The sequence below is a fragment of the Colias croceus genome, chromosome 9 (genome assembly GCF_905220415.1).
Source record: "Colias croceus chromosome 9, ilColCroc2.1".
Classification (NCBI taxonomy): Eukaryota; Metazoa; Arthropoda; class Insecta; order Lepidoptera; family Pieridae; genus Colias; species Colias croceus.
In genome coordinates, this window is record NC_059545.1 from 5,118,449 (window position 1) to 5,190,537 (window position 72,089).

Here is a 72,089-nt window from a genome sequence, read left to right on the forward strand (position 1 = left end):
ATCGAAATGCTACGAACACATATAGAAGATATAGAAAGAGACCGTATTGATATCCAATCATACTACAACATCCTGGAAAAAGGTATAACAGAAAGCTTAAAATGCAAGAATAGTAAACATCCTCAACAAGACAATATTTTCTCTAATGACACAATCCAACTTATTAAAAGGCGCACGGAACTACAACACTCAAAGAATAAAACTAAGGATATGAAAAACGAACTCAGCAAAATATACAAAGAAACCAATAGGTCAATCCGCAAAGATTATAACAAACACAGATATGAAATTATTTCAAGAAACATTAAATATTTTAGAAGTGCTAAAAAAGCATATAAAGAATTATCCACACAAAAGTCATGGATTCAAAAACTCAAAAATAAATCACTTGAAACTAACTCTAGAAGAGATGTAATAAGCCATGCAACAGATTTTTACGGAAAACTATACAGGAAACAAAACAACATCGAGATAAAAGAACAAACACCACGCATAAATACGACGGACTGCGTTAAACAAATTGATGAATCTGAAGTTTTAGAACATATTAAAAAACTGAAGACAGAGAAAAGTCCTGGACCAGATGGTTTATATAATGAAGCCCTTAAAATAGGAGCACCTATTTTAACGCGCCATTTCAAGCAATTATTTAACATGATACTAGAAGAAGAAAAAGTACCTAGACAATGGTGTACATCAGATATAATTCTACTCTTCAAGAAAGGAAGCCCATTGGATATAGGAAACTATAGACCTATAAGCCTGCTAGCTAGTACATACAAACTATTTTCATCTATAATTTTAAAGAGAATATCCGATGACATTGATAAACAGCAACCGAAAGAGCAAGCAGGATTCAGGCCAGGTTTTAGTACAGTGGACCACATACAGACATTAGAACAGGTTATAGAAAAATACAGAGAACACAATAGACCTCTGTATGTGGCCTTCATTGACTACAGCAAGGCTTTTGACAGCATCAGCCACTGCTCAATCTGGAACGCACTGGAACAATTCCATATCAACTGTAAATACATCAATATCTTGAAATATATATACACAAATTGCACGAGTAGAGTAAAATTAGAAACTAGGGGTGACGAAATAAAAATAGAACGTGGAGTGAGACAGGGAGATCCTATTTCTCCGAAACTGTTTATTGCAGTACTTGAAAGTATTTTTCAAAAACTAGACTGGAAAAACAAAGGTGTGTATATAAACGGACATTATTTAAACCATCTGAGATTCGCTGATGATATTGCCATACTTGCTGAAACTGCCAAAGACCTTGAAGAGATGATGAGATCACTGGACTACGAAAGCTCTAAAATCGGACTAGAAATGAATGTAAACAAAACCAAGATATTAACCAACAATCATGAACGACCAATAGCTATAAAAGGGAACAATATAGAATATGTCAGTGATTACATCTACTTGGGGAAGCAAATCTCATTTAAAACGACAAGTAATGAAGAAGAAGTAACAAGAAGAATCAACGCAACTTGGAAAAAATTCTGGGCACTGAGAGAAATCTTAAAAGGGAACTACAACTTGCACATGAAAAAGACTATATATGATACATGCCTATTACCCTGTTTGTTGTATGGCTGCCAAACCTGGATATTCACAAATAAAATAAAACATAAAATCAAATGCAGTCAAACAGCGATGGAGAGGAGCATATTAAAAATTAAAAAAATACATAAAGTTAAGAGCGAAAATATTCGTCAAAGAACTAGATTCACTGATGCTCTCAGACACGCACTCTCACTAAAGTGGAAATGGGCAGGGCACATCTCACGATATGAAGACCGAAGGTGGACCATGGAAGCTACAAGATGGAATGGACCAAAGGGGAAAAGGAATGTGGGTCGACCATTAAAACGGTGGGCTGATGATATAATACACGTCCCAGGAAAAGACTGGATAAAGACAGGCAAGGACAGAGAGTTATGGAAAAGGATGGAGGAGGCCTTTACCCAAATAGGGGTCGAAATCTCTTAGATAATATAACTAACACTAATTATAAGTAACCTTAGTTTTTTTAAGTAACTACTTACTAACAAAATTGTATATTAGGTATTAATAAGTGAGATTTCGAATAAATGGCTTATTTATTTATTTATTTATTTCATTATAAAAAAAAATATTGTGAAAGTATAGTTATACCAGTCTATAGTAGGTAAAAAATCTATTACTATATTATAATTAATTTTCTACTTTACCGAATACAAAAGCATAAAACATAACATCAAAATTCATTAATTACACAACTAAGTTTCCTGAAACCATTCGCAGCCTATGATATATAAAAAAGCTAGATACGTTACCCGCTCTCTATTTTGGCAAGAAAAAACTCAGCTAAGTGCCCGAGTTTCACTTAGTCACGCACCATTCAGCGTCGTGGCTGGACGTTCTTTTTATATTTTAATCGGCAGTTGTTATTACGAAGTACATGAGTGAGACATGTATTATGTCTCGTGCGTGAGAGTGAAAGAGAGAACAACTGTATTGGTGATAATGCGTTAGTAAGTAGGTATGTATTAATTACGCTGTTTTTAGTGCAATGATGTTGGCGTATGCCGTGTCTACTAGTATAATAGGTCATTGTTCGCAGCCTAATGAATAAATTAAAAAGAATTTTCATCTAATATCGAAAACGGATTAAAAGTAAAATAAAAACCTCAAATCAAGAAATTTAAAAGCTTTTTCAATCACTGTGCAGTTTCTGTTTGCTAATTAAAAAATAAATTTGTTATAAAATATCTCTGTGAAACATAAATCAGCGCTTATTAAAAACTGGAAGCGTTGTAATTGTCGCTGGCTTAAAATAATTATCAAAGAACCGATTTAAAACTGACTAAAAGAGCCTCATTTACACGATGTAATTCAATTTTCGAGAGCAAATAGATAGTATCAGCATTCGACACAATACCTACCGTTTGAAATAGGATTAGATGTCTTTGTGTTTCGTGGCAGTGTGAATTTCGGGGCCCTGAAAGTCGTTTGGTGTTTTAGTTGCATCAATGAATTCGATTATTGACTTTTACCAATCATCATTAGCGTTAAATGTGTTCCACCACATGTTCCACAGTTTATGTATAAGTAATACGAAATAATCCCTTCGATTTGTATAATACTTTCACATTGGAAACATTTTATCGTCAATCAATATCCATTTCCATCATCCAAAATGTCTTGAAATTACACGAATAATTTACTTAATTTTTATTTCATCAACTACCACATACACATAGATAAAAGCGAGCATATCTGCTTTCGCACACATGTGGCAGAAGTGAAACTGCTTTGTCAAGAATTTTACTCTCAACGCACCTACACAGTACGCACATATTAAATTTCTTCATAGCGCATACAACAGCATTATCAATTTATCAGCTCTTTAATAATTGGCCTAGGGCCCTATGGCCTCATAACTTGTACAGCTAAAATCTCAATACGTCACTGCACAGAATGTAGGAACGGTAAATATTTCGTTAACTATTCCATTGTCGTGTACCAACTTCGTGATGAGCATGTCAAAGACACAGCTTATGTTGACTGAAGACTGAAACAAAAATTGGTACAAGGATTATTTTGATGTTAGTAAAATTAGACGGTTTAAATATAGAACATTGTTTTGTAGTAATTTCTTAGAACTAACACTAATTACTTATTTTTAAAAAAATCATAACAGTTTCAGTAATTAGTAAATTAATCATTCAAAAACTATCAGAACTTATTGAGAAAATATACCTGGTTGCTAGGAACTTAATATTATAATATATCTCATATGATAGTTAAATATGAAAATTATACAAACGCCCAATTATATACCTTCATATGGGGTGTAAGACCTGATGAGAAACATTCGAAAATTATTAACTGATCGTCGATCTAAAAGTTAGTTATTTAAAAGTGTACCTATTTAAACTTGACATTTAATTTTCCTACATGAAAATTTATTTCTACATATCAAATAAAAAATAGTTTCTAAAATGGTTTAATAAGTCACATTTTTCACCATAACTACATAAATTCAAACAACAAAAATGTTCCCAACATGCAAAATTTACATAATGTGATAACAATCTTCATAACATTTACATCGCAAATTCGCATCATGTGTTGCCAGACATACTTACATACAACGTTACTATGAATTTAGGCTACTACTTACTACGATGTATAATTTTCGTTATATAGATAACTATCTTCGTTATACCTATGTGTAGCAATCAATGTGTTTTCAAAACACGTTACTTAGATCGATATAATTTGGCTAAGGAATCTTCCTAAGAATCCATTACTATTATGTAAAAGTTTTATCTAATCCAAGTGAATCCTACTAATATAATAAATGCGAAAGTTCCTATATTTGTTTCTTTGTTTTTTACTCCTCTACGCAAAAACTGCTAAACCGATTTTCATGAAATTTAGCACACATATAGAAAAAAACTTGGACTAACACACAGGATACGTTTTTATCCAGAAAATCACATAGGTTCTGAAACTACGGTTTTTCCTTTGACTACGCCGGCGAAGCTGCGGTCGAAAAGCTAGTCATTTTAAAAATAGTAATGAAAGTTTTCTTATCAGCAATATTATAACTGTTTAAAACGGGAAAAACTGCAAGAAAGAAGGCTTATTTAGAAAATTATTATAAATACTTTAAATGCCTTAATAAACTCTGCATATAACTTTCCAAATAACAACGTTAACCACGCTCCTAATTAAGTCAGAACAAAAAAAGCTCATACGAATTAATGTTTCTATTCGTACTTGCATGCGAAATTGTAAAATGTAAAAATTGCGATATTAGCATTGTTCTACTTAACAATGCACTTTTTCCTTGACCCACATGTATGTATTTTATAACGGCAAGCAGTATAATTATCGGAATACTATTGTCAAAGTAAAGGCTTTGTTGCGGAATAACAGCGTCACATCTTTTGACATCTCCACAAAGGTAAAAGGGAAAAACGTAATTATTGCTTCTGCTTTTATCACAACGCAAAATTAAACATATCTTTACAAAAATGTAGGCGACTCATACTCAATAACAATTATTTATACTTTACTATGTTCAATTTTTTTTTATTATCCTATTTTATACAATTATAATATTTGACAACATACAGTTCTATAAATAAATTATCTTTCGTGAAGGTATAAAGGATTATTTATACCACATATTATCAACGAATGTGCAAATTACTAGGAATTACAATGATGGATGAAATTGGCGGATGCCATGTGGCTGAATTGATTTTCTGTTTCCAGACAAATAATTATACAAGGTACTTATTAATGAAATTGTCACATTTTAGCTACAAAATTATGTATAGTTAAATTGATGCAGCACAATCATAATAATACGAGAAACAGTTGATTTTAAATATTATGTAAATCTTAAAGTGAACGAAAAAATTTTTAAATCATGAGAAATCTAAATTTGACACCAGTTTAAAATCTATTTCTGTGTTGGCATAATTTGCTTCATAAAAATTCTTACACATATTTACCTCATAAATAATTTTTTCCTCTTTAGAGAAACGAATTATGGTAAGCGAGAATTTATTTCGGTCAAAGCACAGCGTTAACTAAAATAATATAAAGTGGTAATTTGCGTAATTAATATTAACCCATCATCGCATAAATTGTTCACGTTTGTTGTTAATTTCTACAGCGAGAGAAAATTCCATTAATGAAGCTTTCATTACTTTCATTAGCAGTCTAAGAGTTTTAAAGAAAACAAGAGTTTTTGCCATTGCTCGGGAAACGTGCACTTAATTAGGAAAAGCTCAAGTAGTGCTAATTGATTGCCTCTTCTTACAGTATAATATTACAGACTTAAGCTGCCACCTTATTTGAAACATTTTTTACCTTTTATTATTTTATAATTGCCATTTTTCATGGAATACAGATGTAATACTTATGAGTTGTCATGTCATGTAAAAAATGTGTACATGCATTGTTCACCGAAACAACCGTTCTTTATATTCATATGATAAGTGTCAGTACAACTGTATTGTTTTTTATTTATTTTTTTTAATAAAGGAAAATGCGGGCTCATAAAGAATGATGTTTATAATAAATTAATAAGATATTGTATCCAGTCGATGACTTCGACTGTAATACACTTAAGCTTAATGTAAATAAAAAGCTATCTATATATGCAGTCTTTTGCTTTAGTAAATACTTTTCAGTCGGTCCAAATCCATTCACCAAGGCGATCCACCAAGTTCGGATATTGGTCGTGATTTTCCAAGTGTAACTCGTCCATACTAACAGGTCCCACAGGTGAACAGTTAGCATAGAACGGTAGGAGAAACTTATTCAATATTGAAATTAATCGAAGCCACGTACTATCGGGAGTAAATTAATTCTATTATGTGTTACGCTTGCGCGGCGGATTCCTTTAAACTTTCTGATTAGTCATTAGAATTGCTAATGCAAACGGATTTTGTTAAGATGATAATACATTTAATTTATTTGGACCAGAATTTGAATAGTTTATTAAGAGTTTTATACATATGACATGTTGTATATATAGGTATGTAGTTTATATATGTATATATAGATATGCAGCACAATTTCAGTTTAAATTAATATTATACGTACGTAGGATGAATTTCATCTGAAGAAAGTCTGGTGGGCGGTTCGTAATAAATAATGCGTTCTAGCCAACATTTCAAGGACTATTGAAAGAGAACAGATACAATACAAATAATATTATTATTTTTAGAGATACGAGCAAATATTCTGCATTTCTTTTGCGGTAAAGAAACGAAGTTTTAATTTTATGAATAACGTTGATATGTAAAATAATTTGAAAAAATAATGTCTGCTTTGAATCATGTTTCATGCTCATATTTCTAATACAGTATAATTTAAATTAATTTTGGTGCTTTTAATTATTTCTATCGTAGACATATCACTTCATCTCAATAAGTATCAACATCATACCCACATGCTCTGCTTTTTGTATATTGTAAGACTTAATGCAGCGTGCTTTTGAACCCGTATATCCTTTGTTTTCCCCAATACAAAATAAAATAAAACACTACTACGAACCTATACGAGTGTTGCATTAGTATCGAACCACTATGAAATTTTTCAATAAAACATCGTTAACAATACGTCAAATATTTCCAAATTACAGCCAATATTAATTTACAAATCATTTACTCGCTGAGCGTTTTTATTGTAATGTAATCTCTTGAAGCCCGATTCGTTCCCAATAAACAGAATCTGTTTACGAACAATTTCAACCACCTTCCATTGAATATCGTGTTACGCCCGCGAAATGTTGTTCTCTCCCCAATTTACTTAACAAAATTATTTCAATCAGTACTTTTCAGTGCTTTTATGTTGATCTGGCAAAATAAAGTGATAATTATAAATGGAAACTCCATTTACACTCGGCCAAAAGATGAAAAGTTGAAACCGCAATATTATCTGTTATTACGGCGCGTTCATTAATTAGTCTTGCAAAGAGATTCCCGTTTTGATATTATAGTTCAGAAGAGGACTTTTAAGTGCAATACTTGTGATGAGATATGATATCAGATTAGATAATGGTGATAGCCATAGAATCAATATCATAGATATGCTGGTGTTTTTATTTCCGCCGGCTTGTTGTAGCCATTCAGTGTTATAATATGTAAACGATAAACAATTTGCTGTTTTCGTATTAATATGTATTTATACTAGCCATTCGCCTGCGGCTTCGGCCGCTTTGTCTAAAACCTATTATCAAACTTCGTTGCGTAGTTTTAAAGATTAAAGCATACATAGGGAAGTAGAGACAGACTAAGTGACTTTTTTACTAACTAAGTGACTTTAGTACTATGTAGTGATTATTTCTATCAACTGTTTAAATTTAAATTAGAGAAGCAAGAATTGGGTAACAATAGTGCTATTTTTCGTTTAGTTAGCAGATAATATAATTTTTCATAAATAAATCGAAACTCAAACTCTCTTAATCGAACTGTACTATAAGAAAATCTGAAAACCAAACGGTAATTAAAGTGAAAAACGTCGATGCATGAAGACGTCTACAATTTTGTATATTCAAATACCTTGCAGCACTTAAATTTCCCTTCCAATTTGATCCATTTAAGAATGCCAGTATACTATGAATGGGGCGCATCCATCAACCGAGTGACATTATCCATTTATCAACATCGAAAGGATTGATTGAATATGGAACAGCCCTTTGAAGCCTCTTCAATGTTGAATTGGATATAGTAAATTAATGTTGTATAAGTGACAACTACAGTTTGTCAGTGGTAACATCGGGAACCCGGAACCCCTTTATCTATACATAATTGATAACTATAACAAAATTTACAAGCAAATTCTGTAATTTACGTATAAATTTTGATCGCTAACGCCCACTCTAACGAAACACTGTTATTACCTACTGTAATCTAAATATATATATCTATTATAATTCAAAGGTGATTAACTGACTGACATAGGTATCTTTCAACTCACAGCCCAAACCACTGAACAGATCGGGCTGAAATTTAACATGTAGGTAGATGTAGGAACGAAGGCATCCGCTAAAAATGGATGTTGATCAATTCTACCCGCAAGGGGATAAAATAGGGGATGAAAGTTTGTACCATGAAAAATTATTTCCACGCAGGCGAAGCTGCGGGCAACAGCTAGTTTACGTAAATATTTTGATCGCCAACGCCCACTATGAAGAAAAACTGTCATTCGTAATGTAATATCGAATAAAATTGTCCAATTATACGTCGATCGAGTGGGTCGCACCCGAAAACGGGTCTTTGTAATAACATCACATTATTATACAATTTATAAGGGGAAACTATCCTTTGAAATACGACTGTCCGTTAGATTAACAAAACAGCGAAAATCAAAGAGAAACGTTTATATTATTCGGTTAAGTAACATTCTTAAGGTATAATATGCTAATCTTCCTTATTTGTAGTGTAAAAAAAACAATCCAATTTCAAACTATTACAATACTAAAAATCTTATCATAGGTAGGTATCTGTAGATATAAATCTGTATATAAAACAAATTTCACTTTATTTCAACTCAGACGTTCGAGATCAAACATTTCTGTTTTAATGAAAAATGTTCCTTCATACTTTGAAAACGTTAAATTCATTAAAATATTCCTTTAGCTTCTCAAATGTCATCACGAGAAGTAAGTGTATTTAGATTCAATCAGTAGAGACCAAGTAAAGACATTACACACTGTAAACGTTTCTTTTTATAAAAGCTTGAATTAAACACAATTATGTACCTTGTTCTTTCTTTATTCATACATAAAATAAGTATTTTTTTTATAAACTTAACAATGGTCAATACAAAACTCTATCTAAAATTATTAAATGCAATACTTACAACATCACAAATCCACGTTTTTGCAACATAATGATAAAATTATTAAATGAAGCCAAGTTCTCTTCCCAAGTTCAAGTCTTAACTACTACTTAACAACAGATTTTACTATGAAAAGATACTGCTTTTATAAACAGAACAGATAAGTATAATGAATTATGTTCTTATTTAGCTAGCTTCATTGGATTCAGTTCAGCTCAAGCTTTATTGGATTTTATTAAATATTAGGTAAAGGTACGAAAAATACTCGTTATTTTAAAAAGGCGAAATCGCTTTATATTCATTAACTATGTGTTTATGAGCTCTATTACCGTTGGGCGTTGCTCTGACATAGATTTAATAAATTGTATATACTTAAGGCATAAAATACCCACAGCCAGTTCACAAATCACAACGCTAATGATTATAATATACTAGCTTATCGCCCGCGGCTTCGCCCGCTTTCTCTAAAACGATTTGACATTTAAACTATCCTATCTCTCAAGTTGGTTCGAACTGCATATGGTGTGCGAATTTTATTATAATCGGTTAAGTGGTTTAGGAGTCCATTGAGGACAAACATTGTGACACAAGATTTATATATATTAAGATGTTTACTATAAAGGCATTAAACCTAAAACATGAAAACCGTTATTCATTAGCCTATAAAAGGAATGCATTTAAATAAAAAAGTATGCAACACACAAACGCAGTCTGTAACAATGCAACCGGCATTGCTCCGTGATTATTTTTATTCTATGTCGTATTTTCAACATTAATTTGCGGCCACCGAGTGCTTCTATTGTTCCTCATTTGCAATGGATCTCTTCGGGCCTATTATTAAAACGGGATTGATCTGAAGTACAATTGTGAACAATATCTGCATAGGTTTAGACTATAAGTCGTATTATTACATTTTTAATTAAACTATGTTTATGATATGTATTTATATTTCAATTAAAATATGGAAAAAATAATCTCAAATATTACAACTGCTGAAAACTTCTTTCGATCTTTAAAATGATTTATTACTAAATTATTTTGATTCTCGTAATACACTATCTGGTTAAAAGTAATTTATATATGCGATAAACATAGTCAAAAATTCCTAGACCAATGAAGTAGCTGATGATGAAAGTACCTATGATATTAAAAGGTAAATTATAAGCTACATAATAATTTTTCAATACTCTATTTTTGTTATTTCACAATCCTAACCTTACAAATTTAATTATCTTAAAAAAAGAGTGTGTACTTATGTAGGTACACGCGTTAGAAGTTATACTTCTTTGGCGTATGGAAAAAAAATACTAGAATATACAACTTGAACATAGTTATCAATTTTCATACCACCTAGAACTAACTTCATGCTGTTAAATTTAGGTGTCGGTCGCATCGTAAAAATTCACTCTCATCATTTTTCTCCATCGCGCCAAAAGAAGTATAACTTCAATAAAATTCTAAATGTACAACGAAAAGCTCTACCAAGTAGACATTACCTTAAACTATAAAAGAACTAGGCTTTTTCATTTCAGTTTATAAAGAGCGCTAGAGTAATCCGCTCAGTAAATTAAATAAGAAGTATCGATTCTGAAGCGACTCAGATCAAGTAAAGTCGGTGAAATAAATGAAGATCCAGTATTATGAATTTCCACGCAATTCACCTGTTGTACATTACCAAGAATATTATCTTAAATAAATTATCTTCTTGAAAGCTTATATACCTACATATAGCTTTCCGCCCGCGGCTTCGCTCGCGTATTCAAAGAAAAACCCGCGCAGTTCTCGTTCCCGTGGGATTTCCGGGATAAAACCTATCCTGTGTATTAATCCATGTTACCCTCTATATTTGTGCTAAATTTTATTGTAATCGGTTCAGTAGTATTTGCGTGAAAGAGTAACAAACATACATACACATACATCCATCCCCACAAACTTTCGCCTTTATAATATTAGTAGGATATGACTATAAGTACATAAGCTACTACGAATTCATGAAGAACGTCTATTATTATTATCCTAAGAGTTCCTGTTATGGATATCTCTAATCCGTGATTAACCTAATCGCTATTTCGTCTCGTTCTCTCTCAAATTATTCGTATATGTAAGAACGTAACAAAACATATATCGGTTGTAGTCCTCACAAATTGAGATCAATATTAACGCTAGCATGATATAAAATGTTAGATAATTTTTTTATTCATATGAATGCTCGATCCTTACAACACAAAATGTATGCGAGAATTGAATGGAAAATGCAAAAGTACTGTATCATTTATTTTACACACAAAATTCGTTTACAACGCGAGAAACCTACATTCTAACAAAGTGTGACGAAGATTGTATCACAAAACAAAGCATTTAATATACGGCGATATAAAACACAAATGTGAGAAGAACCATAATCTTGTATCATTGTTCTATTTCACATTGCCCTAGTTGTTGTTCGACCTATATTTATAGATTTTATACAAACAGCTTACGCTGAATAAAATCGAATCGTATCGCCTTAGCAAATGTAGGCTTGGCAAAGAAAAGAAAAGATGGTATTATCGATTTCATCTTATACTTGCATCGATGAGATGTGAATGTATATTTTACTCTAGTTTTAATAAACGCCATGGCAGTTAGCATTTCTTCTTCATAATTGATATTTATTTATTGTTATAAATGTATATGGAGGGTTTATGTACCTATGAGATTGTTGTTTCATAAAAACTTTCAAAAGCCTAAAAAGTTGTTCGCAGATATCTCTTTTGTAGAAATTAAATAAATTAAAATTCTGAATCTGAATTATTTTGATTTTGATTAGGTTATCTTTTTACAAACATGATCAAAGATAATTTTTTTGTTTGTGGTTCTTAAACTTGTAATGTCTGTAATATAGTGTCGATTTTTTCATACAAACCTTTTACCTGAAACAAAAGTGATTATATGCGATATGGTTATTTGAAACTTGGACGTCAATAAGATAGGCTTTATATACTAAACACAATTGAATAAAAATAACATACTGCTTGTGAAAGGTAGCCTGCCGTAGCAAGTATGACCCAATTTGAACCGAAGCATTCTTGACATCCACTTGTAATATCTAACCTAAATATTCTTTATTCTTATGAGTCTACGTCTGTGCATTCTGTTTGGAAGTGCATTGTTTTTTAAAAATCTATTGAAGTCTACAAATAAATATTTGTATTTATTGGTTGACTTTACTAATTACACCAGAGCAATACGATTATCGAAGAAATAGATACCTAGCTAGACGTGACTTACCACTCGTCATCTCTATCTAAAAAAAACTTAGGCGGAATAATAAAACATTGCGCATACATTAAATAATTATTATGTACAGTTTATCCACTTTTGTACGTATAATGCAAAAACATACAATTTTAAACCTGCGAGCTTAAAAATGTATTCAAGCAGATTCTCCACGAACCCATTGACAACTTATAGACAAAAATAAAGCCCTCAGGAACAATATCGCTGTAATTATCAATTTCATGCGATGGACACAAAATTGCATTTCACTGTTATTCGCAAATCGGTACAAATACCAACTTGAGAAAGCTTTTAAAGATATTTATTATACAATTTCAAGTAAATAGGGTTGCGTCAAAATGGGGGCGAATTTTAATAGGTGTTGTGTTACCCCGTTAATTTAAATAAGGCGTTTAATTAAACTCTTCACCGTATTTTTATTAGGTGCTAGGAAATTGAATTTGTGTAGCGTCCATCCAAGGAAACAACAAAGCTACATTACGCAAAACTTAATTAGATTTGGGAGTAATGAACAAACTCTTTGATTATTTTATAGGCTCGTATAATTTCAGATTAAAATTTTTATTGAGATTTTTGATGACCTGATTTCGTAAACGCAATAATGATATTTGAAAAATCACAAAATATTAAATTTCAGTATATTTTTTCTAGGTTATTCCTTGGCCGTAAAACACGCGAAAGCACGAAATTCGATTCAAACGAGAAAAAAGTCGTCAAAATTAATATTTCCAGCCTTGAAAATGTATTTCATGTTGACGTCCGCAAAGTAATAATTCTAGTTAACGATCTTAATTCTTTTAGCATTTCTATAAAAGCTAAAAGCCTACAGTCTACAGCCAAAATATTTATTAATCAGATTTTATCGAACCTCGACGACACGCACTCGACGCAACGTTAATTTCAATTACTTTTAGCAAAATACAAAAATCAATTTATAAAACACATCAAAGGGGAATTTCCAATTAATGAATAACAACACACAAAGAATAAATATGGAACGTAATTACCTATGTTTAAATTAAAAATATATTCAACTTATAAAATACATAGTTATTGATATGTTATATAAAGTTGAGAACGCCATTTCATAGAGCTACTTCTAACATCAATCTTCACGTCATTTTCTAGCAGTGCACTAAGGAAAAATGGCTTCATCGACTTAACGCCCTTAGAGAAATTACAAAATCATTTATCTTCGATGAAAGACCAAGCGATTATTTATTCTGAAGCTGTTCACTTAAATAATTTACCAATAAGAATTTAGAACTATATAAGTACAAAAAGAAAAGTAAATAGGTTTGTATGTACATTATATACAATATTTTAGAGTGTTTCTGTTGAATTCTGGAAAGTTAATGAATAGAAAATAATTTGAAATAATAATGAACGATCAAATATTACGGTTTATACACATAGCATACGCTATAATAAAATACATAATATTATTTAAAAATCAATGAATTATTTATTATAAGCGAAAACATCAGAACTTAAGTTCAACCACTGTGAACCTTTGTTCTATTCTTATAGATTCAATTTGCCAATAGCCACATTGAATTCAAATGAAGAATAAAAATGTATAATTTATTTTTGCTTGTAATAATGCTAAGGAATACTCGACGAAGCTTTGCAAATTAATGGCTAGCCAGCAACTATTGATTGTACGGTAAAATGGACTGTCATGGGAAAAACACAATGAAACATAATGATGTCCCTTGCATAATAAACTAGTCAAAGGAGCTGTCAACATACAAAGAAGAAATTGACTTGTCTATGCCATATTAATTACAGGTTTATTACCTTCCCGTATTTAGCGGTAGGGTGATATTTTATAGCCTCAATCGCCTGACATCACGAAACTTATGTTTTTCTATACCAATAAAATATTTACCTGTAGGTACCTGTAAATGTATTAATTATTGGAATGAATCTGTACTGAACGCTATTAATCAATTAAGAAAATTGACAGGATAAATAATATCTATTATGTAATGTGTACAATATCACCATCCCGAGAGAAATGAAGCTTCAATTTCAAATGGAAACATAATGCTTTGAATATATAATGCATTCTATTAATTTGTCCATTACTTTTATTAGTAGAGATAAGAAAATATAAATAACGATAAATAAAGGGTCTTCATAGAAGTTACGAGTGTCGAGTATATTACTAAATTTTGATTATAAATCCAAAGTAGGTACACTATATAAAACGTATTACGTTCTAGAACTTCTATAGATATAATAAATCTGTAGAAGGGTCAATTCTGTACATTGAAAATATTGAAAAAATTAATAGCAGGGGGTGTTACTGGATCGATACCAAACCCAAATATGTGATTAAAAAAAATTTTGTCTGTCTGTCTGTATGTTCAGGCATCACGTGAAAACTAACGGTTCGATTTCGATGAAACTTGGTATAATTATACCTTATAATCCTGGGGATAAAATAGGATACTTTTTATCCCGGAAAAATACGTAGAAAAAAATAAATCTTAATTTTTCCGCGCGGACGGAGTCGCGGGCGGAAGCTAGTTCCAAATAAAATAGTTCCGAGAAAATCTTTAAAGAACAGTTTGGGCTATATTTAAGCAACTAGAGCTAAATTGTGAATTCAAACTTGAAAACAATATATCGTTGAACAATTCAATCCAAAATACAGAAAATGCTTTACCAGATATTCATTTATTTTATTTAAATTGATGTACGTGTTTTTGAATCACAATATTTTTCAATTCTTTGAATAGGTATATTGAGAGCTGTTATAGTTGACTTTTTATTGTTTTGAACCGTGTCGCTGCACTTAAACTAAAAATGGCAATAAAATTTGTCAAATGAAAAAATATATTCTTATTAGATATATTTTTATTCCTTTCAGACTCTCTCTATGTAGATAACATATGATGATCTTCTACTTTTCTGAAACAGTTGCACAAATTTTATTTGTGTTAAGAACGATTTATAAGAGCTAAGCTTTTTAAAGTACAGTCAAGTGCTTTTTTAGTTGTGTAATTTCAATATAACCTGGGACTTTTGCCCAGCCCTGTGTATGCATTCTCCATTATACATATAAAAAATTATAATTTTGCGTTCGAAATATTCTTTTTACAATTACTCATAAGAATACTATATTTTTTTTACATTTTAATGCATATTTGTATGAAAAATGACAGAAATTTTAAACTACTTTTTTCCATTCTGCATTAAGTAGCTAAAGCTTGACCCCTCACGTCTCGTAAGCGAAATCTGCATAGGTTGGACGATAGCCAAAGTATAGTTCAAATTAAATTTTGACGCGAAAAGCTTATAAAAACTTAATTATGAAATATTTCTCTTATACTGGCCCCAATTTCCGACGCAAAGCAGTGTTAAAATTGACAGCCTCTAGGGAAATTCAGAGAGAGTTCAGATTGGAGCTATTACTTGCAACACCCCTTAGATAGTTACACTGCACTAAATTATTAGCCGCAGGTAGGGTGTTTGGGAGACGAAAAATGGCTCGGTAAATTGGAAAATACAATGGCAACATGCTCCCTGCTTTGTTCACGGATCTTATTTATTAAAGTCACCCCTGTTTAGTGATTGATATTGTATACGATAATTAAAATACGTAAAAGTTTTATTGACGATATAGTGAATTGTATAATTATAGTAGATGTAACTACTGTAAATAGTATAAAAACTACTCATCCGATTTTCACTTGCTTTTTTTTCGCTAGTAATAATATGTATAAATTGACTCTCAATATAAGTAGAAAAGTGAGAATGAAGAAATGTTATTTTGTTATTTATATATAGGTATGGCTAAAATCAAACAATTTGTCGATGAATTCAATTAAAACACAAGTTGTTCATTCCCAAACTTATAACAATGGTGAAAGTATAAATCTTTCGTGTTGTTCTAACGGAATAGCATTGTTCTTAAGATTTAGGGATTAATATTGATTATTTTTCCGACCCAAATATCGACCAATAGAATTGCACCAATCGACGTCACGTGGTACAATCTACATGGTATTATACTGATAATTTTTTGAAAATTTTCTCTGGTCGTTGACGTCAAACTGACAGGTTTAATTCAATTGTGAAATTATTGGCCGACATTTGGGACGGAAAAATAATCTCCCGAATACCACACGAGCTTCAAAATTATCTGGCATTTCCCTCAAGGTTCCCTGCAAACAAATAAAGTCGTCAAGTTTTTCAGGAAAAATCACTCGCGCTTCGCGCTCGTGATTTTTTAGCCTTGACTAAAAACTTGACTCCTTCATTTGTTTGCAACGAACCTATCGGAAAATACCCGATAATTTTGAAGCTCTTGTGGTATAATATAAGTGACAAGTTTTGCAATTGAAACCGAATTGAAGCAATGACTTGATGAACCTTTTAAAATAATTAATTAAAAAAGCAACAAATATATCTAACAATTCTTACAAAAACACGTATGTTAGCGCTTATTACGTAGCTCCACCTCTATTTAATTCAATGCATGTTACGTAATTGTTATCTCCGTATAATTAAAAAAAATTGCTTCCACAAGAACGTGACTTATCATAAATAAATATTGCATGTTAAGCTTTTGTAGCGACACCTCGCTCTGAATCGCGCAAGCGAAATTTTTTCGTTACAGAGCTATATATACAACTTCCGATTGGGGCCTTAACGGCCGGCCAGTCGAGTAGACTAGTCGTGAATTCTCTCTAATCTCTCTTTTTCGATGAAGGAATTCCACCTCCCTTCAAGCCACACCTCCGCCCGTCGGAGTGGGGAGCGTGAGGTTTTTCGTTACGGAATTTCTCGATTCGGTCCCCGCGCTCAAGGCCCGCGATAGAAGCTATGCAATAGCTTAAAAAAAAGTAGAGTTAGTTTCATTAAACGCATACATAGCACATACTTACTATATTACACGCTACCTTACTCCATAGATTTTGTGCCACATACTGTACTAAGAGAAAGGATTACTCCCTATCTAGAAATATAGCATTTCGTAAAGCAAATTGTTGTTCTTGACCTGAAAGTTTAAAATACATTTTTTATTAAGAAATCCATTTTCTGAACATCTATAATATAAAAATGAATCCCAAAATGTGTTGGTAAGCGCATAACTTGAGAACGGCTGAACCGATTTCGTTAATTCTTTTTTTATAATATTCCTTGAAGTATGAGGATGGTTCTTATGTAGAGAAAACGTAAATATGTACCACGGGCGAAGCCGGGGCGGACCGCTAGTTAAATATATTTTTAATATACATATTCACATGATTTCCTTATACTCTACGTCTATAAAAATATTGATCAACCGTAAAAATATACCTCTATTTTATGGGCATTAATTAATCTGTATAGCTGTCGTGTATCATTAAAATACATGGAAAAATAAATAAAACGGTAAGAAAGATATTTCCAAATTGCTGTGGGTGTTGGTGACCAATATTTGTGTCAATTGCTAGCACGTGTATATTTTCTGCTGTAAAACAAATATGGATATTTTTGACATCGGCTCTCTACACAATGGACAGCGTTGGGCCAACAAATAATCGTCGATGTTTGCCGCCATTACGGTGAATATGAAAAAAACATTTACAATTACGGCCCTCTACAGTCTACGCTATTGCGATTGCCTCTAGTAGCCTAACACTGCCAATTTGTGAAAAGGGGCCCTTAAACAAATATGTATATTTTTGTCACACTAACTACAGTGTCATAAACATACCAACAACATTGCTCCAAGCTTTCTAGACTAGTTTATTATATGCTAAAATTTAGTATGCAACTGGAGAAATTAATTTTCACATGAAACACATAACATACAGTATAATTGCATGTAGCGCTATGGATTCAAAGCTCAAGCAAGCAATTGCAAATACCTACTTCATTTGTTAAATATTTCCCTTTGATTTGAATTTCTGAGTTCCATCGTATAATTCCGTAGTTGCTATATTATATAAGTTGTTTCAATGAGATAGAATCTGAATCCATACTTAATATTATAAATGCGAAAGTAACTCTGTCTGTCTGTTACTCAATCACGCCTAAACTACTGAACCAATTTGCATGAAATTTGGTTTGGAGATATTTTGATACCCGAGAAAGGACATAGGCTACTTTTTATTGCGAAATATGTACCACGGGCGAAGCCGGGGCGGACCGCTAGTTTCACATAATTTGAATTTTTGAAATAACTTCTGCATACATACATAGATGTCTGTGTTTTCAAATGCAATAAACAACTAAGAATCCAACCAATCAAAAGCACCATCACAATTTTTCAAACTGCCAATTTTAACACACAGAAACAGAGCTGGCGTTTAATTTATTACATAATATTATCTTTATTTACCTACATTTATATTATTTACCTGTTAAGTACCTAAAACACACCTTCAAATTGACAAGAAGTTATCAAACACAACAAAAACCCACTCCAACCAGGTAAATCAAAACCCTTAATCGTAGCGTCAATCAAAAAAACGCTGCAAACGTCCAGAAGTATTCTGCAGAGCGTTCGAAGGCAGCAAATGAAAGTGGTAATGTATAATTAGAACGTGACAAGGGTCTGACAGTTGTATTTGGGACAGGAAGGCGGGATCTGGCAATTTGAGGCGCACCTGCAAACATACAATGACTACATACCATTTACACTAAATAACAAGCAACGGTCCAACTAAACGACGTATGATCATTGGAGTTGGAATAAATAATGCTACTTTGGGGTTTAATGAACGTTAATTGTTAATATGATTTATGTAAGGTTTGTTTGGAGACGGTAGAAACATTCTTATAATTTAAAGTTCAAATAAATATTATGATGTAGAAGTGTAGAAGCCGTAGGATAGCTAGCTTAAATAGATACTGAAAGTTGCCTACGATAAATTTTATAGAATGCACTTCTTAATGATAAAATTCGTACGTGGTTAACTTTCTATACTGTTATCTTCGTGTTTTATAAAAAAAAATTGTCTATGTAGTTAGTATTCTGAAAATTTTCATTAATTTTCTAATTATATTAAATACCATTGAATAAAAAGCGAACAAACTAATAAAGAATCTACATAAAGTAATCTTCAAACTTTAAGGCAACAAAATTTCAGTCACAGACATTCAACTCACCTGAAAACAGCCTACATTTAGTAAAATCATAATAAGTATTCCTTACAGTTAACTCCACTTAAGAGGCTTTCAAGTTACGTGCCATAAATTATAATAAAAGCATAATTAGACCCCGCACACTTCCTGACACCAGCGCCCAGTCACGCCGGGACATTTCTCGGCTCCCGCCCTCGCTTTTTAAAAGAGGTTCATTTACTTTGTATTAACGAACCATCCATCATTCAAACGCCAAGGCACTTCAAACGTCAATCGCATTAGCTGGAATATTAATTAAATTATCGAACATAAAATTTTATAGTGGAACCCACTCGGAGCAGCTGTATAATTGTGTTACTATCTATGAGTCTTTGTATAGTAGACCCGACTGTAGTGCTTTGGTATTTATGGAATAAAAGCGTAGTTTTCTGTTTTACACAGTCGCAACCGACTAAAGATGTCCCATGAGGCTTTCTATTTTATAACAATCCGTAACATGACACCCACACACATTTAATTTTATTGATATTGTGCTATCGCAACAGATTTAGGATTTAGGAATCATTATCTATTAAATTCTAGAATCTTTTTCTCAGTATTTCTTTTAAAATTTAACGCCTGCAAGTTTTATTAACTGCTGAAATTTGTCATGAAGTGTTTCAATTATTTATACAAACATATTTCGCACGCCAAGCCGACTATGCAGTAGTCATTGAAAAATTCTTTCATATTATATTGGAGACGTATTAAAAAATACTTTTAGGCGACATGGCGACAGCTCAGTAATATAACATACTGCGACGCAATATACTGAACGTGATGGAAGTACAAATGAGCTTATTGCCTTGGATACGATTAGATCACGTTCTCGAAACACTGTTAAATAACGAATACAACATTTTACGATTGATAATTAAAAGGTTGTCAAGCACTGCCTTTTTGAAGAACCTTTTTCATGTCCTCAAGTTATTTATTCCCATTTATTTATACAATTTATTAAATGCTAAATCAAATTTGCTTGAAACTAAATCATTTATAGGTAATACAAGTTAGATAGATACATTGTGAAATTTATGTTTCTTAAATATTTTTTGGTTGTTAACGAAAATAAATGATCAAAAGGAAAGTTATTGAATTGTATAAAATTTAAGTATTACATAGGGAATATAAAAAGGCTTGTAAAAGGTTTATTTAAGTTGAATGTTTGATTATTTGAAAAGTTTGCACAATTTCTTTATTCCCCTTAATTGTATGAAATTGTTATTTTTTAAAGAATCAGCTTCAAAACTTACGATTAATTATTGTTAGTTTTGAAGAAAATAAAACAAGTCATTGTGCACACTTTTCAAATAATCAAACATTGAACTTAAATAAACCTTTCATAAGCCATTTTATATTCCCAGTGTTTGTCGCGCGTGTTTTGGTTGCAAGAGCTTGACGCTAATAGTTAGCATAAGCTGACGCGATGAGCATTTGGTTTTCAGTAGGATAGACAGCTGAATTCGGTTGTATTTGAAATTTTAGCGTTCCGACTGTTCGACTGTGTAAAATAAACGAACGTATTTATATTGTATAAACCCATTTTAAAACTTCTTATTTTTTCGTCTTTACAACAATAAAAGAGCCTATTCTAGTTGTATTTAAAACACTTTCAGTTGGTGGTTTTCTAAATATAATTTCTGATGTATATTACAACAATAATCCAGCTTAAGGATGTTCAAATAAATATAAAAAACATTTCGTCTGGAAGTTAGCTATTAGCTTATTTAAATATTTTCATCCCACAGATGTAGCTGCAAACCAATGAAGACGTTGCATATCTTTAAACTTGACTCATTAACTGTTGTCTGTGTTGTGGAAAATTGTTCCTAATTCGCCTTTTGATACCTTTAAAGCGAAAAATTAAGAGCAATCAATATGAATCCGTCAACAGAGACCTCAATCATATATTCTGTATGCTCATGTCTCGTCACCTAATTGACTCGTTATGTATGTGCCAGGAATTTGTTAGCTGTCTAGACGAGGGGTACCTTAACGACATTATGATTAACAATGGTAATAAAAAGTTTACATTGTGATAAATTTGCATATACAGGATAAGGTAAATTAAAAAATTATAGTAAATAATTAATAAATGGTATAGTAAATAATTAAGAAATACGACGGTGAAAATACATAGTTGCTTTGAATAGTACCTATTGGAATATTTCTATAGAGAGTAAACTGATTGTGGTTCTTGATAATTTGCATTGTAGCAATAGTGATTGGAAACTCTTCAGACTAAATTTGTAGTCATTGATGATGATGATACGCTCATTACGAGTAAATTGAAATAACATCAGTTAGTGTAGACAATGATAATGAAACTGTAATATTATGTTATAATTTATAAAGTCTGCTTTTACGGTAGGTGTATTTCATGTGAATAATTCGAATGATACAGATATTTAATCAAATAATGTATTAATTTAACTGTTGTTATAAAATAAATTTATTTTAATTTTCAATAGGACATTCATTATGTAATAAATAGGTTTACAATTATGTATTTCATTAAACTTAGTTTTACCGAAAATATTGAAGAAATTATGTATTATTCAAAGAGATGAAATGTGATACTTGACATTATTAGTTTCTAAATAGAGGAAGAGGTGATTACGACATAAAGACAAAAGGATAGTTACCTATAGTTTAAGGTACACTATCCGCTATTTACTTCTTAAAGATATGTGAATAAAAATTCCTGGAAATAAAAAGTCTCACACAACTTCCCAAAATATAATTATATAACTAAAAGGTTAAAGGAAAGATTATGACTACCAATTAGATGTCAAGAACATATCTTCCTTCTAACTATGAAGTAACTTTTCTCATGCAAAAGATTTTATCCTCAAAATGCTCAAATATTGTCCTTATCGCTTCAGTTTCAGGCTGACCTCTGTCACCCCCCATTCGTCGACGACAGCCAATAAATATCTAGTTGGCTTATCACTGCAGAAACAGACAAATATCTCAACATAAGATAAATGTCGCTTAAATCTCTTTGTCCTTACATGCATTTGATTTTACTGAAATTTGAATGAGAAAAATGTTTTACTTTACGCTTGAGAAACATGATATGTTTATTATGAGACCAATTTTATGGCTTATCTTTTGATATAATACAATTAGAACTGATAACAATCACTAATATCCGATGTAATTATGTAAAATGTGTTTTACTCTATTGTACAATGTAATTTTTTACTTTTTAGAATTATAGTGTATGCAATAAAAGACTTATTCATTTTTGAGGCAATATAAAGAACTTATAACATTTTAAGTTTTTGTCAATCCATTATAAGCTCATGTACTTATATTTGTTACACTTAGTTATAAATTTGGTGTACTTCTATCTCTCATAAACTTTATTATGTAATAATTAAGGTAACAAGTTTTAATTAGTAGAGTGTAAGAATAAAATTTTACCATTCACAACCTACAATTATTACACACGTCACTATAATTTAGAAGGTACTGAAGGTCCTACACCTTAATATATTTTTTGATAATGAATTTAAATAAAAGCACCGAATAAATTTCTGATGATTTATTCAAGTATTGTCTGTAGTCAACAAATAGTGCTTCGTAAACTGTGCTCTATATACACTTATATAAAAATATATTTACACGATATACTTTACATTATCCCTAAATACATTTACAGTTAAACATTATTGATTATATACAGCTTTGATTTTATTTACTATACGGTATGTTCGGCATCATATCGGGACGTCGTCGATGATGAAATCCGTGGTGTCTCAGATGAATAACAGTTTCCCTCATTTTTTGTTCCCTCAGAATCCGGATGTAATCTTCATCAACAGAATGCCTATTTCGCTCTGGAGACGTCGGTTTATCCGCGGCTTTATCACTGTCTTTGAACAAAACACACCACAGTGACTTGTCTTTATTATCCCACAACAATGACTTAGTGTATTCCTTCAACCTCCTACTGTTCTCCTCGACGCGTCTCATCGCTATCTCTACTTTAATCAGATCTTTATAATGGTCTGGAGGCGGTGGCGCGGAAATATTATCGCCCTCCGCTCGTACGCTTATATTAATTCTCGACAAGTAATAATTCTCATATTGACCGCTTGAACTGTTAGTCCGTAATAACCACACGACACTGGCGATGAAAGCGCACGATACAAAGAATGTCAATATTAATAAAGTCAATCGCAACACTGCGCTTGGGGACGCACAACTCATATCACTTTTTGTTTACTTTTTGCGTATAGTGCACGATCGAACATAACGCGGTGGCGTAGCCGGTTCTACGGATCGCTACGTACGTCCGCTTGCTACGTTAATCGACTACGAACTGCCGTAGCCCGTAGTTCAGCGCCCAGTCTCTGTATCTGTTTTGCAGCTGGAAGATATTTCGTAGAACTGCAGTTGCTTTCAAATATCCTTGTGCCTTTCTTCTTTTTATTTAGCAATTAAAATAAATTTTATTCCTTTATCGTTAAGTAATTTTTTTTCTCATAATAAAAGAATTAGGTATTAAAAAATACACATACCTACATTTAAATGTTAAATAGAGCTGTCTGTACAGATCAACTGGAAAATATAATTTGAACTGAATAAAAAGTAAAATGAATTTTCATAATAATAAACTTCGTAAAAACGATAATAACACACATTGTAACCGCCACAACAATTACGTGGCAGTTCTTTGTGTCAAAGAAAAAACCTATATTCAAACTAAATTACAGGGTAAATGTGCCTTTTGCGTAAGGCAAAGCGAAGTTACCTCTTTTACGGAATATTTATTACATTGGACAATACATAATATAATTTAATACATTTCGCATTCACTTTGTCAAAGGTCTTCGTAAATAAGTAACCCGTAGCTTGACAATTTTTATTTTTAAGATTAAAATTACGGAACTTTTATCACAAGAATAATTATTTTTAACGCGAATACAGAAGTTCTATTTAGTACTTTATATGAATAAAGGATGGGAAATATCCCAATAAACAATCTTGCTACAAATGTTAAACCGCAAATTCATTTTTGCAGTACAAAACCGCGTAATACCATTTTCCTGATCCTATTTATATGATTTCTTATACGTTATACTCGTTATAACGTTTTTGTAATGTATATTTACGTGTATGTAGATATAATTGAAGTGCTTATTTTTAAGGACCGTTCCCGTTATTTTTTATGTTGGTTATTAAATAAATAATATGTAAAACAGATATCTTGCGTATTCTTATTTTGGAGATTCTGAGAAAAATCTGGAACTGTTACATAAAGTTACTATTTTTGTTTTGTTTTCCCATAAAAGGTTGTGTTAATAAAATATGAGCGTAATTTTGATATTTAATAATAAAAAAATGCCAAAAAGTCAGTTTTTCCGTCCGTTCGAAGTTCGTTTTTAGTGGAAATTAGCAAAATATATTTAATCTGACTCGGCATAAAATATTTACCTATCGCCACTTGTCCGTTATGGATGTAAAATAAATCGGTCCCATAAGAGAAAAAGACATACTACACATTATAAAAAGTAGGTACTCGTTTAAATTGTATTTTTTATAAAAAAAAAATTAAAGGAAAAACAACAAGCACGCTCATGTATTTTATCACTAAAGCTGCGTAACATTGCGTTCTTTAAAATGTTTAACAAATCCTAATACTGGAATTACACAAATGGAATAAGGGAATTTTTGTCCAACAAATCCTGTAATCTGATTGGAAACAAGTTATTTTTGCTCGAAACCGTTAAAACCTTTTTAAGCTTTCCTTTGATGTCGAAGACGATGTAAATTAAATAGGTATTAGAATGACGTCATAATTTGTAAAAAGCTAATTTGGAGCGGTTCTCAAATCCGGCTTTGCGAAGCTCAAACGGAGTCCCGCATCGTTTAAACTTACAGGGAACATTTGTCACACAACTTTGTTTTGTTGGCTGTTAAAGAAGTGGTTTTTACATCTAACTTTCACTGAATGTACATCTAACACGAATGAAACTCTAAATGACGTACTTGTAACAAAGCGGGGACTTTTCCCTGCATTTCTTTAATAAAATTGTAGAAGAAATATAAAAAATATGGGCGTACCAAAAAATGGACTCAATTTTGTAAGAGACTTCTACACAAATATTATGAAGTTGAAGAGTTACTTTGATAATTTGGTAAAACGCGCTAATCTCTGGAACGAGTGGTCCGATTTGAAAAATTCTTTCAGAGTTAGATAGTTCGTATCTGACGCTAACGCGAAGACTAACAGGAACAGAGTAAGACATGTAAAATTTACCTGTTTTTTTATACTTTACCACATTAATTATCTTCGTATTTCAGCGCGAGAAAGCGTGCATTAAACTTATTTTGAATGGACATATATATTACAGTTATTAAACAGTAACTCGTCTAGCATTTCCAATCCCAGTTTCATTATGAAATAGGTATTTTAACGAACTCGAAAGCGCTTTGAGAAGGTTCTATGAAATGATTGATATGCGAAATTATAGTCATTCGCTGAATGCTTTAATAAATTGTACAGAAAATAGATTACGTATGGAACGTACCTTTTAATTAAATGCCTAAAATATATTTTTACATTTCAAATTTTGAATATAAGTACTGAATTATTGAATAAACAAATAACGCGCAATATGGACGTTAAAAATATAATGCTTATCTCTTCAAATCACATAATTATATGTATAGATGATATTAAAACGGAATATTATAATATACACACATGACAATTTTTATCTTTTAGTAAAATAGAATAAGTTATTGCTTATTAGCCTTCTTTTAGTTGATTTTTAAAATCTTCTTTTAACTACTATTATATTCAATTTTAATTTATTTCAACAAAAATTACAATTTTTAAACTTGAGTTGACTTAAATAAAAATGAAGTGCAGGAATATAATTCGCGTCTTTCATTTTAGCGCCAATTCGCGAATGACCTAATTGGTCTAGGCGTCGTGAGCGTAAAGTGAAAGACAGTTTAGACTTATAGCTTTCATAAAATGTTTATTAATTCCTTGTAAATACTATTTAAATCTTAGTAGATAGGTCAAACTTAATTGTTCATGTACTAAAATAGAAATTTACTCCGAACGCGTGTTGCGCGTCTTTCAAATTTTCAAAGTAAGGGTTACTAATATAATAAGTCCCTAATATAATATAATTGTATTAACAATTATTCGATGAAATGATGAAATATAATTATGTGTTTATTTCAACATTATTATAATATAATCTTTATCAATTCTAAATTACACCGAAATAGAATACAAAATAATATCGGACATTTTCCTCCCTTTAGTTCAACGGAGTAAACAAAAAATTATCTTTCCTTGCCCTATAGGGAAAAACGCGCCAAAAGACCGCCATGATTTACTTATAACCGTTTCCTTCTCATAAATCCTTGGAATGATAAAAATAGGGAATGGCACAAAATACGTTTGTGACCGATTTTTATACACTTATGTACATCTTTATTTATTCATTCTGTTTCTTTATCTATTTCAAACAATATTATTTTGTCAGCAAATATAAATTTAAAAATTAACGCCATTTATAAAGCAGGTATAAATAGCCTAAATTTTGACAAGACTAAATTCCACGGCTCTCTGTACAAATACGAATTTGAGATAACTCATGTGAAAGCTAGCAAATGAACCAAAATCAAAACCGAATTAAAATTGTCGATGAAAATTGAATTTATTACTGATGAATATTCAAAACTGGACACAGCCTCCTCCTGTGGGTCCGATTAACTCCATATTGTTTTGTCATTTCTGATTATTGTTTGATTTCGTCCCTCTACAAAATGTTATATTACGCCGTATGAAATAGATACTAGTACAAAATCGTTATGCTCTTTTTATGAGATACCAAATTACCATTAATATTATATTGCATGATCTTCGATCATTAATAACAGTATCATTAACTAAATGTTTATTCCATTACACATACACTTTGATCATTTAATGGATGAAGCAAAAATTAATTAGACCTTTTTGTCCAAGCGTAGCGACCTCTCTAATCCAATTAATTAACTCAATTGTTTTCTTTATATATCTATGTCGTGTAATAAATGTATCTTCTATAATATAAAAATGAATAGCAAAATGTGTTTGTAAGCGATAAACTCGAGAAAGGCTGAACAGATTTCGATAATTCTTTTTTCATAATATCCATTGAAGTACAAGGATTATTCTTATGATGAGAAAACGTAAACATGGCCTCATAGTTTATAATAAATAAGCCTGGTTTTGCTCGAGTTGAACAATAGTTTTGATATTCATGCGTAAATAAATATATTTCGCATGAATATCAAAAAAAGTTTGTAACTAACTGAAATTTCAAGAAAAATTCGAACAATCAACTTTTTGATAAGATCTGCTAATTAAAAATCGGTATTCAAATAAGCCGACGAAGCCTCAAGTGGGTTAAGAAAGCGTAATGAATTCCCTTCCTCTTGATTATAGAAGCTAAAATTTGTTATTCATTTTCTGATTTACTCAAACGAAAAACACAATTTGCGGATGTCGGGGTGAAATTGAAAAAGTTTTCAGTTATTTATTTGAAACGTTTCACGATGCCGCGGCCGGCATTAAATTATTTTTGAGCGAACTCAAAACAGTTCGCGTCTTGTAACAAGATATATGAATGGAAAGAATGATTTGTTAATTGGTAACTCTATTTTATCTATATTCCTATTTCTATTTTTTTTTTTTATTGAAACTTATGGCCAGATCGTGAATTTGTGTACAGTATATAACAGATGCCTAAAATTAGTTATTTTAAAGTGATACACAATAAACAATAGACACGTAAAAGAATATTTTCAAGAAACTTTTCTATACAAATTTTAACAATAATTGATAAGTCCTAATAAGCCAATGTTATAAGCATATTCTGCTCAAGTAATGAAAAATAATATTCTGATCATTTCATATGATATTTTAACTGATATATCTACTACTATCAATCGAATTATGTATTTCTATTTTCAGAGATGATCATTTCCGACTAATATTTGACTAAAATTGTTATTTCTTTAATCATTCTTTAATAATAATATATCATTAGACATTTATATTAACATAAACAATTTAAAATCCTGTTTACTGGCAATTAATACGATGTTATATATCTTATCTTAAATCTAAGAAGGAAATATAAAACGATCTAATGAAGCCCCGCAGTGCGTTCATTGTTAACGTGAAATTAAATCCCCTCCAATTACTGTATTCTCAAAGGATAAGGATTAAATCTTTTGTATGCACGGTGACAATCATGGCAAGAAAATAGAGAGATTACATTTTATTACCAGCTAATTAATTTTTCTTGAAGAAATTCCAATCCATTAGGAATTATTTTCACTGTATGAATCTTAGAGCATCTTTCTCCTTAGAAAGAGATAGAGAATAGATTTCTCCTTACAACCAATACAAAATTTTAATTTAAAAAATATTGTAGAGTAATATGCATCAATGTCAATTAATGAGCGATCGTTAATTTTTAATTGTTGCTCGATCACTCAGAGCCTAGCTACGTAATAGATATTTTTGCTTTGCATACAAAGTGAAAGTTCCTTAACTAATCTTCCCGTTAATTTTAGTAAGTTGGAAGGTAATAGTTTCTTAATAAACTTAGTGTTACAAACTTATCCACTCAACGACGTCTTAGTCTTGCTTTAGGTAAACGCATCACTTTAATTAAGTTTGGTTAATCGACTCTATGAATGAAGATTCAGAGACATCACAAAGGAAAGAGATTGGAATTAATTAGCAACCGTTTAATTTTCTGTGAAGTGCCTATTCAGTTAATAAAGGCCCGCGGTATTTGTGAGAGTTCGAAGCTAGTTACAAGACAAGCGTGCCAACATTAAATTGTACTTTTTAAGTTAACCTTTTCTAATGGTTCATATTAACCATTATCAAGTATATGCTGAAGGTTGGTACTTATATTCAAAATTTATCGAATCAATGATACTAAAATACTAATTCCATTATTATTAGACAATTTATATCATTTTTTTTTCATTATTATTAATTAGATAAAAAGTTGGATGATGATAATGATGAATTGATTTTCTAAAGATTGCACTTTCTGTTTTTACGAGCACATTTTTGTCACTGAAGAAATGATAAGCGAGGAAATGACGGGACACCAAATTTTTATGACAACCGTCGGCTCCCATCCACTATCTGTGATTGAATCTCCAGATATTTCGATATGTGATGAGAAGTGGCCATGAAAACGTTTCTTATTTATTTAATGAGATATGTTTCGTATGTATTTCAAGCAATCACTTTTTGTACGAAGATCTAAACATTTGATTCCAGTAAAAAGTATGGAATTCAAATTAAATATCAATCTAGGAGCTATTTTATAAATCATCACAATTGCTTTTGGGCTCATATCAAACAGTATTATATTTTTATATTTATACAGTATTATATTTATAATATTAACCACTGTATTAATTTATTAACTCCGTATGTTTGGCATATCCCATAACAGTGTCGGAAGGTTACCCAAGAAAGACGGCCAGTTTTTGTGCCTACGTGACAGCTGTTTCGAAACTTAACATCTTTTTAAACCTTTAAAACCGCGATGCTATCATAAATAATCAGTCCCTAAACAATATTTTATAAAAGAATAATACTGCTCCCACGCCTACTTACTGAAGTGATTAATTTCAGCAATATCAGTTTATTTTTCTGTATTGAGTATAATAAACTGTAATTAATGATAAACATTACTAGGTCGTCTTCATCTTATCTCGACATAATATTATACATACATGACATTACGTTTAACCCTTTGAGCCTCAAGCGGCCCGATCGGTCCCAGACACAATAGATTTTCTATTGTATCTGTGGTTCCGGGGCCTGAGTTATTAAAAATATCACCCACGATACTTTAATTATAAAATTAAGATAATTAGTTCTAATATTATACAGTACTTCTATCCACGAATTGTATCTCGTCATATTAGTATAGATATAACAGATATAAAGTTAAAAGTTCTTGGAAACCGGGTACGCAACGCTCTCGTATTCTTGGCATATTTCGCAACGGCCGCAGGAGGTTTCCCAAGAGAAAACTCCAGTTTTTGTGCCTAAGTGACAGCTGAAACGTCACGAAACTTCTCAGCATCTTTAATACATGGACGTGAAACGAAATTTATGTAACATTAAACTTGGAGTTAACTTTACTTGCGGCTTTCGTCTTAAACGCGGTTAAATGTCAGTTTGCCACTGGATGTAAACGGAGATATTTATTATTTATGAAGCTTATAACCTCTGCGTAAAGGTCATTTATACATTTTATATTATGTCTTAGGGTATTTCAATCACAATTATATGACGCAGGTATAGTGCTGTCGCTGTAAGGAAGGAAGTATTTTTCAATGAGGATCAATAATTATTTTTTACTTTCAGTCAAATCGTTTTATTTTATTGCGGTTATTTTATGTCCAGTATCAGAAAAAAAACGTAGTCTAATTAAGTATATATTTTATTCCTTCTTATTAATCTAAAACTTGAACCTTTTCGACATTAGGTAGTGTCTCTATGTGTAATATTATTTATTAAGCTTTTGATCCCACATATACATATTAGACCTACTTCTACTTTTTGATTAAATATCTTATTGTGACCCTGAAACAGAAATATAAAAAAGACGGGTTGCACTCCGGGAGTGCCGGCAGAAGTGAAAACTTGATTATTAACGTTCAGCATGTTTGATATTTTGGAATGGTATCCGTCTTACGCATGGAATATAAGGGCTAAAAAAAAAACATCCCTCTTACTCTTTTTCGATCAGGCCACGTGTCCTGACGCGAGTTTAAGATTTTATACCCAACGCCGCTAAAGAAGTTTTCACTTCAATAATATAACTAATTGTATAGGTTATTCTCAACAAATATTCACCAACAATTGAAGCGAATTGAAAACTCATGTAATGTAAATAGCGATACAATACTGGGAACTTCCATCGTAAGCAGCCGAACTAATCGATTTACATTGCTTGATACAAGAACAAATGTTTGTGTACAATGACGCAGTGTTTTACATTATCTCGCCTTTCCTTCCAGCTTGTCTTGTAATTCTATTGAGAATAAATTTACACTAGGAAACCATACTGGTGTAAAAGAACAATCTTAATATAAAAGAATTAATTCATAGTTCATTGAGGTTTTTGTATTATAAGGGAACCGAACTACAACGGGGAAAAACGAAACATATAGAATTATTTTGTGGTCCGTTTATGTTGTCTGTGTATTCCTTGATTTTATTTTTGTAAGAAATTAGTGGACTAATTTCCCTTGAAGCTGTGAAAAAATCAACTTGCGAAAAGTCAAAACCAGACTTTTATCTGTTGCATAAAGTAATTAGTTTTTAAAATATTCGAAAATAATAGGATTGGAGTTGATTTGACTTTCATTGCCTAGCTAATCAATTAAAACAAGGACGAAAGCGAAATATTCTCCATCCTGATCCTACTCGCCTACCGTGTTGACTTCACTTCATTGTCGGTTCAAAGAACACGCTCTAGCTTTTAGTGTGAACAAACATTACTTAAACGCCATCCGGCTTGACCCTGCCATTTGGGCCAAAGGCCGGAACGCATTAGAGACACGACACGTCCACGATACTGTCTACTGACACGATAATCTTGCACTACTCGTGCATGAAACGTTACATGAGGATGTGAAGAGGCTCCGTGAACCGTGATTTATGTGGTCTTTAGTAATAAACTGGCTGAAGCCGTGAGGCGGTGAAAGCTTGTAATTATTCGTAATACACTGCACTTCGCTGCTTACTCTGTCTGGGTGTTTAGTTAAGTCCCTTTAGTTAAGTCTACCGTTTTGAGGTTATTATAACTATATCGTAAAATATATTTTTTGTTTCACTTCCTTCCTAATTCATTAATATTCAAACTTCGAATTTGTTGCTGTATTTAAAACATAATAAAAATGATAAAAATAAGCTCATGTTTGTATTCTTTCTTTCTTTTTGTGTTACTACTTTAACTGACAGGTTCGCATTCTGTGAGCATTAAAGAAAATTGACGTAATAGTAATCTAATCCACATATATTCGCCCATACTTAATTAAGGGAATCACGTCAATAAGTTCATAACTCAATACGTTATCTTATAACAATACCAACAACACGTAGAGCGCCCTCGTCATCCCTTCAGCAAAATTGAGTTGCTCAAGAGAGTTAATAAAGAGGTCCAGACGTGGCCCGAATAATAATGCACAGAAATAGATTCTACTTTAATGTTCTTTAGATCCGATTAGTTCGGGAGAATTCGGTCAAGTATATTACAATAAGTACTTACTTTTCATTGGGCAGGATTCAAAGTTGTGCCCTGCATACTGAACGAAATGACATGCGTAGGTTTTATTTAGAACTATCTCAATCGCCCTATATGATGTTTAATAAGAACTGTCTATATTATAAACATTATATGAGGCGTGGGTTCGTTCCATCGATAGATCTTTAAACTCTTTTGAGAAAAAACTATTTACTGATCCAATTAAGGTATTCATAAATACTACGAATAATAAGACGTCAAATAAATTAATTGGAGTTGATCTTGAAATATGTTTATATCAGAATATGATTTGACTGTTATCACTAATTCCAGCAGGGATTTGGCGTTGACACCCCATTTGATAACCTCAAAGGCTAAATCTAACTACGAATTTGATCTCCTTTTATGTTACCATATTCCTTTAAAGATTATTTCAGAAACATTCGTTATATCTTCTTGATTTAGGTAATAATCTATTCCTTCGCTAATAACATGAAAATGTATTTTATGACTGGAAAGTACGAAGGTAGGTAGGTACATAAATTATGAATCTGTTTTAACTATATGAAATGGATTAACATTCTATCTACACTTTGTAATTATTCAACCGCAGACCACAAGCCTGTTATGCTGTGGTTCATTAACATCAATTGTCGTGATTATCAAAATTACTCCTTTGTTATATTAGTACCGAAATAGTATGAAGGCTAAAAACGAATGGAATTCGAAATGGCTTTTTTCAATTGTCAATGCGCAACTTAATAATGTGAATAATGTTATGAAAGGGAAACTTACCTATATGTATAAATAAATAAATAAATAAATAAATATTAAAGGACATTATTACACAAATCGACCTAGTCCCACAGTAATCTCAATTAAGGCTTGTGTTGTGGGTACTAGGCGACGATAAATATAATATTTAATAAATACATATATAGATAATAACACCCAGACCCAAGAACAAATAATATATATTAATATAATAATGTATATGCATAAACTACTAAACCTTTAGGACTATGAAATTTCTTTACGTTTTATGATATGTAGTAAACATGAGAGCTACTTAATATATCTTTTAACAAAGCAATAAAGCAAATGTTTAACAGATATTCTTATTCAACTTTTGAAATTTATTAAATAGTCTTAATATTATAGTAACAATTTTTTTAAACAGCTTTACGACATAAATTGGGCGTAAACTCGCTCGCGTAGGTCGAGCTAGCGTAAGTTGAAGAAAAATAAACAGATAAATACATCCTTAAACGTATGTCAAGTATTATAATTTGTATCAGTAACAATCATCGATAATGATACACAAGAAATAATAGATATAATTTTGAAAGTCGCATGTATTTAAATAATATTACAATTTCTCTATATTCTACCCAAAGTAAAAATTCAAAATAAACATCTACTATTACAAATTCCGTTTATAAAATTTCACATCAATCGGCAGTATCAAACCACCATTTTGTTTTCAAATGCTACCAAAGAAGCAGTTTCCTAAATCAATATATCAATCGTTAATATTCATATTATCAACTATTATCAGCTGATCGCATCTCTGCGACTGAAATTTCAATATGAGAGATATTAATTATTTTAATCCTAATCGAGACTAGAAATAGAACGATTAAACCTCGCTTTGACTGATTGAAAATCAATGTTGAAACGATACATTAGCCGTGTGACACGGTTTCACAGAAATCTTTATACATAATACATGTTGTTTGATGGATGACTAATTATTAATAGAGAATGTATTAGCTTGGTTAATTAAAATAATTTAGGCAACTCCCGTTCGAATGATTATTATTTTGTTATAATTATGTAACGGGAGTAAATAACAAACTATATAATAAATAATTTAAGGGTTAAATTCGGAGTTGAGAATAGAATTGTAGTTCCCAGTGAATAGTATAATATAATATTATAACTGTTTTAAATTATAAAAACTTCAGTGATTACCCGTCGTTACCTGCTATTATAATCATGGCACTTTTTCTATTGTATGCAGTTAACAAAAGTTCAAAAAATTTAAAAACTATCATTAATTTAATTTGTCCAAATAGCAGCAGTAGTTATAATTCTAATTTTAATAACGATGTACAAGCTCTTGGACCATAATAAACAGTACATTTATAACACTAATTTAAGAAAATATCCCAGAAGAAACGAAGATAACGAGAAAAACGAGATAGCAAACGACAGATATTAATGTAAGTACTAAGTACTATAAATTAGGCAAGTGACTCTTGGTATTTCTACAAATGGCCGAAATATATACACTATACAATAATACAAGTATCATTTAGACATGATATATATAACCTAACTATTACAGAAATCTGCTCTACAGTTAATAGATTTGAATAGAAACTATTTAATATTGAAATATTTCATTCTTATTTTGGAAGTATCTATACAAATAATAAATCTGTAGAAGGGTCAATTCTGTACATTGAAAATATTGAAAAAATAAATAGCATGGGGTGTTACTGGATCGATACCAAACCCAAATATGTGATTAAAAAAATTTTTGTCTGTCTGTATGTTCAGGCATCACGTGAAAACTATCGGTTCGATTTCGATGAAACTTGTTATAATTATACCTTATTATCCTGGGCATAAAATAGGATACTTTTTATCCAGGAAAGATTCGTAGAAAAAAATAAATCTTAATTTTTCCGCGCGGACGGAGTCGCGGGCGGAAGCTAGTTTCAAATAAACTTCTATGCTTAAACCTATAACGTATTCACACCAATATTAAATGTCAAATCCTGATAAAGGACTACACGTATCCGACCCAAGCCTGTTAACTTGATCGACACTGAAGTTTAAAGCCTCAAGTGTACGTATATTACTTATCTGTCGGTATCACCTGACAAATACTGGCTCGATTTATTCCCCCGTTACTCTATACTATCACAATTTTTTCGAATTGCTACATTATACATTGCATCTCAAGTTACTATAAGAAAAACAGGACAGATTTATGAACCGTATGTAGAGAGCAATGTACTTCGAAATCGACGTTGCTGAAACGATTTCCGGTGTGAGTTAGATTAGGCTTTAAAGCAAGCCGTATCAGGTCGGATTTCCGACCCGAGTTTTAACAAAATTCTCAACGGTCGAGATAAGCTTGCTATCTATTTGAGCTCAAAAGTATGAAGCGAAACACTTCAAAGGTGCTAGTTTGTTTTGATAGAGTTTAGGAGATGTACATTTTATTAAAGTGTGGCAGTGAACAACTTGTAAATATCTTATGAAAATTGGAGGTTATGGGAACAATTACTACGAAAACTAGATTAGTAATAGATTTATTTACTATTATACTTCTGTAACTATATTATAATTATAATAATATGACTTATTTTCTTTACCGAATGTATTTAGCGCATACCTAGTTCATTATTTAATAGTAATTAATATTATAATTGACACAAGTTTCAAAAAAAAATGATAGAAATCACAACAAACTCAAATGAAGTCAAAGTAATCCCAATGCTAACTTTCACAATATCAGCATATATGTATATTGTATATGTATAGTCTTCTGCGGACCCAGATCTCGTAAATTTCAATTTAATTAATTTTCAGCAACACGTTAAATTTTAAACCACTGAATTTTGAAACTACTTCGAGCGAAGCTAATTAGTTTATAAAGTAACAGCGAAATGAAGTTTTGTTAATATTTTAATGAAAATACACCTAAAATAAACAATAATTCACACATAAGATTTAAAAGTTGTATTGCTCTACATGTGTTCGTATTAATTTTTTTTTTTATTAATATAACAGAGTAAAATGGGTCATTGCCATTAACATAATATGTCCCAAAGTACACCACCACACCATACAATTTTGATTGCTAGGTACTACGTAACTTCACAAAACCTACATTTCTTCAACTTTATATAACAGCAACTTTTATAATTCAGTCACAAGTCTGAAATATGTTTTATTAAAAACTTCTAAATTATGATAACAGCATAAAAATATTGCTATAAATATGTAGATTGTAGATAGGGTAAACTCGGAAAATCCAACAAGTAATAATATTACGGATCGTGTCGGCACGTGAGATGAAAAATTATTTTCGCAGTAAATTCCATTAGTGCATCGATGGGAAATTTGATTTATTTATGAAACGTGTACTGGTGATAAGCGGTGACTTTGGACTTTCGATTATAAGAATGACATCGTGAGCAGAGTTATTTAGATGCGGTTTGGACTTTGGTTGCAGGAATGCTTACTGACGGTCCAAGAATATCATAATTAATCTAAATTAATTACTAATTGTAGTAATAAATCAATAAATATGATTAATTTATAATCAATTTATAAATATTCGTAGAAAATTTCAAATTAAACGGCTATCTGAATTTAGTTATTGGCATAAACTAATTATTGTTTATAGAAAATATTGCACGTTTTAATATTTTGAAACATGTTATGTACCTACATATAAGATTAGAGGATGCATGGGGCCACCCAAGAAGCTGCACCTGTTAGGAATTGCGACATCGCGCACACCTGCGCTTCCAGAGAGTGTTGCGGCAATCATCGCCACCGCGACGCTGCAGCTACCCCGCCGAGGAGGACGAGCACTCTTAGTTCTAACATCGAACGGGAGGGACGTAGATTAAGTTAGGAGTAATTTATTATGTAATTTTTTTTTACAATAAATAATTTAAAGTAAATTTCGGTTTTTTTTGCGCCTTCGCGGGCCGGTCGATATAATTGGCGCAGTCGGTAGGATGATCCTCGAGAGCCGTCTCTCGGAACGCGAAACTACAAGCATCGAGAATTGCCATTCCATCGGAGGGACGACGACGGGGACCAAGAACCTACATCTATTGGCCGCCGCAACGCGAAGGGTATCCGAACATTGATACTGCAAGAAAGGCCGAAATGAAAATCCTGTAAGTACACTAATTCTCTTAGTGACTTGCCATTCCTAGATTTGTAAGTTTTCCTAGATTACCCATTCACGGGAACCGAGGAACTGTAGCGCGTAGGTTTAAAATATTAATTCATCGCGAATTAATTTTCGAATTTTACAAAATCAAATTGTAAAATTCAAATATAGATATTAGGTTGATAAAAGATTAATAAGTTTAAATATTAATTAATTACGAATTAATTAATTTTCAAATTTTGCGAATTAATTCATTTCATAATTCAGATATATTAATTAGGTAAAGATTATTATTTTTTTTATATTAGTTTAACGAAGTTAATAAATTTAATTAAATTTAATATATTTTATATTATAAGTATAGGAAATACAGATATCTAAAATGTCAGATTTGGATAAAATTTTTAATGCACTTAGGCTTTTGCCAGAATTCGATGGTAATGTTAACGTTTTAACAAGATTTATACATTTAAGTGACCAATTGGCTGAGGAATTTATAGAAAAAGATCCCGGAAATACTTTAAAAACTGCCGCGTTATGTAATGGTATTTTAAATAAAATCACTGGGCCTGCAGCCCGAGTTATTAATGCAAACGGTATACCTACTACTTGGCACGGTATCAAAAGCGTATTAGTTAATAACTTTTCTGACCATAGAGATGAGACCGCCCTTTATAACGATTTAGCCTTATTAACGCAAGGTCGTAGCTCTCCTCAAGAGTTTTACGAAAAATGTCAACATCTTTTTAGTACTATAATGACGTATATAGCATTACATGAAACAGTCGTTACTACTCGTGAGGCAAAAAGGGACCTGTATCAAAAATTAACACTACAGGCTTTCCTACGTGGCCTACGAGATCCGTTAGGCTCACGTATACGTTGCATGCGCCCCGCAACCATTGAAAAAGCATTAGAATACGTGAATGAAGAACAAAGCACTTTATACCTTCAACAACGTAATGAAACTTTTGATAGGAAACCCCACGTACCCTTTAGAATGCCGTACTCGAATGAACCGTTTTATAGACATAATGATTTTAGTGAACCTATCTCTTCTAAACTACAGCCTTTACATTCGTTCAGACCGCAATTTAAGCCACCAAATTTTAATCGAAATTTTAATCAACCACAGGGACCAGCACGTCCTACTCGTACTATGCAAATTTTCCGCGCTGCACCCCCTAACTATAACCCGCAGAGCAATACGTTCAGATTACAGCCTAAACATCCCGCGCAACCGAAACCGCATCCTATGAGTGGCGTTAGCCATTACGTTACAAAGACTTTACCACCAACACCTTTTGCACGCGCTCATGATTGGTCAAAATTTGGTAATCCACCCCCGAGTAATTACTTTAAGACTAGGGAGATGAATCATAATGAATATATAGATAACGAAGAATATTACTGTACCGATTTATATCCTTATGAGGATAACTATTATAATAATGAATATTACTGTACGGAATATGAACCTTATGTACATTACGAACAGACAGACGCACCTGAAAATTCTGATGAAACGTGTGACGTACGTTCAGAACACGATCAGGATTTTCAGAATCCACCAAAATTAGAAAAACCAAAATAGAATTAAATCTACACACGCAACGTCAGCTTCCTTATATTCAAATTCATAATCCTCCACTTAAATTGTTAATTGATACTGGAGCTAACCAATCTTTTCTTAGCCCTGATGCAGTACAGAGATATTTTCCTGACGTTACTCTTAATTATGACCCCTTTGAAGTAAGTAATGTTCATGCTGTAACTCGTAGTAATTATTCTATAACATTACCTAGTTTTCCTGAATTTAATGACCCTGACGATATTACATTTTTCGTTTATAAATTTCACAATTATTTCGACGGCTTAATAGGTTCAGATTTGTTAGATAAATGGGAAGCATCAATTAATTATAAAACTAAAACTTTAAATACTTGCAATGCTACGAATCGGTTATTAGTATATGACTCACGGAACGCTAATCTTTATGAGGACGTCATACCCGCAGGAAGTAGTAAATTAGTTAGATTACCTATAGATGTTGAGAATGGAGACGCTATTATACCGAAACAAATTATATGTAATTGTCATATTTCTGAATGTTTAACGAAGGCGAAAAGCAATCGCGCTATCGTGGAAATTTCTAATCCAACCCGTAATGACGTAATTTTTTCAATGGATCGACCAGTATGTGCCGAGGTTTATAATAACGAGTGCACGCGCACCAAACGTTCGTCCGACCGTGTGAAACAGGTATTATCTCGCTTGCGTACTGATCACTTAAATAATGAGGAACGTTTAAATTTAGAGTCATTATGTTCACAGTATGCGGATGTATTTTATATAGAAGGAGAAACCTTAACATTTACGAATAAAATTAAGCATTCTATTAGAACTAAGGATGAAATACCGGTTTATACGAAAAGTTATCGCTATCCATTTATTCATAGACAGGAAGTACAGAATCAGATAAGTAAGATGTTAGAACAGGGTATTATTAGACCATCAGATTCAGCATGGAGCTCTCCTATTTGGGTGGTACCTAAAAAGGCAGATGCATCCGGCAAAGTTAAATGGCGTTTAGTTTATTTATTTATTTATTTATTTATTTATTTATTTACGGCATACGCCAAACCATACATATATTAAACTTAATTCTAAACTAGTTAGTTCTAGGTACCTCTTACATTCTTCACCTATCATTCCCATCCCTGACACAAACAAATCATATACTGGTGCAGAATTGAGGATTGAGTTCAGCAGCGAAAGCATGCGAGGCACCGGAGACTGCTGGCGTTGAACCGTGCGTGTGCGCCAAGCAGCTAACAGTTGGTGGCTTCGAGCCCGTGTATAATTATCAGGCACATTTAGCCGTAAGAGCATTTCTAATAAATCATTAGAATCTATTTTATTGTATAAAACGTTAAGAGCAAATTTAACAGTTGATAGACTTCTACGAAGTTCCAGCGAGTTATAACCCAAACTACCCAGCAAGAATTTTGTGGGATACAGATATGGGTAATAATTATAACTTCTTGCATACAAGGACCTTAAGAATTTCTTTTGCACCTGCTCCAACATAAGGATATATTTTTTCTCGTAGGGACTCCAGACAACGGAATTCGTCTCTAGAATACTCCTAACAAGTGCCGAGTAGAGAACTCTAATAGCGCTATCTGAAAGTCCGACAGAGTTGCGCAGTAAGAATCCTAAACGTTTGTATGCAGCGTTAGAAACATTGTGAATATGCTCATGAAATGAAAGATGAGGCACGAATGTGATACCTAAGTCGCGCACTTTAATCACACGCGATATTCGATCCTGTCCTAAACTATAAACATAGTTCCGTATATAGGCTGAACGACTAAATGTCATAAATTCACACTTGTCAATATTAAAGTGTAGTTTGTTCTCCACACTCCACATATAAACTGCATCTACGTCTGTTTGCAAGCGGCAGTAATCTTCATCCGATTTAATGACTTTAAATATTTTAACATCATCGGCAAAGAGTAAGATATCCGACTTTTCAATTACATCCGGTAAATCGTTTATCAGTAATAAAAACAGCAAAGGACCAAGATTTGATCCTTGACTTATACCAGATCGAGTAGAATAAGACTCTGAAATATACGGGCCATATTTTACAAATTGTTTCCGATCCCTAAGATAATTAGAAAACAGCTTGAGCAAAGTCGGGCCACATCCATGATCTGCTAACTTCAACAACAGTACATCATTATCAACACGGTCAAAAGCTTTGCGGAAATCGAGATAAATAACATCGACTTGATTCTGTTTATCCATTTCACGTGATAATGTCTCAACAAGTGAAATGAGATTTGTAGCGACCGACCTGCGTGGTAAAAAAGCATGCTGAAGAGGAGAGATGTATGGCTTGCATTCATGTAGCATTTGAGAATGCAAACACATCTCAAATACCTTGGCTAGTGAACATAAAATCGCCACTGGTCTATAATTTTCAACTTTGGTTCTACTACCTGATTTAGGAATCGGAATAACTCGCGATTTCTTCCATAGTGTAGGGTATACACCTTTCATCAGAATAAGATTGAATATGTGCATTATAGGTTCAATTAGGTATTCCACAAGACCCTTAATGATATAAGCAGGTATCATGTCAGGTCCAGGAGAAGCGTTAGATTTTAATTTTTTTATACATCGACTGATTATATCTTTATTTAAAACCTTTATATCGAAGAAACGTGAACTGGACCTAGCCTTAGAATTAGCAAAGTCAAAGTCTAGTTTTGGTGAATTAGTTAAAAACACTGATTTGAAATGCTTAGCAAACGCTTCTGCCATGTCCTTACCCCGGTACTCAGTATCATTAAAGGTTACCATTGTTTCTTTATTATTTCCTTTGCGCAGTGAATTAACATATTGCCAAAATTGTGTTGGTGTATTAACTAAATTTGTAGATATTTTATCTAAGAAATCCTTATGTGCTTTATTAATATCATTTTTAATTTTTGACCTTAAAAATTTAAATTCATCATAAGCTCCACGGTTATTAAGAAATTTCCACTGCCAGTGTAATTGAGCTTTGATTTTTAAATTGTGTATGATTTCATTATTATAATATACTGGATAAATACGACGATTCGTCCTTGGTTTTTTATTCGGAATACATTGATCAAAAAATTCATAAATAGTACTGTTAAAGTATTCAAGTGAATCATCTACCTCAGGGATATTATAAATCTCTTTCCAATCAAAATTTTTAACATTGTAATGTAACGATAAGTAATTCCCTTTACTAAAATCCCAGTTCCTAGTGGTTTCTGTAACAACCGGCTCTAACGTTGGGCTCCGAGAGAAAATTTTATAAATTATACTCACGTTTAATGGAGGATGATGGCCATCAATCCTAGATAATTCCTCACCTGGATTCACGGCTGATACACAAACGTTATGCACACTCAATTCTGCATCAGTAAGAACTGCATCCAACACTCTTCCATTCTTATTCACAATGTTATTGCATTGACTCAAATTACATTCAACTAAAAAGCTATTAAAACTCAACATAACATTTTCACTACAGCTATAAAAATTAAGATCGCCCATAATTAACAATCGTTCACTGTTAAGTTTCTTATAAATACTAGACACATTATTGAACCAATTTAAATACATATTATCTGAGGCAGAAGGTGGAATATACGCAACACAAACATAAATAAAATGTCCATGTAACTGAAATCGCGCCCATAAGTCCTCTACCTCTTGACTTTCATATTCGGGTAATCGTAAAAGCGTTAAAGGTGCCTTAGCCAACAACATCACGCCACCACCAGCACGCCCACGATCTCTTCGAGCAACTGACCAGTCACCAGCAATGATTTCTGAGTCTTCTACAGATTTATCGAGATTAGTCTCCGTTATAGCAATCAGATTAATGTTCATAGTAGTAACCAAATTCGTCCTCCAGTCATATAACTTAGTTTTGAGCCCTCTTACATTCTGATAGTATGCATTAAAAGTTATATTTTTGCCGTCTCTACGTTGTAATTTATTAGGATTCTTTCTTTTCGAATTTACCACGAAAAAGAGACTTCCAAGGTTTAATGCATATTTCAGCAGCCCAGTTATCTTCGATCAGAACCTTACTGCTCAATTTATCAGGGACTCCAATCTTGAACGAAGCATAGTTACCACGTGACTTTAAAGCTTCCACTGAACAATTATTGGTAGCACAGACATTAGCCAAGTGCATCCGTACCTGATCTTCTGTTGTACCATACTTAACATAAAACAGATGGAAGAATTTTACTTTCTCAGATGCCTCCAAATTTGAAATTCCCGGTTTAGCCGTTCCTCTAATAATATCAGCTGATTTATAACGACGGACACTCTTACGTTTCACTTCAGTCCAGCGTGACTCTTTTCTCGAATTATTGTCGGTCGTCACCAGGGATTGATTCTTATATGATAACTCTTTATTGTCACATTGAAGATCTGGCACCTTTACAGTCTCAGGCGCCGGCTGGCAAACTGAAGCTTGTACTTGTTTACGTTTAAGTCTCTTAGACAATTTTTTCGTAATAGCAGGCTTTGGTGCCGGCTCTGGATCTGATATACTCGGTAAAGGTTCAACTTTACCGAGTATATCTGGATCTGATATACTCGGTAAAGTTGTTGATTTTAGAAAGTTAAATGAGAAAACTTTGGATGACAAATATCCGATTCCTAATATTACAGATGTCTTACATAAATTGGGTAACTGTCAATACTTCACAACGTTAGATTTAGCAAGTGGGTTTTATCAAGTAGAAATGAACCCAGCTGACATTCCAAAAACCGCTTTTAGTGTAGAACATGGTCATTTTGAATTCTTAAGAATGCCCATGGGTCTAAAGAATAGTCCGTCTACTTTTCAAAGAGTAATGGATAATGTACTGAGAGAATTGCAAAATTCTATTTGTCTAGTCTACCTAGATGATATAATAGTATTTAGCACTTCTTTACAGGAGCATATCGTTAATCTTGGGAAAGTGTTTCAGAAATTGCGTGAATCCAACTTTAAAATACAAATGGATAAATCGGAATTTCTTAAACTCGAAACCGCGTATCTAGGTCACATTATTAGCAAAGATGGGATAAAACCTAACCCAGATAAGATATCTGCCATCCAAAAGTATCCCCTTCCGAAAACTCCAACCGATATTAAACGATTTCTAGGTCTATTAGGTTATTATCGGAAATTCATACCAGATTTCGCTAAAATCACGAAGCCCATGACACAATGCTTAAAAAAGGGTTCAAAGATAACATTTTCTAAAGATTACATTGAATGTTTCGATAGGTGTAAAACATTATTAATGAACGATCCAATTCTCCAGTATCCTGATTTCAATAAAGAATTTATTCTTACGACTGATGCGTCGAATTTAGCCATCGGTGCTGTACTCTCGCAAGGCCCCGTTGGTTCCGATAAACCAATTGCGTACGCTTCACGTACACTTAATAGTAGCGAAATTAATTATAGTACGATTGAGAAGGAATTATTAGCAATTGTCTGGGCAACGAAATATTTCCGTCCTTACCTTTTTGGCCGCAAGTTTAAAATTATAACTGATCATAGGCCCCTTCAATGGGTCATGAATTTAAAGGAACCTAATTCCCGTCTCACACGTTGGAGGCTCAAACTTAGCGAATACGATTACACCGTAATTTATAAGCAGGGAAAGCAAAATTGTAACGCCGATGATTTATCGCGTATTCAAATTAACAATGAGGAAACAGATTCTTTAGCGGTTAATCCAACAGAAACAACACCTTCGTTAATAAGAAGAAGTTCAGATACAATTACTGTTAATTCAAATTCAAGTACGATTACTGCACATTCGAAATCAAGTACTCTTACAGCAAATTCCGACACCGTCACAGTTCATACTGACGCGGAGAACCCAATTCTAGATATACCTATAACAGATCACCCGTTGAATAAATTTAAGAGACAGATAGTTATTACTTTAATAGATAGAGTACCGAGTAAGCCTATAATTTCAAAACCTTTTGAAAATCATACTAAGATAGATATTAATGTTAACAAAGCGAATATTGATAGCGAAATAGTTTCACTAATTAAAAAATATGTAGATCCTAAGATAAAAACTGCAATTCTAGTTCATCCCCCTGATGCTATGTGTACTATAGTTCCAATAATACAGAGTAATTTTAAAAGTTCATGTATGGATTTAGTTCTTACAAAATTAGAATTGCAAAATGTCAAAGATTACTTTAAGCAACAGGAAATAATACGAAATTATCATGAAGGCAAAACTAACCATCGCGGAATTAACGAAACTCATTTATCTTTATCTAGGAAATACTTTTGGCCTAAAATGAAGGAAGCAGTAACTAAATATATTAATGAGTGTAGCATATGTGGTCAAGGGAAATATGATAGAATTCCAGTAAATCCAAAATTTCGAATCGTAGTTCCTCCTACAAAACCTTTTGAAATAGTACATCTCGATTTACTTAGTATTGATTCTCAGAAATATCTCACTATAATAGATGCATTCTCTAAGTATGCTCAAGCATATTGTTTAAAGGACGCAACCGCAATAAGCGTAGTTCAGGCTCTTTTGACGTTTGGTACACATCATGGCTTACCTATGACTGTCGTAACGGATCGAGGTCCTGAGTTCACGAACCAAATATTCAGTGAATTTGTAAGGCTTCATAGAATAAATCACCATAAGTTATTAGCTCATGCACCTAACGAAAATGGTATGGTAGAACGGCTTCACTCAACTTTATTAGAACACATACGTTTACTAAAACTTGAACGACGTGGTGAATTAATCATTAACTTAATGCCGTATGCTGTACTTGCCTATAATAGTTCGATCCACAGTTTTACGAAGTGCAGGCCTCTTGACATTATAACCGGTCATTTAGATCCCCGCGATCCTGTAGATATCGATCTATCAGAAAATGTCTTACAGCAATATATGCAAGAACATCGCGATAGTATGCACAAAGTATTCAAAATTATTAATGAATCGTCTTTGGAACGCCGTACTCAAATTACAGAAAACATTAATAGGAACCGCGAACCCGAAATACATTATTATCCAGATCAACAAATTTTTGTAAGAAATCCTAGGGCTAGTCGACAAAAGACCGCACCGCGTTTTACGCACGATACTGTACTGGCTGATTTACCTATTCATATCTATACTAAGAAGAAATATGGCGCTGTTGCTAAATCTAGGCTTAAGAGGGTACCTAAATTGTTACAGAATCCTTCCTCTGATCCTGTGCCAGATTCAAGCAGAAGATCCCACCCTGACTAGCTTGGATGACGGACCTGGTATATTACCATTTAATATTGGAACTGCTAGAATTGTCACTCATTATCATTCATTTTTGCAAATTATTAATTTAAAGGATATTCGTGATAGTATAACCATAGTAAAGGATCAATTAAATTCATTAACGCCTAATTTGCACGATAAATTATTTTCGCTTTATAATTCACATATTGAACACTTGCATTATAAGATTATTAAATTGTCAAATCAGTTGGAAACTTTTGAACCCAATCGCATAAAGAGAGGTCTCACAGATGGTTTAGGTTCAGTTATAAAAAGTATTTCTGGTAATCTAGACTATACAGATGCAATTAAATATGATACCGCAATTAAATTATTACAAAATAATGAGAATAAATTGGTCACAGAAATGAATAATCATATAAGCCTCAGTAAAGATTGGATAGAACAACAATCTGATATTTTAAACAACTTAATTAAAAATCAGGAAAAAATTGAAATAGCTATAAATGATTTAAAGGCCAATAATTTAAACGTTACTCTATACATAGATTTAATTCAACGCGTAGCGATTTTATCAGATAATATAGATGATATATCTGAAGAATTACATAGATTAGAAAATTTATTAGGTTTTATTCGTGCGAAAAGTACGCATCATCTTATGTTCAATTCCAATTCTCTAAAAGAAATGCTAAATAAATTACACAAATTTTATGGCAAAGAGCAAATCCCTCAAGTTAATTATAGAGAATATTTTGATTTAGTTAAACTAGGCTTTTATTATAGTAATAGGAATATAGTTATAGTTTTTATGTTCCCGGTTGTCCTTCCTGCTACCTTTGAATTATTTAAATTATCCATAGTTCCTAATAAAGATAGTAAAGTCCTAATTCCACCCTATCCTTTTGTGGCAATTCACAACGAGGATTTTATGTACATGGAGGCAGAATGCCCGAAGTCTGGCCTAGGGTATCTATGTGAGGACAAGCTGAACCATCATCGATCCAAAAATGACTGCGTGTATCACCTTATTACCACGCAACGAGTCGTCGCATCTTGTCTCTTCACGCCTGTGGAGCTCGGAGCGCCCGCACTAGAAAAATTAGACGACGCCCACTACGTCATCAGTTTCCCCAAGCCATCAAAAATCCACTTATCATGCTCGCAAGATCAATATGACGTCATTAAAGGAAGCTACTTAGCCACAATACCCAAAAACTGCATTCTTCAAACGGAGGCTTTCAAGATAGTCAATCGAGAAGACCATATCAAAGGACAGATAATGAAAATTGCAAACCTGCCAGATTCCAGCCAATATAATACAGATGAAGAAGTTCTGAAGTTGAATTCGATAAATTTGGATAAATTACACGCTAGTAACAGAGCTATATCAATGGAAATGCCTATCAGTACTAACAACGGATACGAGATTCTCTATATGCAGCCTTCCATAATACCGATATATGTTATATTAATAACGAGTGCAGTTGCCCTAGTGACATGGTACGTCGTACGGAGACTGCGTACATCAAAGCCTATTACTACGAGTGTTCATGGTAATCAAAAAGAAGAAATAGAACATCAATCGGCGGAGGGTGAAATTTCAGCGATATTAACGAGCCTTGCCCGCCAATAATCGCTGAACTTCAGGAGGGAGGTGTTATGTACCTACATATAAGATTAGAGGATGCATGGGGCCACCCAAGAAGCTGCACCTGTTAGGAATTGCGACATCGCGCACACCTGCGCTTCCAGAGAGTGTTGCGGCAATCATCGCCACCGCGACGCTGCAGCTACCCCGCCGAGGAGGACGAGCACTCTTAGTTCTAACATCGAACGGGAGGGACGTAGATTAAGTTAGGAGTAATTTATTATGTAATTTTTTTTTACAATAAATAATTTAAAGTAAATTTCGGTTTTTTTTGCGCCTTCGCGGGCCGGTCGATATAATTAACACATTTCGCATTTAATTAAAATATGTTTTGCCAAATTGTGTTCTTTATAATATTATAACAAACTGGAAACAGTAAAATAATTTTAGAATAAATTGAGCGTTGATTTTGTTTATGTTCCACGTACTAAAATTAATTTCATACATAAGAGAAAGAGTGTGAAGTTTATTAGGAAAATCTCTATGTTGCCAGAGAAAATAAAATTATTTCTTAGATTCTATGAAATCAAGTTACAAGATAATATTTTAATACAGTTATGCGAAGTAGCGCTTCTTAATTCTGTTGTGAGAATTTGCGTTATTAAAAAGTTGTTGTTCGCTTGTGTTTACTTTTTCTAGTGCAGTGTCTTCATCCTTCAAGAATGGATAGAACTTAAATTGTTTTATTTGTTCCTATTAAATTTTGTTTATATTTGAAATTATCAGTCGCTTCATAAGAATGTTTATTATTCTATCTAATCTTCTATGAAAATACTTTTGTCTTAGCAAATGCCTCGGGTAAATAAATATTTGAAAGTCGCATAAAATTTGGCCACACCAATTCTTCTAATTTAAAATATCATTGAAAGAAAAACAAAACACGGTAATTAATATATTATAATCACCTATTATCTCGTGTTCAAAAATTTTTTCGGCAGTTTTGTTTGTTTTGGTTTATTTTGGATACAAATACGCTTGTAATGTGGCACTCTGAAATTTCCGCACGCAATGTCAAAGAAAATTCCCATCGGAATTCCATGTGCTATGTAAAAAGTATCAAAGATCTCACTCTCTAGCTAACTATCCCCGACATAAAAATCATATAATAAAAGCTCCGTTGTGACGTAAAATAAACACAAAAATTTTAACATATTAATAATAAATCTGTAGAAGGGTCAATTCTGTACATTGAAAATATTGAAAAAATAAATAGCAGGGGGTGTTACTGGATCGATACCAAACCCAAATATGTGATTAAAAAAATTTTTGTCTGTCTGTCTGTCTGTCTGTCTGTCTGTCTGTATGTGAAGACATCACGTGAAAACTACCGGTTCGATTTCGATGGAACTTGGTATAATTATACCTTATTATCCTGGGCGTAAAATAGGATACTTTTTATCCTGGAAAAATACGTAGAAAAAAAATTAATCTCAATTTTTCAGTTATCCATAGACGTTGTTCTGTAGAAGCGCGAACACACGTTGCGTATTATTATAGACCTAGCCGTATTTGGGTCCAATAGATATTTATAAGATGTCATTGTCCGAGTTACTCAAAATGGAGAAATAAACCATCCACGCAAAGACCGACATCCGCGCGGACGGAAAAGCGGGCGGAAGCTAGTAAGAAATAAAATCTCAGACAGCCGTACATAATATAGTAAAATCACACTCTCAACATATTGGATAAATGTATGCATTTCGTATCTATACTATCAAGAATTTCATCACCAACAAAGCCCACGCGTGGGTTTAAAAGAGCATCCTTTTAAAGCATAACCAGACAAAATCCATTATTACCGTATCCGGGGATAATGCAAGCTCGCTTTGAAAGGCCCGGGACAAAAAAGCGGCAGTTTTTAACCCACACCCGCTATGCGTCAATGATGTTTATCTACGCTAAAAGCTTCCATACGCGGAAAAAGATCTACAAAAATATTTTATGCAAAACGATGGGAGACTAGAGTATAAAATCAGATCCCCAAATTTGGGATGCAGCTATATATTTTAACCAGTTTTTATAAAATAAAACAACCAATTTCAAATCAATGCAAATTTTGTCGTCATTAATAATGAAAACAAACGGAGCTTATCAAAACACAAATATGTTATTTATGCAGATCCACTCATTTTGTACCTAAATTGGTAAATTATGATAGAAATATACCTATATTATGTAGTGCATGTTTTGTAGTTTTGCACATAGAAGAATATCAATAGAAACTTATATACTTTAACCATGCCATAAATTTTTCTAATCGCTACGAACTTTACCCAAGTAATTCTATCTAAGAATCCCCACGCGAAAAGGAGTTAAACAATAAACAAGAAACTGAGTTTCCAATTTTTAATTCAACTCATCCAAGTATCGGCAAAATCTTAATTAAATAACTTGCTCAAAAGAGTGGGATGGTATCGTATTGAGTTATTTAATACACTCGGTGTATTGTTACGACGGGTTCAAAGTCCATGTTTGCAAACTTATCCAACTTCTTCCAGAACTTTGAGTGAAATGAGGCGCTTTGTGCGTTTGTGCATCTTGTATCGATTGCAAACTTCGATGTGTGCAGTTTGCGATGGTTGTGAAAAATTGTAGAGATTTTACGGCGCATATGGATACTTTGATTAATGATATATGATGCAGAGAAATATTTTATTTTTAGATTTAATTTTTCATCAGATTTGATTTTAATTAGATTCTTATCGTATTTTTTTTTTAATTTTTAAGAATGATATCATTTGAATATAAATGGTTGCGAGTTTCCTTTTTGTAAACTTTGGCAATCAGGGGCCTTAGACAAACGTACGTAACGCCATGGAATAGAAACTGCTAACGCTAATTATTGACATAAGCTCATGACATTTTGGTAATGGTTCGATCACACTACCAACGACGCAGACGACCGCGACCAAAGTTCCAATCTTGCCGAAATTTGTTCAAAATCAATATTAAAATCTCCCGTCATTCTGGTACTCAGGAATAAAAAAAATTCGAGGTCAATTAATAAAAAGAAATAGGGTTTTTTGCGATTTTCGCCGAGACGGTAAGTTTATCATACAATCACCTGAACCAAAATTGTATATAATCTAATTATCTATAAAAAAGGTTAAATACATTTTTTTCTAGGAGCCACCGTTTCTATGAAAAACCTGTTTGTTTATCCATTGATCTCAATTTTTTTTTTCCAAACACCAATACGACCGGAAATTCTTAAATTTCATTTTTAATTGTGTTTTGCACAAATTTATTTAATTGCGACTGGATGAAAATTTTGTTCGTGGTCGTCGTTGTCGTTGGTAGGGTGACCGAATCCTTATGCAAAACATCATACGCTTATGTCAATTTCTATCGATAGCGTATTCTATTCCTTGGCGTTTTGACGTTTGGCTAAGGCCCCAGGCCACACTTATGGTTTAATGTTGATTGAAATTGCATTCGAAACGTGAAGATACAAAATCAATCACGATCTTCATAAAACATTTTAAACTACTTCATCCAACCTTATTTTACCTTATAATAAAATATACCATTTCTATTTCATAAACTAATCGAAAAATACATTTTTGTTTCCTTATTTATTCTGTTGGCTTCCCCTTCCCCGGAAAAAAATCAATCACAAATGGGACCACACTCATGTACAATTAGAGGTTCATGAATCATTCAGTTTTGTTTCAAAGGATCAGAAACAACATACAATCCGTACACCCATCCAAAAGTTTTCAGTCCTTACACGTACTCGTCCTGAATACGAATCGATGGAGCTTACAACCCCTATGGTATTGACAGGATCCTCCCTAAGACTAAGTAGGGACCTGAACAAATATCGGTGATTTGAGTCCTCATGTCTCACAACAGATTTAAAGCCTCGTATCTCGGGAGTTACCACCCCTTATGCGATGACACGAATCATAACCACACCGTTTAAGTACCACACGTAATCGATTCCGAGAATTTACTTGTTTCTAAGTTATGTAGCGAAAATATCGAACTGTATTAGTTACCTAAGTATTAGATGATAAGTACGTCTCGATAACATCAACTTTACTGAGTGATGCTGGCAATCTATATCATTGAACATTTATTACTCGGTAAATATGAAAGTAGATGTGAAGTGTGATTTTCTGAGTCGTATTTTCTAAACGCAATATTTTCCATCTTAACTCGGAGACATGAAAGTTACAAAAATGATATCTTTAAATGTATAACAGATGATACAAATATGATATTTTGTTTGTGAAAAATACGTTTAACGTTTACCAGTACTTAAGCGGTTTTATGTTTGAATGCTACATAAAATCTAAACGTTTTAAACAATACTTCAAATGAGTTTCGCTAATTAAAGACGGTTGTTAACTATGTATTGTCTCGAAACAGACACTATTCACTGGATTCTACTTCTCAACGTACCTACTGCAATACTTATGTAGTTAGCGAAATGAACTCCAACATTTTATAAAAGGCGATTTCCTGAGAATCACTGCGTTAAACATTCAGTAAAACGTTCGCAGCAGTTATGTTCACCGCTGAACAGTTTTGTCGTAAAAAGAAGCAGTTTATAACTATTGAAACGAAATCGATGTGACTGCTTCAGACATGGAACATTCTACTGCGTGCCAAATAGGTGCTATAGAATTTTTAGTTACGATTCAAGTAATGGCCGTTCGGACTCATTTTGAGTAAGAACAAATGTTCCTTCTCGGAATTTATGGAGTGTAAAAATGAAAACCGATCACGGGAGCTAATGGCTAGTTTGTTACTCCTAGAAACTGCGTTTCTTGCATTTTGGCGATAGCGTCTATGTGGTGAATAACGAGAAATAAAATATACTTAACAGAATAATTCCTAATTTCAGATGTTTCGAAGTTTTTAGGTAATAATTGCAGGTGTAAAGATAATTCAAAGTAAATTTAGTACCTAGTTCGCTGGTGGTTTTAATATAGGTCCGATTTTTATAGAACTCTACGTTCGCAATTAACCTACGTAGAAAATAGCATACATTTAATTATTATAAGATCTGTACATTCATAGTTTTGATGAATACAACTGCAATTTAACAAAATATTTTAATTACGTGGTGTGCTGGTGAATCTTTTCATATCTCCAAATAAAACATTAATCCCTAACGATTATACAGCGTATTCAACGTCCCATTCATTCGGACACCAATCCGTTTCCGTGCATTTAAAAACAAGCATATTTCAGGAAAACAAAACGTTAATTCAGAACGGTCAAATAACGTCCATTCACTGTGAACATTGAACAATGCTAGCCCACAATAAATCTAAAAATGTATTTCACTATCACAGTGCGCGTCCGTTGGAGTAGCGCCATGTTGTTTTCAAAAATTAGAGACGCGGCTCTTGGGTTCCCGCCAAAAGTTGGTGCGGTGACACGCCACTGATAATGCTAGCAAAGCATTATTACTGTCATTTCTGTCGGAAATGTGTGATTTTAATGGACGTGCGCTAGAAATTTGATCTCCAATCGTGTTTGTGGGAAATGCAAGGATGTTTGTTTTGTATCGGTTATATATGGACGACTACATTTGAGTTTCTGCTTACGTGCGTCTAGTGGTTCAAATTGTAAGAAATACTTTGGAACGATAACAATGGCTGAAAATTAAACATACCTAAATATTATATTTTGATAAACACAAATTTAATTTAACTTGCTTTACCTTTATAGAAGTTTTATAGTATTATATGTTGAAATTATAATTGTGTGTATCTCAATTGTATAAAATATTCGTTACAGAAATCTTTCTTCGATGGATTGGTGGAGAATGTAAAATGATTTAAATGAAAAACAGTTTCTTGGTCTATACATATATGCACTTCCAAATTTTCCCTTAGTTCAATGCTCATAATTTACACAATGAAAATTAATGCGATTCGACTTAACAAAGTTGACATTTTACATCTATTCAATATGTGCATGTTTGCTAGCATAGCATAAGGATTTACTAACGCGTATTACGTATATATAAAGTGGTAGAGACGTACCAAAGTTATTGGTAGGATTAAACTCCAACTCACGGATAATGCGGGCGTAAGTAATAAGGATAAGATACAGCATTGTGTCGCGATGCGCTCTGAAATTCTATATCTAACGGTGAATTTACATCAAACGAGCGAATGCTTATTCTTACCCCGCTATGTCCAATTATTTTAATGTAAAGAGGCATTGTGCATTCTTTCGTTGTTCTAAGTGCGTTTGAAAAGATTCCATGATATGATCTAATACTGAACAACACTGAATTAGAGTTTTCATTTACCCTAATAACTAAACGATCTCGAAAGAATGCTCTTGCTTTAGCTCTAGCTCTATGTTCGTTTGATGTTAATGCACCCTAACAAGAGGAACCTTCGAACAATAAACCTTAACTACATATACGAAAGTTCTGTTTAAACCGAAATTACAATTCAACTTTCCTTTCAGCTAACCTTTCTCAATATCTGAGCAAATGAAGGCAATAAAAGTCAAATTACTGTTCGAGTCATGCATCACCAAAGTTTCGGGTTCGAAAGTTACAAATTGAATAAAATTAGAGGCAGTGTATCGCCCACCCGCAGATATATTGCGTAGAAAGTGTTACAAACTCCGGTCGTAAAGGAATCGTGACTGTGGGAACTCTATTTATTGATATATGAGAAAAGAGGTCAATAAAACAAATTCCGTGACCACGCAGTGTTCTTTTATTCTATGTTTTTAATAAAATACATTAGAGATATAAAGTTACACTTTGTTATTGGAACATATTATATGTTTCGGAGATGGTCATTAGTACGTATGTCAATTTCTACACCATATACCAACATATACCGTGTAACAATGTACCTATGTGTAGATAAAAGATTCGATGATTTTACTTCAAGTATTACGAGGAAAAATGTGTGAAAATGCTTGTGTAGTTTTAAAAATGATACTTGTTACTGAAACATTATAATTATCATTCAAAATTAAAATTATATTTGCTTGATATTAATTTAATGGGCGCTATAAATTAAACATTTTCACTAAGTTAAATAAAGTCAATCATTACATATATTAAATTATAATTCATTCAATAGGTTAATTAAATAAAATATATTTCTATATGAAGTCCCATTTCACTGTATGTATAATTAACAGAATATTTTATGTTAATTACTTCTCAAATTGTCTCTAATAAGTCTTTGAGTAATGACCGTAGAAAATGATTATCTTCGCCGTGTATCATATAGGCTTATAAATCTTGAATAAGTATAAAATCATGTTGTTATTTTATTTTATTCATTATTTGGATTACTATGTTGTTTTGAGTACAATTTTTAAGTAAATGAACTGTCAAAATAAAGTGTATTAGTAACTATTCATCTAATATATAAAAATCAATGCCACTTTTCGTTGTAATTCCATAACTCGAGAACGGCTGAACCGATTTCGATAATTCTTTTTTTATTATATTCCTTGAAGTACGAGGATGGTTCTTATGTAGAGAAAACGTTAATATGTACCACGGGCGAAGCCGGGGCGGACCGCTAGTGAATTATACAATTTGTTATATAGTTTTATCATAATAATAGGATTTGAAAAGATATTTATTCTTTTTAATAAAATGACTATTAATTACATAGTAAAACTTATTTAAATAAAGCTACATACATAAATATGAGGCTTAGTGAATGCACCGCACCTGCTGCAAGATAAATCCACGGACATTGAAAGAAGATTATGTGAACACGTTTCTACATCACATTTTACATGTTTTAGGAAAAATATTGTATGAACCTCTCTATCATTTTGTTAAAGCTTTTAAACTCCGTTTAAAGATTTTTATGTACCCAAAGTTTAAAAAAATACATTGTGTAATGCCTTATTGAAATACATATTATATACTGTGACTGATATACTAAGTAATGCCAATTGTTACGGTTTTAAGTTATGTATATTTTTAGTAAATATTTTTTAATTTATTGTAATATATGGTTTCTGCGGGCTTACGCTTGTTAGAAATATCAATTGTTAAAACACAGTCAACCGTATATATAATTTATTACATTTACTATTAATAATTACAATTTTTATTATAATAATAATTTATCGGCTACCGTTATTATATTAGAACAAAATAACGTTATTTCGCCATATACAAAAATTGAATTTATACAATAAAATTATCTCCGACTTTATGTCGTGTCTCGTAAAAGTACGAAATAACGATACCCAAGAGGCAATATAAAGGTTGGGTTAATATAGGTAAGACGTAATTGATCTCCTGAGGTCAACTGTAGGTAATATGAGAAATTGACTTTTATTATTCCGCTAACGGGCTACCTTCTATACTAATACGTTGAACATTTTATGTTCCCTCATCCTGTTTTAACTTCCTTGTGGAGGCTTCAATATATAAGAGGCTACATCATACATGATATAAGGGTATTTGCTATTAAAATTAATACATAGGTACTATTTTTATAGGTACATAAGCTGTTGGTGAAAGTGGCAAAATTTTATGTTTTGAGTATTCAGTAGTAAGTTATAACATGTAATACAGAACTTTCTCGACCTACAGAAAAGAAGAAAACACGACAAAATACTGGTGTGTGCTAAGTGATAAAAATTCGTTGTTTTCCATCAACGTCGCAGGTATATTATATCAGTCAGTGTTAGTATAATTTTTCCTTTTACATAACCTGCAAATTCCCTAAAGGTCTACTACTTGATGTACCAACCGTATTAGTGACCCAGTTTCTATAATCTTAGTCCTAAGAGATTTAAAATTGCATAGATGTTAATAATACATTATTGTGTAATGCTTTTTTATTCGTATGCGTTTATGCCTGGTTCAGAAATTTTATCACAATTGAATAACTTTTAAGTCGAATTATCGCGTGACAGATGTACATACTTCTAACCAAAAAGTAGCGTCTCAAGATCTAGGTTATCTTTTTTCCAAAATTCTTCAAAATTGGTTCAATAGTGTAGACCTGAACGCAAGTAGACTAATATATTTACTTTCACATTGTCACACATCCTTCCCTTAATAACCACCTTTCGGCACTATATTTCTTGTCCCTTAACGCATCTGCTTACCGTCCTACATAAAACACCCAAAACGAACGAGGTTTAATTTCAGTTGCGGCTTTAAATTTCTGTCGGCAACGAGCGATGTTAATGACTGGTTTTATTCCCAATTTTCATAATATCTGACCGCGGTCGGAACACGCGACAAACTTTGCCATTTAGCATTTAAGTTTTTTAATTTTACTTGCACGAACTGATTTCGTGCTTTGGAAATATTCAATTAAGTTGTTCTTTCGCTGTAGCTTTTTATTGCTGTACAAGGTCATGCGATTGTTAATTGTTGTAAACTTTACTTCGCTGATGAATTATTAGTAATAAGAAACAATCCATAAATTTAAATACAATTTTTTTTCACCTCAGTCTTGTAAAAAGTATTATGTCAGAGTCGTGATATGGCATACAGCATTATTTTAATAATAGTAGGAATATTAAATGATAATGAATATGGAAGTAGCACCGTGATTGAACACACCTACATAAACGATATTTGTATAATAATCTATTCATTTATATGAAAAGATGAAAAATAACAGACAACAAAATATAAGAACAAACAAATGAATACAAAATGATAATACGCTATTTCAATATGACTGCGATTCGTATTATAAATTCAAATCTTCATAACGTTTAGTAGAGTTTACCAGGTTCATGTAAAATTTACATGAAGTGAATAAATTGCTCTCCGCGTAATCAAGCTGCATCATACATTCACAATTTTATTCCGGACAAAATGAGTTTTCTCAAGAAAAAATTAAATTATAATTTCATGAGGGTCTTATAGGTACTTTTAATCTAAGTCGACGTTCGCGGTCCCCTCATCTGTAGGCTTTATGTGCATATTGTAAGCGAGCTTAGTAAAAGTGACGACTGCCAAGTAAAAAGTGAAAAATGTTATTTTCAATTTAATTTAAATTATTATGCATTTCACGTCAACTATTTTTCAAAGAGCTCATAGATTTTTATAGCTAATTAATTTTATTAACAACTAGTACATTTCATTTTGATTTATTTGTCTAAAACGGGGCAGTTTTAATTATAAGTAGGTAATAAATAAAAAAGCAATGCTCGTAGTACCTAATAGAAAATGCAAAAATAGCATTTTCAGTTTATATGCTGATTTTAATATCTCTTATAATGTATAACAAGTATAATAAAGTATTTTAAGAATTTTCGAGGTTAGTCGTATAATTTCAAAATTACTGTCCTTACCGGCAACGTAAGCTTTTAAGAAGGGACAAAATTCCCATGCGAAGGATAATTACCCTTCTAAGTAAAAACGTAAATCATATTCTACATACGACCCGCACTTAAAGTTATAATATATGGAGCTATTATAATATTAAACTGGAAATATATGGAAATGATTAATTAATTATTTATGTTTAACTAACAATTAATATTTTCCATAGCCTTCGCTGAAGGCCGCGCAATGCTGAGGTAAATACGGTTCTATACTATAGTTATGTAGACTTAAATATAAAAAAGAGCGTGTATGCCGAGCTCACGTGTCAGAAGTGAAACTTCTTTGTCACCTTACCTACGTAATGACGTGACGGTATTTCCATGACGCGATTTTGCAATTTTACTTAATGATTAATGCTTACTAATTAATACTTAATAATTTAAATAATTTAATGTTATTCTCGTACCCGTTGATTGAATTTCAATGCAAAAATCACCCATGCGGAGAAAGTAGATATACTCATTTCTATTTCAGATTTTCCTAGTTCTAAATTCTATGAACTGTCTTATTAATTTACGATGATCCCCATATAGGTCTATACACATATCCGAGAGTCTCTGAGCCCCCGCGGGGACACAACTAGCCTTACATTTTATATAGATTCATTAGGTAATTATAAAACCTACATGTATTGTTCATTGCAGAATGAATGTTTGGCATGAAATATAATATAATTAATTAATGAAATTGTTTTGTAAAATGGCATTGTTTATTGAAATTAGATATGTATTTTGTCTATTAATTAGAAATTTTAACACACTATACAACTAATTGCATCGAAATGAAAATTATGGTTCGTGAATTCAGGTCTAATGGTGTAGCAAGTTTCTTCCCTGTTAAAGTATGTTTGACAATAGCTTGAGTGGTAATTTAACCCGTTAATCATACAGAATATAACTTAGGCTCTATCTACGCGAAACAATGGCAACAGTAATTGTTGAACTCATTTTCTACAACGCTGCTCTAAAATCACGACAGCTACGCGATGCTTAATTATTGTTGCTTTACACTTGGTTAGATGCTTATTATACGACTCTGCACCAGGAAATACATATGAACTAAATCGCATAGTCAATTATCACCCCTACACCGAAATACGAAGGACTGGTTTCGCGTGGACATTTGCAACATTACGAACATAAGTTCGTCGCTTATTATGATGTGCCCGGGTGTAAATTACCAGAGGTTATCATCTTTTTGGTGAAAAACAGGCGGGAAATTTTTACTGCGCTCTTGAATAAAGTACGAGTTGTGAAATGTTTTCAGTGTTACAGAAAATATTTGTGATTCATTACTGGGGACGAGTTTAACTTTTCAAGTCTGACTTTTGAGGGGGTTGGATGTTGTTTTCCTTGACGATATCTATGAACATTTCACCAAAAAGATATCTGAGATTATTTTCCATTTCATTTTTCAAATACAAATATTATGAACAAAACAAATTTTTCGTAATAAAATAGTTTTCATATTATTCATAAATAAATATTATCTTGATATTATGTACTAATTTTTTTTTTATTATTATTTGGAAGTGAATTTTCACGCAGTTACTAAATTGAAAATACAAGAAACTTTGTAACGTAATTGTTTTACTTTTAAGTTTCGTTCTTTTGATACAAAAGATAGTTACATATTATGTTATGTTTCTCATCAATTAGATTAATATGATAGCTGAAATTTGTTTATGAATGTAAATGAGACTTAAACAAAGGCTTTACAGATCATTATAATGGCGTTGGTAATAAGTGGTTATGAATTTTTAATTTCTATTCAAATTAAAATACACATATTTTATACATAAAACATTATATTTTGGCCTTCATTCACACTTAACAAATTTGAAATAAAAGAATAATACAATTTTATACATTCTTTTGTATACCTCTAAATAGATACTTCTTGAGAGTTTTTAAGTATATAAAGTGGTATGTTTTATTCTATTTCAGTCAGCTATCAGAGTTGTTTTAGCGAACAAGTAAAGTTAGTAAAACTACAAAGCACAATGATTCCTGTAATGGTAAGTAACATTTTGAAGTGAAACTTCTTTAGGCGCGTTGAGAGTAAAATTTTAAGGTTGTGTCATGGCAATACCGATTATCGACGATTTTGGTGTCTTTGAATATTGCCATAGAAGTTTCATTTTTGACACGTGTACTCGGCACACACGCTCTTTTTATTATTTTATCATTATCATAATTAAGAAATATCTACAATTATAAAGGAAAGAGAATTTCATTTTTCATAATATATTTTATGACAATACTTTCATCTTTTATTATTGTGTCACATTACCAAGAACAAACATTAACATAAAAACTGTTATAAAGCAATATATGAAACAGTGTCTGCTTTATCTCACTAATTCACTTATTTCAACTACATTCACTTTAACTCGTTTCAGTTCGTCGTAGCTGCGCTGTTGTCGACGCTCGCAGTGAGCCCCACAGTGGAAGCGAGCGCTGACTTCGGCTATACGTCCGTAGCGGCGGCGCTCGTAGCCGTCGCGAGTGTGCCCAACGTCGCCTGCCAAGATGGACTTGAAATATTCACCCCGCCAGTTACAACGTCTCCCATAGCAAATGCCACAATGCCGGAAGGACAAACCCCCCCAATTCTCAGTCTCTACGCAAAATATTTTGTATAATTATTTCTTGTTTTATATGTATTAAAAAAAAACAAAATATTATTTTTTTTAATATATCGTATCCTTCTTAGCCGTATTTAGTCTTAAAGTATAAACCCGCATTAATTATACGTGTATTAACACTATTATCGACATATTACAGTCAGTAACACGACTGTTATGTGTGTTTAATAAATTAAATTAAAATTACCTAGGCGATAAGTAGGTATTGCAACACCAGTCCTCTTAAAATTGCCCTACTGATGAATATGCCACTTTATATTACATAACTTCTTTTCGAGCTACACAAGATGTTCATCGAGCCGTAGCGTGCCTCCGTTATACGTTGCAAGGGTCAGTTGTATTTGGCGGCCTACCATAAACCGGTTCAGTTCGTCGTAGCTGCGCTGTTGTCGACGCTCGCAGTGAGCCCCACAGTGGAAGCGAGCGCTGACTTCGGCTATACGTCCGTAGCGGCGGCGCTCGTAGCCGTCGCGAGTGTGCCCAACGTCGCCTGCCAAGATGGACTTGAAATATTCACGCCGCCAGTTACAACGTCTCCCATAGCAAATGCCACAATGCCGGAAGGACAAACCCCCCAATTCTCGGTCTCTACGCAAAATATTTTGTATAATTATTTCTTGTTTTATATGTAATAAAAAAAAAATATTTTTTTAATAGGTATATCGTATCCTTCTTAGCCATATTTAGTCTTAAAGTATAAACCCGCATTAATTATACGTGTATTAACACTATTATCGACATATTACAGTCAGTAACACGACTGTTATGTGTGTTTAATAAATTAAATTAAAATTACTTAGGCGATAAGCAGGTATTGCAACACCAGTCCTCTTAAAATTGCCCTACTGATGAATATGCCACTTTATATTACATAACTTCTTTTCGAGCTACACAAGATGTTCATCGAGCCGTAGCATGCCTCCGTTATACGTTGCAAGGGTCAGTTGTATTTGGCGTCCTACCATAAACCGGGGAAAAAATACTGGGCCCAAAAAGAAATTCTAAAAGGCAATTACAGCCTTAAAATAAAAAGACAATAATGGATTCCTGTATTCTCCCAAGCTTTACTTACGCAAGCCAGACATGGGTCTTTACAGAACAAGTCAAGAACAAAATTTTATCATGACAACATGCTATGGAACGGTATACTGAAACTAAGAAGATTAGATAAACAAAGGAACGTGGACATTCGCAAGAAAACCAAACTAACAGACGCACTTAAATTTAGTTTAAAACAAAAGTCGAAATGGGCAGGACACCTGTCTAGATATAAAGATGACAGGTGGACATACCATACCACTAAATGGCAGGGCCCAATCGGCAAAAGGAAAGTGGATAGACAGAAGAAGAGGTGAGTGGACGACATAGAGAACATAGCAGGCAAAAACTGGATGCGTATGGCCCAAGATAGGGAAGTTTGGTACAAGATGGAGGAGGCTTTTACCCATAAGGGGCCACCTAATAACGACTAAAAAGAACTTTATGTATAACTAAAATAGCATATAAATATATTAATTGTATGGTGGAAATAAATAAAGCTTATTATTATTATTATGTAGCTACATCGAAGAAATTTCATACGTTAGAAGGGATAAGCGCAAAGCCCGGTAAAAGCCTACGCGTGCAAGCGAGAAAACTATATGACACTCAAGAACGACACCGCACTGTTTATAATCCATCCAAGTTAGATTTTAATGTCAAAATAACAAGTGATAACTGCGTTAAAAACAACCGACTTCAAACTTGCACTTGCAAAATTTACAAATACCTACAGACAAAAATGCTCATAAAATAAAAACTACTGGGCCTATCCGAATAAAATTTTTATGGGACCAATTCGACACCATCCCGCATCGATCAAAAAAAGAATCACGTAAATCAGTTCAGAAACCTTGGAGTAATCGGTGTACATACATTAAAAAATATATATATATATATATATATATATACCGGCCGAATTGATAACCTCCTCCTTTTTTTTGAAGTCGGTTAAAAAGTACTACCTCATTCAGATATCAAAAAGGATAAAATTAAAAGTTTGACTCGAATTCGACATTGTTTTATGTTAGGCGTCATCTAGGCGTATTATATGTGAGTTTTCATTGAATTTCGGAGCAAATTTTGGATTGCTCATTGCGCGCGAGTATTCAAAAGTGAATTTGGGTATTTTCCTGTTTCGTAGCAAATTTCTTAGGCAAGCCGGGCTTTTCGGCTTGTATGAACGTACCGCCACTGCTACAGCTTTTTTCTGTACAACTATCCGCTAGTCCTATTATTGTCATAACTAGGCGAGTAAACGGATCGCTATTTAGCAATTTAATCAATGCGATAGCGTAATTCCACCAGTAATACACCATCCCGATATCAATACACACTTTACATATAATGTACAACAATTTTAATTTAGAGATTCAATAGCAATTCTTTCTCATATTCAGATTTTTTATTTATAATTCTTATATTAAAGATTCGCAATTTAGGTTGATAACTTTCCGAACCTTCCTAAAGTTTTTACTAGTAATAAATACCAAGTTAATTTCACGAATTTCATTATTTTTTTTCAAAACTTTATATTCAGGAGTTAGAAATTAAAAATTAAACACGTCGTTCACACAGAATATTTTATTTTTATTTTAATCAACAAAATTATTTTCACAAATTAACTACAACACATTTAAACAGATACGAAATAGAAACGCTATAATTAATGGGCGGTAGAAATTTAGTGTTTATCTAAGAATGATGAGTAGACTTCGTGATCGCAGGCGTGGTAACTGGGGGATGGGTGGTTATTATGAGTCCATCTTGGCAGGCGACGTTGGGCACACTTGCGACGGCTACGAGCGCCGCCGCTACGGACTTATAGCCGAAGTCAGCGCTCGCTTCCACTGCGGGGCTCATTGCGAGCGTCGACAGTAGCGCAGCTACGATGAACTGAAACGAGTTAAAGTGAATGTAGGTAATTTAATTTTGTGAATTGGTAGATATTTTTGTTACAATGTACAATCTTGTTTTAGGTGTTATTTGTTGAATATTGTTATTTTTGTCCTCATAAATGAAGATAATTGCAAAGCATTCTCAAATATTTACTAAATGGGCAGGACACCTGTCTAGATATAAAGATGACAGGTGGACATACCATACCACTAAATGGCAGGGCCCAATCGGCAAAAGGAAAGTGGAAAGTGTATCGTATTAAATTGCCATAATAATATAAATGCGTCGTTAACCAAGATAATTGCAAAAAATTAAAATAATATTATCAAATCCTAGTAGGTGTAAATGCGATAATGTGTGGGCGTTTTTTAATTTCTTACTTATTAGTCAATAAATAAAAATATTTCATTAAAAATATGAACAAGCTCTCGTATTCAACAGAAATTCTCAGATGTTTCACCCCGGATAGAACGTAACCTGTCCGAAGATCCCCCGTATACCTACGAGAGACATCCAATTTTATATTTATATTGTTAATTTCATTTTCTTTCACACAGTAGGAATATAATTTCTAAAATAAAAGCAGAAATAAATGTTACTTACCATGACAGGAATCATTGTGCTAGCCGGTTTCTCTTTTCTTGTTCTCGAAATCGACGACTATAATAGCCAACTGAAGAATATCAAAACGTACCACCTTATATACTGAAAAACTGTCAAAAAGTCTAGTCATGCATGATTCACAAATATATAAATAAAATTAACAATGACAAAACAATACTTCCAATGTTTTAAATTCTTTTATTTCAAATTCGTTAAGTATGAATAGCAGTTACATATTCGTTCATATTGTATCCATACTAATATTATAAATGCGAAAGTAACTCTGTCTGTCTGTCTGTTACTCAATCACGCCTAAACTACTGAACCAATTTGCATGTTTGGTATAGAGATATTTTGATACCCGAGAAAGGACATAGGATAGGTTTTATCCCGGAAATCCCACGGGAACGGGAACTATGCGGGTTTTTCTTTGACTGCGCGGGCGATGCCGCGGGTGGAAAGCTAGTAGAATATAAATTTGTATGAAAAGCAGTTATAATTTAATAATTGCTATGAATAAAGCCAACATGTATTTTTTTTAAGTTCATCTATGTAATATTTCATCGTATTATTGTTTGTGATACCTAAAATAGGTATGTAACATTTGAGTATAAAGATAGATTTATCTTTATACTTAAATGTTACATATTTTAGGCCAAGCGCTTCGCATTGGTCGCAATTATTGTATTCGATAAATGTGTAAGATTCATAGAAGCTTTTCTTCATGTCAGGTATTTAATAAATTCGTTTGTAATTTCTATATTTTAATTTAATTTTTTATTTCTATATTTAATTATTAGGTATTCTATTTTCATAAATTTCCGTTTTAGGATATTTTATGCAAATTAAAGAATTATTACGTGCGTAAGAGTTGTAGGAATATCTTACGCACGTTTGACAAATATCAGCTACGTATTAGAAAATACGATATATTACGTGTGAAGTTTGAATTAAGTAGTATAAATTTTATTAATTCTGCGCATTACTTAGATGAGGGCACTAGGCAGGCAATAGAAAACCAGATTATGCACAGTGCTGGTAACAAATTATATATAAGATCGCGCGAATATTCCTGGAATACGAAGACAAAATATGATCATAATCATATCTCCTCTCGAATTCCGACTAGTTGGAACTAAACTTCATTCAAACAGTAGCATATTTTATGCTATAAGTATTTTTTTCTTTTACTACACACTTATGGATGCCATTACTCTATTGTTTCACATATCACTCATTAATAAATGGCCAGAACTTTCGTCCTTTACTTTAAACTTACAATAATTGAGATCACAGATTGAGATACATCTATCAGATAAAATAACATACTTATGAATGAAATATATTATTTTTACAATAAAATATGTATTTCATAAAGCAATCATAATATTTTGAGACATGTGTTTATTTTATTATAGTTTTTTTTTTAATTTCAGACCATCATTGAAATAGTATAAAAGTATGAATTTTTTGTTGAATAAAATAAAAAATAAACACTTTAAACGAATTATTCTCTTTAGAAAGAATATATCTACAAAATTTTAGTCCACCTTGTGCTCGCTCATAATAATATGTTATATTGAAATTAGGAGAACATTTGCCGAATTTTACTTGTTCAAAATTTCTCGTAGTATTTTAACTCTAATGAGCTCAAGAAAATTAAGTACCTATATAATGAGCGTAATTAAAATGTATTTGAAAAAGTGGTTTAAATTCCACTGTAAATTTTAACTAACAATTCTAAATTGAAGAATATTCAAAAGTTTAAATAAATAAGCTCTAGGAAGTCTTAGCGGATAAATATGGTGAAAAATGCACCTAAGATGCTAAAAAACGTACTACTGGAAGTAATTCTTAAACCCCATTCCATTTAAAATTTACTGCAATCCTCAACAGAGATGTTTGTACGGTGCCAGATTAACATTCCGTAGTTGAGCTTTTGTAAAGAAAATATGTATTCCAGTTCTTATTATAATATTTATAGTTTTTATTTTGAAATGACTTTAGACAATATATTATATTTTCCTTTATTTTATATGACATGCAATACATGATAATATTTCAATAACATTTTATATCTATTCTTAACAACAGTATAAGAATTCGTAAACTTCGTAATAAATGCTTATAGTTTATTGTTAATTTATGTATCAAGTATTATATATACATGTATAATGTTATGTGTATCATTTAAAGGTAGGTAAAGGTATTTCAAACGTTCGATAAATCCATACTAATATTATAAATGCGAAAGTAACTCTGTCTGTCTGTTACTCAATCACGCCTAAACTACTGAACCAATTTTCATTAAATTTGGTATGGAGATATTTTGATACCCGAGAAAGGACATAGGCTACTATTTATCCCGGGAAAATGACGCAATTCCGGAAATCCCACGGGAACGGGAACTATGCGGGTTTTTCTTTGATTGCGCGGGCGAAGCCGCGGGCGGAAACCTAGTATTATATAAAATAAATTACATTTCAAATCTTTTAAATGCTGGCATTTAATTTATAGTTGTTTATTTCTTAATGTAGACGCTACATTATATAAGGATTCAGCCGGCATTTGCTCTGGCAGTGCTGTGAATGCTTTGATGCGGTTTCTATCCCTATACTAGATACTGATATCTTTATTTTACTGCACTATCTCGCATTATTATATATTTTATCACTAAAATTGCCTACTAATATTATTTGTATGATATAAAAAAAACATTGAGGTTTTAACCCATTGAGCCCGGAGCGGCCCGATCTGACCACGACACAATAGATTTTCTATTGTGTCTGTGATTCCGGGGGCTAAGTTATTTAAGGGAAAACAAAAACCATATTTTAAATTAACTCACAAACGCTTTATAGCTGTTAAATGGTCGCTTCTATACTAAATTATATATGTAAACCATTATGAAAACGTTAAAGTTTAACAATTGAAGTCCATTCGGTTCAAACTAGCTCCAACTATTACATTAACTGCTTTAAAGCAGTCGCTGAATATAAATCGAGCTATTGTGATAACTTTATGGGTTAAATATTTCCCTATAATAAGCTCTTAATTTAACTCTCTAAAACAATAGTTTATAGTAAAATAAGGATATATAGTTAGTTAGTATTGAGTAATAAAGTGACTGTAGGTATGCAACTACTATAATACAATACATAATCGTACATAATTTGATTTGATATACGTCTCCTTCAGTAATAAGTATTAGGTTTTAAACAAATACTTAATAAATTATAAAAACTAAAGAATGTTCTGTCTGGGTACAAGCCTGCGATGTCTCTCAGAAAATAGTTAGTTATCCTGGCAATACTGAAGGTAATTTATCTAATCATTAAAACACATTCTTCAATATATCAATTTATTAATTAATAGGAAAAATATTTAACAATAGCAAAGGTTCCGTGGCAAATCGTAGATCGTAACAGATTATAAGGCACTTTATCAACGGGCAGATAAAACATTAGATTAGTTAATCAAATAAATATTGAAAAGCTAATCATAGATAGTTGATCATTTTTCAGCGATATACAACAGTTATCAAGTTGATACTCCAGCTCCCGTACCTTCATGTCTAAAAGCAGTACTTACAATGTGGAAAAATGATAGCCCCATACAGTACAATGACAAATAATACTGCTATAAGACATGGTAACCCCCTGGACGTTGAATAAAGTGCCTTATTTTCATATTGCGTTTAAACGAAGGGATTTGTTGATGTCACTACAAGTGGTACAGAGTCGACTGGTGAAGGCTCCACGAAGGGTACATTTGCGACAGCGACCACGCCGGCCATGATTGCTGCTGACGGCAATGCTGGATGTCCGAAGTCACTGGCTGCTGTAGGATTTACTGCTAATGTTGACAGTAAAGCGACTGCGATGAACTGGGAACAAAAAATAGAATTTTGAAATGCGTAGGTATAGAGAAATAACAATAACGATTAGTTTAACTGAGGCAAAGGGTTGCGTTGCGTACTGCCAAAAAGAAAATCACCGGTCATACACAAAACACATGAAACATCTTTTAAATTTGTTTAATGTATGAAATATTTAATGAATACTTACCACTACTGGGAACATTTTGTTGGATTGTTGTTTTTGATCAACTGTAATAGTCAACTGAAGAATATTTCTCAGCTTCACCTTATATACTTTTGGAAGCCAATATAGAACAAAAAGAATGCAAATTCGTATCTAATTCAAAATAGGTATAATACAAAGTTTGCGTGAAATCTTTTTGCGGTCTCCTAAATGCATTAATAATACAAAAGACATAGATAATAATATTATGACGACCTTGTAGAAATATTATATATTAGAAACAATTTGCGTAAATATTTGACGGATAGAGTTCCAACTTCCAATTAATAAAAATTTATTTCTTACTCCATCTCCTTTATTTTTTGTTTAATTATTATTGATTCCAACGAATTTAAAATGCGAAATTAATACCAACTAGTGCATAAGAACGATTCAATAAATTTAAAACATTATAGAAAGGAATAGAAAATTAATTAATTTCATAGTCTCTGGCCGAGGCAATAAACTTTTTATCGCAAAACGCGCAGAATGCAAACGCCAATACATAAAAGAAGAATTATTCGCTCGATTTGCATATTTCACAGAGTTAATTGACTTCGCAACGGCGCGAATGCTGCTACAATGGATGACCATGGCACTGCGTCTATTTTAGATTCACAAGCTGAAATAAGCCTTAATACATTGGAGACAAGAATCATAAGCATAAACGACGACGTTGACGATGCAAAGTCTGCTGTTTCGACTTCTACTATTCTGAAAAAGTATTTCACGGATTCAATTTTTCCATTAAATGCCAATCATTTTCATTTCCTTTTCAATTTTATGCTTTGAATACTTCCATGATTTATAACTTCTGCTTAACTTTATAAATAGATAATGTGTATGAAATAACAAGCGTATGCGTACAAATATGCTGATACGAATGCAATTTAGAAGAAAATAGCCAACTTTATTCTGTAGGTTTAGTTTACCCTTAAAAAAAATAACTATAGAATTAAATTAATGTATTTAAATTTGTTAGATACTAACCTGAGTTAACCAGAGTTTATAAGTCTACCCGTATAGACAGAACTCACAGAAACTCGATATAACAAACTTATAATTTTACTTCAAAGTACACAACCTCGTTACCTACAAAAACCTTTCCAACTCGATTGGACTTTGTCCACAAGTCCACTAGAACTCAACCGTAGCTTGCAGATGGTCTAAGTATACCTTCCTCATAATTTTAGAAGTTAATATAGATCAACGAAACATAAGTATAATAGGGAGCAACTGCTCTATCCATACTCATATTACAAATGCGAAAGTAACTCTGTCTGTCTGTCTGTTACTCAATCACGCCTAAACAACTGAACCAATTTGCATGAAATTTGGTATGGAGATATTTTGATGCCCGAGAAAGGACATAGGCTACCTTTTATTGCGAAATATGTACCACGGGCGAAGCCGGGGCGGACCACTAGTAGACTATAAACTTAATCAGTTTTAATTACTTTCAAGCTTTAGGTACTTAATACAATTGTATTTTTTCTTCGTTTATTGTCTTAAAAATATCAAGTTTATCCAACCGTTATTAGAGACTAACAACGTGCTACAATAATGCATTGCTCCGTCAGAAACTATTTGCCCAGTTCTAGGAGAACACACTCCCGTTCATTTAATTAGTTAAACATTTGTTTCATATCCCACGGCCTTTACATGCTCAAAACTTAATTAAAATTGCATGCCTTTTGTACAACGTAGAACAAACCACATTAGAATAGTAAACATTATAACAGTATTGCTTTTCCATATTTTTGTGTATTTTTTAACATTAAATTTAAGATTGTTTGCATACCGCAATTTGGGATATTATATATATTACATATTGCTATTGATTTACAGGAAATAAAGTGTAAAGTGCACAATAAAAATTCTTACTTCGAATCAATCATATTTACAATTTGCTTAAAGGTAACGACGAGCGTGTAAAAAAAGGAATATTAAACTAATCTGCACATTATTCAAAGGGCAAAACATATAGCAGGAGGTCACTAAGTTTGAACAGGTGTCATGAAGTTATGCATGCAGATATCTATCTAGCAACCAAAGCAAGCAAACATCAATTTAAAAGTCGTTAAAACTACCCATACACCTTACAATATTATAGTGGGCTATTACCAGGGTATCATGAAAGGCGTGGCGCCTACCCCCAGCATTAGATATAAATGTATCATGGTACACCGCAGTATAGGGGTCAATGCGATGCTATCGTGTAATTGATTAGAGCTTTTAGCTATATCTTGGTAGCGATCTCTAAATGTAACCGAAAGGAAATTCACAAATTACCTTTTGATCTATTTGACCTGTACTTTTTTCAGGAAACCCATCTGAGATTAAACCGGGCTTTTGAAATGGAAATTGAAAAAAGGAAATTGTTAATCCAGGTTAGAACGCAAGTCAATTACTAAACATAAATTGGAAAATCTGAGCACATATACTTGATTCAGAATTTACAATTTATAATTTCCTTCTTACTCAATTTTTTTATACCATTGGGTTGAATTATTCTGAATGAAGTTACAAAAGGTTTTTTTTAATACTACAATAAAATGTTCTTACGTTAAAATTTATCGAAATATACGTTCAAACTAATATCTCTACAATTTCTTTATGAATTCCCCAATAATATGAATCGATAAAAGACGAAAAATCCCACCTTCAAAGTATCATACTATAAGTATGCAGAATACATGACAAACAGCTGTATGAATAGAATTCAGAAAGGTTTAAGTATAAAGTGGGAAGTTCCCTTCAAATCCGGGGATAATGATCACAATTCGACCAAAAATCCTCTCCAATCCGCGTTGGCACCCCTTTTATGAAACTTTTCTCCAATTTGAATGCGAGCGCGTTTTATCTTGCCTCGGTTAAATCTGCGTTGTCACTTTTTATACATATTTACGTTTTAGATATTAAATATTTTTAACGGATATAAAACGTGATTAATTTTTTATGTTATAACAGTGCAAGATGCAATCGCTCCTACAGGTAGAGTTTTAAAACTCGAACTTGTGTT